Source organism: Apostichopus japonicus, chromosome 7, assembly GCF_037975245.1.
Source record: "Apostichopus japonicus isolate 1M-3 chromosome 7, ASM3797524v1, whole genome shotgun sequence".
NCBI classification, from domain to species: domain Eukaryota; kingdom Metazoa; phylum Echinodermata; class Holothuroidea; order Aspidochirotida; family Stichopodidae; genus Apostichopus; species Apostichopus japonicus.
The window spans coordinates 16,927,758-16,988,705 of NC_092567.1; the positions used below are offsets into that span (position 1 = coordinate 16,927,758).

At 38.4% G+C, this 60,948-nt stretch overlaps 6 protein-coding genes and 1 pseudogene across 13 annotated transcripts in view; 6 read left to right on the forward strand and 1 right to left on the reverse strand.

The window, feature by feature from the left end:
- LOC139969527 (uncharacterized) overlaps positions 1 to 8,827 on the forward strand; it is an 11,916-nt gene extending 3,089 nt beyond the window's left edge. For 4 of the 7 annotated variants that reach the window (XM_071974584.1, XM_071974582.1, XM_071974586.1 and 1 more), the window contains exons 2-4: positions 1,394 to 4,921; positions 5,979 to 6,042; positions 6,593 to 8,824. In XM_071974584.1, the coding sequence (XP_071830685.1) occupies positions 1,549 to 4,921; positions 5,979 to 6,042; positions 6,593 to 6,608 (3,453 nt within the window). In that variant the 5' untranslated portion in view covers positions 1,394 to 1,548 and the 3' untranslated portion in view covers positions 6,609 to 8,824. Of the gene's footprint in view, positions 1 to 1,393; positions 4,922 to 5,978; positions 6,043 to 6,592 lie in introns of all 7 variants that reach the window. The other 3 variants (XM_071974589.1, XM_071974587.1, XM_071974588.1) reach the window with 3 other exon arrangements.
- Positions 8,828 to 12,659: 3,832 nt separating this feature from the next.
- LOC139969532 (cytosolic non-specific dipeptidase-like) lies at positions 12,660 to 28,210 on the forward strand. Its single transcript, XM_071974602.1, has 13 exons — positions 12,660 to 13,075; positions 14,280 to 14,403; positions 15,535 to 15,705; positions 17,240 to 17,395; positions 18,723 to 18,803; positions 18,953 to 19,026; positions 20,054 to 20,128; positions 20,487 to 20,631; positions 21,853 to 21,952; positions 22,767 to 22,938; positions 23,517 to 23,602; positions 25,965 to 26,131; positions 26,504 to 28,210. The coding sequence occupies exons 1-13, from the start codon at positions 13,044 to 13,046 to the stop codon at positions 26,546 to 26,548; spliced, it is 1,428 nt and encodes a 475-aa protein (XP_071830703.1). The 5' UTR covers positions 12,660 to 13,043; the 3' UTR covers positions 26,549 to 28,210.
- A 129-nt stretch (positions 28,211 to 28,339) lies between these two features.
- Positions 28,340 to 37,702, forward strand: LOC139969535 (lengsin-like). Its single transcript, XM_071974609.1, has 2 exons — positions 28,340 to 31,816; positions 34,728 to 37,702. The coding sequence occupies exon 2, from the start codon at positions 34,747 to 34,749 to the stop codon at positions 36,124 to 36,126; it is 1,380 nt and encodes a 459-aa protein (XP_071830710.1). The 5' UTR covers positions 28,340 to 31,816; positions 34,728 to 34,746; the 3' UTR covers positions 36,127 to 37,702.
- Positions 37,703 to 41,061: 3,359 nt separating this feature from the next.
- LOC139970212 (lengsin-like) lies at positions 41,062 to 53,945 on the forward strand. The gene is made up of 3 exons (XM_071975849.1): positions 41,062 to 41,307; positions 43,073 to 43,897; positions 51,261 to 53,945. Exons 2-3 carry the CDS (start codon positions 43,092 to 43,094, stop codon positions 51,868 to 51,870), a joined length of 1,416 nt encoding a protein of 471 aa, XP_071831950.1. The 5' UTR covers positions 41,062 to 41,307; positions 43,073 to 43,091; the 3' UTR covers positions 51,871 to 53,945.
- Positions 43,915 to 46,791, forward strand: LOC139969540 (uncharacterized). The gene is made up of 3 exons (XM_071974625.1): positions 43,915 to 44,343; positions 45,081 to 45,215; positions 45,934 to 46,791. The coding sequence occupies exons 1-3, from the start codon at positions 44,078 to 44,080 to the stop codon at positions 46,688 to 46,690; spliced, it is 1,158 nt and encodes a 385-aa protein (XP_071830726.1). The 5' UTR covers positions 43,915 to 44,077; the 3' UTR covers positions 46,691 to 46,791.
- Positions 46,937 to 51,220, reverse strand: LOC139969542 (uncharacterized). 2 transcript variants are annotated; one of them, XM_071974630.1, is made up of 5 exons: positions 51,036 to 51,089; positions 50,329 to 50,405; positions 49,220 to 49,393; positions 48,329 to 48,571; positions 46,941 to 48,052 (listed from the first exon to the last, which is right to left on the reverse strand). In XM_071974630.1, exons 1-5 carry the CDS (start codon positions 51,072 to 51,074, stop codon positions 47,737 to 47,739), a joined length of 849 nt encoding a protein of 282 aa, XP_071830731.1. In that variant the 5' UTR covers positions 51,075 to 51,089; the 3' UTR covers positions 46,941 to 47,736. The 2 variants fall into 2 exon arrangements, with proteins under 2 accessions (XP_071830730.1, XP_071830731.1); XM_071974629.1 differs by lacking the exon at positions 50,329 to 50,405 and having other exon boundaries at positions 46,937 to 48,052; positions 51,036 to 51,220.
- A 1,031-nt stretch (positions 53,946 to 54,976) lies between the features above and the next one.
- LOC139969543 (lengsin-like) lies at positions 54,977 to 59,983 on the forward strand (annotated as a pseudogene).
- The last annotated feature ends 965 nt before the right edge of the window (positions 59,984 to 60,948 follow it).

Here is a 60,948-nt window from a genome sequence, read left to right on the forward strand (position 1 = left end):
ACTTTGCAAAAACTGATTGCCACAGTATTATAGGGCTGGCGACTAGCATTAATTTTTCCAGAAATTCTCATCGCCAGCCAAGAATTGTGGTTGCCAATGCGACCATGGCGACCGTAATTAAAAAGGGTTGGTTGGTATGCGAGGAAAAGGTATTGGATGGCATGAGTGTGTACATTAATAACAATACATGTATGCATTTTTGTTTAGCAAGGAATCTGCAATTTATGTTAGCAATGCAATTTGCTTTAAGAAAAACCCGAGCTGGTAAAATGTGCTTGAAGTAGGTCTAAGACACAGAAGTCAAATACAGGCATTTTGCATGCCCAGCTTTCTGTGTCAGAGAGCGGCAAAGTTTCATATAAGTTTTAAATCAATTCATGCTAAACTAATTGATGGGATAATCTGGTCTGTATCTCACCACTTTCACAATGCCACGGAGCTTTTGCGGTTCTAAAATGTCACTCTCTTTCATTTCAGAATACTATTTCAAAGAAAGGAATCCCCCAAAATGATATTTTACAGACCGCTACTTGACAAATCAAATTGATATAAAACTTCAGCCTAGTTCTACTGTATTCGAAAGTACAGTTTCCAGCCAAATGGTTCTCACGAGTTCCTTTACACGCACTATAGTTTGGCAAATGCTCTAAGAAGATATTTTTGGAAGAAACCGATTAACTGCGCATTGCACATATGTTCATACCTGTTACTAAAACGATTTTGCTCATTACATATTCATACCTGTTTACTATGTACCGATTCTGCGCATTACGGATATATGCATACCTGTTCTCATACCTGTATCTACACAACTTTTAAAACAATTAAGTATTGCCTGCTGCAGGCAATATTAATTAGCCAGCACAAAGTTAAGGGTATAAATCCAGAGGTAAACACTGGCACATACTTCAGAGATCATGTTACTTAATTGATGCCAGTTTAATTGCTGTCTATTAGATCTAAATGTGCAAATAATTTCTTGATTAAAGAAATATGGCACGCAGGGATGTGCCCAGGATTTCCTGAGTGCCGGGTATACTGATCGCTGTCCTGGAGGAGGGGTCTAAGGGGGAGGAGGTGCCCCCTTCCCCTTTGAGAAATTGATTTTTGAAGGTGCTCAGATGTCAAATGCTGGCACTTGTGTAGCTTTTTAAGCACATACACAAGTACTAGTTTTGCTAACAATTTACATTTTTAAATTTATGTTGAATATATTGTTAGGAATGTTGGGATATTAGATGAATATAGTGATGGGTGGGATTCACGATTTTTAAGACAGTGCTGGGCGGTAATTTTTAGTGCTGGGCGGGGCCGCCCAGCGTGGGCACATCCCTGGGTACGCCAACATCACTGGTGAAAGCTTATTAATGACCTCAACTGTTTATTTTTGCAGGTTTGAAGAGTTTAATGAACCAGACGCTGAAATCACCTGAGTATAAAATACCAAAGAAAGCTGTTACATGGATGTGCAAGAACTTGATGTTTTGACAGATAAATCATAGTGAGACTAGTTATTTAAGAGATAATAACTATTCACACAGGGTACCAATGAGAACTATAGTTCTGGAAAAGTTGACATGCGAAATTAGTGTCGGCAGTCACTTTCACACGGTTGCAATCAGAATGTCACAAGGTGTCTATACCCAGAAGGATCCGATTCAGAACAGAGAAGAGGATGGAGATGAAGAAGAGGAAGGAGAAGAAGATGTAGATAAGCATCAGAAACTTAGAGCGAAATATCGGAAATTGAAAAAGCTATTAGCATGCAAAAAGAAAAAGGCACTGGCTAAAGAACAAAAAACGAGAAGAAAAGCCAAAACAAAGCGTGTGCACGCTGCTGCTCTGAGAAATAAGAAGTGCAACAGTTATAGGAATGCCAAGAAAGCTGGCAGTCATGCACATGAGAAATTAAAAGTTCAATCAAGATGCGAGACCGGACGAAGCGATCGTAGTGATGATGATCTGGATATGCTTGTAGACCTTTTAGAAGCTGATGAAGACATAAGTGATGTTTTACCTTCTAGTCAGCAGTTCCCAAATGTAGAGGAATTATTGCACAAGAAGAAGCAGAAGTCTAAAAGTATTTATGATAATGCTGTAGATGGAACACTAGTGGAGGATGGAAATGAAGCTTCTAATCTAGACGAATTCCCATTTACTCAACCATTCAAAGCTTGCCACTGGGAGACGGTTGGGTTACATGGCTCTTCGACCCAACCGACGGACGTCGGAAAGATTTCTGAGAGAGACATGCTGGCAGATGGAAGATTTTCAAGATGCAAGGAAACAGGATTTGAGGAGAAGGTGGGCAGGCAAGAGTCGACACCAGATAACACATCCATCTTTGATGGTCTCCTTGATGAGACATTGATGGAATACGAAGCTGCCGAAGAAGAGCTTACTAGCTTAGATTACAGCTCATCTACCTTGCCATTCTATCAGCAAAGCAAGGACAAAAATCTGACCGAGAATGGACATCTTGAGTGTGATGGTGGGAGTATTGTAACACCTGAGGGAAGAGGCAGTAAAAACGAGATGAAAAAGGAATCACTACCACAGAACGACTCAAGGAAATATCCGAGAAAGTGTACAGAAGTCAAGAATTGTAATTTAAAAGTTTGTAAACGAGGGACTTCATGTATATTGAGCAATGACAAGATTATGACTGATGAGGATGGAAGGAGGGAGACCAAGGGAAACCAAAGTGACAGTGATGCATTTTCTGATGAATCAATGATCATATTTTCATCCGGTAGTGAAGATGAAGGATTCCTTTCTGTAAGTAGTAAGCCACCAGCTCTGACCAAAGAAAATGAGGGCACTTCTCTCCTGACAAAGGATAAAAGGAAGCCTTGGTTTATACCTGATATGCCAAAAGAAAGGGTGCAGAAAGACACTCTTAGGAAGACTAACAAGAAGAGCAAAAAAGGAGGGAAAAAGTCTGAATTCATCTCAGAGGCAGTAGAGTTGAGAGATGCACAAAAACGTAAGACAGATATAGCAAATGATGTTAAAGTCACATGCAGTAATCAACAGTTACCTGAACCAACTAATGGTGATTCTCACCCTACAAAGCCAAGAACAATTTCATTGCAGGGCAAGATTATTGGTTCTAACAAGAAAAACAAAAAGGAACAGCAAAAGCCTGGATCTCTCACAAAAACTGTAGTGGGATTAACAGATACCCAGGACTGTAGAAATGGTTTGGAAACTGATGAGGAAGGAACATACAATGATCAGCAATTAACAGAAACAGCTGATGGGTTCTCTCATCTTAAAAACAGGTCCAAGTTTATACCTTACAAGCCAAGTACAATTGCATCACAGGAAAAGATTATTGGTTCTACTAAGAAAAGCAAGAAACAAAAACAAAAGCTTGGATCCATACCAGAAGCAGTGGCATTAATAGATACCCAGGACTGTAGAGATGGTGTGGCACCTGATAATGAAGTAGCATTCAGTGATCAGCAATTAACAGAAACTGCTAATTGTCTTTCTCATCTTAAAAAGAGGTCCGAGTTTATACCTTACAAGCCAAGTACAATTGCATCACAGGGAAAGATTATTGGTTCTAACAAGAAAAACAAGAAACAAAAACAAAAGCTTGGATCCATACCAGAAGCAGTGGCATTAATAGATACCCAGGACTGTAGAGATGGTGTGGCACCTGATAATGAAGTAGCATTCAGTGATCAGCAATTAACAGAAACTGCTAATTGTCTTTCTCATCTTAAAAAGAGGTCCGAGTTTATACCTTACAAGCCAAGTACAATTGCATCACAGGGAAAGATTATTGGTTCTAACAAGAAAAACAAAAAGCAACAACAAAAGCCTGGATCTCTCACAAAAGCAGTGGGATTAACAGATACCCAGTACTGTAGAGATGGTGTGGCAACTGATGATAAAGGAACATGCAATGATCAGCAATTGACAGAAACAGCTAATGGTAGCTCTAACCAAGTTACCGAGAAGCCTGTTTTTATTCCGCACAGGCCAAATGTCAATGAGTCGTCACAAAGAAGCATGGATTCTGCCAAAGAGCAACCGAAAATGTCTGAACCCCGTCCAGAAACATTGGAATTAGGAGACAACCAGCACTGTAAGAGTGATATGGCAAATGATAAAGGAACAGGAAGCTCAACTAAATGTGACTCTCACCTTACGAAGGGGCCGCCTGGATTTATACCCTACGAGCCAAATGTAATTGTATCACAGACTAGCATTATGGATCCTGCCAAGAAAAACAACCTGCAAAAGAGGAAGTCTGAATCCATCCCAGAAACATTGCAAGATATAGCGGAATCGGCCGTCGGGGACACTCGTAATCCCGCAGATGGATTGACAGAGGAAGAGACAGCCAAAATGTCAGATCAAACAAAGCTAACAGATATGAAAGGTTGGAACCTTCCCAAAGGTTGGGAAACTTACAGAGAAGCCACAGTTCACAAGAAGACGAAGGGATTCCATGAAGCCGAGACCCACGGGGGAGATGGTCCCGTTATACCATCCCACCAATTGAAAAGAACTACCGAGATTTGTCCACCCAGAAACCAACAGGAATTCACACAGAGTACTTCTACACAAACAGAGACAACTTTTCACCAGTTCTTAAGTTTCTTTTCGGTATGCGAAAAGTTTTTCTATGAATATAAAAACGTTACAACTACGGCATCATTGGACAACATTGGAGTTGATATCGATAACCCGCCAAGTCGTAAGAAGTTGAAGAAAGTAATGAAGAAGATAAAAAAGAGCAAGAGAAAGCAAGCCAAAGCTTCAAAGTTGAGGATGTCTAGTAGTGGCCAGTTATCTGGTTCAAGAAAAAGACGAATGAAGCATTCTGCAAAGAAAAGAGCAATCGAACATTACACTTCTCCAACTGGAAAGTCAAATATGCTGCATCATCCTAAACTACTTTTTGGTAAGTTGTTTGTTTCCAATTTCTGCCACTTATGGTAGCAACAAATTTGTTGAAACTTTCATCAAAGTTTTCATTAAAGCCAGTTCACTGAAAATATATTATCAGGCACATTGCCAGCTTTGTGTCAGATATTTGGAGAGAGCTACCATCAAAGACCAGTCACTTTTCAATGAGTTTTCTATAAGCAACAAATCTATTAAATGGCTACACTGGCAGATGTTCACATGAACCACACCCACAAATCCCCCTTCCACAATCCCCCCCCCCCCTCTTTGCAAGAGGCCCAGCTTGGCTGGTTCTGAGTGGTTGAACTTTCATCATGATCAGAAAAGTATCAAGTCCTTGATTATATGCATTCTGGTAGGCCATGTGAATGTAAAACAAAACATGTTGCAGAGTGTCCCAATGTATTAATGAAAGATATGAAGGTCAAGCACGACTAGCTATCCTAATGAGTCTTCGTTTGTCTGCTAGTACCTGATCAGGGATGTGCCCACGCTGGGCGGCACTGGGCAGCCCCGCCCAGCACTAAAATTTACCGCCCAGCACTGTCTTAAAAATCGTGAATCCCGCCCAGCACTAGTTTCACCTAAAATCCTGACATTCCTAACAATATATTCAACATGAATTGGGCCTATCCTATGCCAAAATGCATCAGTTTAGCATGCGAGAAACATTACTTACGGCTCTCAATCGGTCCCTTGTAAAATCTCTTTGTAACAAACTTATAACTTTTACCAGGAACGTAATATATTTCACTAAAAAAAAATTAAGAATTGTAAATTGTTAGCAAAACTAGTACTTGTGTATGTGCTTAAAAAGCTACCCAAGTGCCAACATTTGGCATCTGAGCACCAAATCAAAAAATTTCTCAAAGACCCCTCCCACAGGACAGCGTAGTATACCCGGCACTCAGGAAATCCTGGGAACATCTCTGCTGATAACTTTTGCTTTGTGAGGTTTGCATATTTTTCTGCATAAATGTGTATACAAGTACTGTAATAATTGTATCTGTTTGTTGAATGAAAAGTACCTCATTGCATTTCTTTCTTTAAAGAGAAGCATACTTCAAGTGGCCCTTCCTCCTCTGAAGATTTTGAAGTTCACAGAAAAGGAAACATGTGAGTCTAACGATGGCAACTGTTCTACAAACATTTCACTAGAAATTACTTGTTTCTTTAAAAGTTAATTAAATTTCCAACTTTTTCTCTACACTTGTTTTGTTATTGTGCTGAACTTTTCAATATTATTACTGTTTATTTTTTAAGATCAAGTTCAGTTGTCTTTGATAATAAATAGATGCAAGTAATTTCATAATATCTACTTGGAAAAGCAAATCATTACAAACAGATTTTGGTAGATATGCAGGAAGCATTAAGTTGTATGTGTGTGAATATGTATGTGCCAGGTGTGTTTGAAAACCCAAAACTCAAAAATCATTCAGTTCATTGGACATTTGTGACAATAGAGTATCCTAGGGCATTTTGGTGATGGTTCACATGTGTTCTGTGGTTTCGATGGAGATATGATAATTTGAAAAACAAACTTTGAATAGCATAATACGGTCTTATTTAAATTATCTTTTGATTTTCAACTTTCCAAGTTTCTTGTATTCATCTTCTCATGTGTATTTGTTTCTTGGTTTCGTTTTCTTTTGCTTTTTTCGTTAAGGGATTCAAGAATTTAGAGGAGCCATCGACCAAGTTCCGATGGCGAAGAACCGAATCGGCAAGCAATGAATAACACACAGTTTTTGTATGCTTAACAACATTCTAAAGGTTCTAGCTTACTACATTATTCCAGGCGTGTTTATGTTTCAGTTACTCGTGGCAACGGTGGCATATGGCAGCTATGAGATAGTCTGTTATAATTTGGTCATGATGTTTATATTACATATAGACTACACATTTATTGATACGTCACCTGAAACAACAACTTTGAAAGTGGAGGGAAGAAGGGTTATGTGGTGGGGTGAGAGGAAAGAAAATATTTTGGATGGATTATCAGTATTTTGTTTTCAAATCAGTAAATGAATCATTTTATCTCAATTGATAGTATTGTTATTTATTAATAGTAGTAATAGATGTCTGCCAGATCTCAAGAGGTTGATTTTAATGACTTCTTTGCCATTTCATATGCAAATTTATTCATATGCAAATTAATATGCAAATTTATTAGCAGAAACCTCACATAGACTTTCAGTTCTTCTCTGTTGCTTACCTACAATATCTTTTTTTTAATTGTTTAAAGGATCCTTTTAATATTCCTACCGATGTAAGGACTTTCATTGTTTGAAAATGTTTTACCATTTTGCATTGTTTAAAGTGATGATGCAGCTTGTTTTGTAAGCTCTTCCCTTCTCTCACCCCTCATTCTGAGGCATTTTGATATTTTCCCCTCGTCAGGTTTTATTGTTTCTTTAACTATTCACATAATTGAAAGTGTGATGAATATCATATATACTTTTATCTAATGTCTTTCAATCATTGAACATTTTTATTCAAAATTTCCTTACCGATATACGTGATTTTGAGAAAATGATCTTATAAGTGATGATGCACCTTGATATCACAGCATTATTAGAAATATCAGGGAAAATGTGTTTCTTTTTACCTTAATATTGTTAGCAGAGCTGCAATTTTCTTTTTTCTTTTTCATGGATTCATTGTGTCCTTAGATGTTCACTCAGACAAGTGTGATAACTATCATATGCTTCTATTCAATGTTTTATTTCCAATTTTTTAATGTTTTGATTCAAAGACTCGATGCTGATTAAAGTGGTATTGATCAAATTACCTAACCATTGATGATGTACCTTCTCCCAGCATTAGGAATGTTCTTTTAAAAGGTGTTCTATTGTCCTAATTTCTGTTGATATCAGGTGTAACCCCTTGTGCTTACATCTCCAGTGTTTCATTGTTTCTTTAATTATTCACAAATGACAAGTGTGATAAATATCATACACTTTTATCCAATATCTTCCAATTATTTAATGTTTTTATACAAAGAATCTTTTCAAATTAAAAGTGGTTTTGAGAAAATGATATCATCAGTGATGATGTCTTAATTGCACAGGATTATGGATATTCTTGTAAAAACATATCCTCAATGTTGTTATCAGAAGTAATAATTCTTGTTGCTTCCTTCTTAATAGGGTTTCATTGTTTAAACTATTCACAAATGACGAGTGTGATAAATATCATATACCTTTATCTAATGTCTTCCAATCATTTTTATTCAAAGATTCCTTGGTGATTTAAACTGGTTTTGAGAAATGATGTAGCTTGATCTCCCAGCATTAGAAATATTGGGGAAAATGCGTTTCCTAATTTCCCTTAAAATTGTTATAAGTTGTAATTTTCTTTTTACCTTTTCATGGATTCATTGCTTCCTTAGCTGTTCATTAAGACAAGTGTGATAAATATCACATGCTTTTATCCAAATGTTTTTCCAATTATGTAATATTTTGATTCAAAGACTCGACGCTGATTAAAGTGGTTTTGATAAAATTATTGTATCAATGATGATGGTTATTGATATTTAGAAATATTATTTCCTAAAATATTGATTGATTATTAGGAATATTCTTGTAGAATTTGTCTGTTTTTTCCTTACTTGTGATATCAGTTATAACCAATTGTTAATTTCCTCTTCATGATTACAATTTTGTTTTATCAGATATAAGCTTACCATTCCAGAAAATAGTCTTGATGGATTTAAATAGAAAGAGGACTTTATGAAGTGAGGGCGCCAAATAGGTACAGATATCATTGTTTTGCCAAGAGAGTAAAATGGTAAGACAAATTACTTGGTCATTTGTCTTCTTTTGTAGTTTCATATGTTGTTGGTGAAAACGTTTCCATCATCTGTTGTGGAGTTTATACATATTAGGTGAGTTAGGTGCCTTTGCGCATAATGTGTCTAGTTATGGTAGTCAGTATAGACCCCAAATTATAGCACGCTTTAATTGCCAGAAGTTTTCAAAAAATACTTTCCAGGAGATATTTACTCTCCAAATTGTTCTCAGACATTTTTTTAAGGTACACACAAGATGGCTGAACGTCCCAATGTGGAAAAATTCCTCGTAGGTTGTAATAAAAACAATTTGAAGAATTTTGACCAAAGGTGACCATATTTGAATATATAGCAGGTTTGGGGGCCAATACAGCATACCTTTAATCATGTAGTTAGAAATATTGCATTTGATCTGAATGCATGATGTGAAAACTTGCAGTTTTTTCTCAAATTAAAGTGACAGTTTTCGAAGTTGTTGCGAAAACACAAGATCGACAACATGGGGTATCCACTAGCCAGTGAAGGCGATGATGGTAGGCAATTACCGCGATTAATTAAAATAAGTTTATGAGCAGGGAAAACTCATCCTGATAAGAGGAGATAACTTTTCATTAGAGCTGGAGTCGGTATTCAACCGAAAATGCTACGTTAATTCACGGTTTTAATGTAGACCCGTTAAAAGAAGTCGCACCGTTTTTCACAAACGGCTGTTAAATTACGTCTAACCGCAAGCCTCCTGGCTGCCGATGTACATTTATTTTACAAAGTGGCTATTCTTACGACTGTTCGTAAGAATAATTTCCGATTACGCATGCGCAGTTGCTATTTTTATGACAGGAGTACTATTTTTAACGACCAGGGGTAACAATAATTTCCGGTTAGTGTTAGGGTTAGGATTGGGGTTTAGGGTTAAAGTTAGGGTTACCCCTACTACATGCGCAGTTGCTTTATTTAATTTACTGCGCTTGAATTCGCCTTTGTTGTAAGAATAGTTTATAAATAATTGTTACGACTAGTCGTAAGAATAGCCACGGCCTTTATTTTAACCAGTACACATAGTAGACCAACAAACTAATTTCGTTACTCCCCAAGGTTACTATAGAGCATGGCAGTTTCTAACTGGCATGTCCTGACCCACCCACAACTTATATAATTGCTGTTGGTTTACAATAACATTAATGAGTATGGCTGAACTTGTAAATTTCTATACGTATATGTGATCGTCAAGGATCGGGAACTAAAAGAATTGATAACGTTTAGCATGGTGTTGTCATAAAGTCGGCATAGGCCTATGGCATATGTCAGTGCTGTCGCAATCTGATTTAATGCTTTTTACACCAATAGTTTATCAATATCATACTCGTTTAACATCTATTATCAAAAATATTGCTCATTACGCAGTTATCATGTTGGGGCGCAATTATCACAATTTGTGTACTGCATTAAAGGAGGGAACGTGGGGAGGGCGGTTCTCATGTCGTACAGGGTAGGGGTCAAAAGGTTAGGCCTAAATTGTGTCCCCTCGCTGTTGAGAAGTTTTGGCTTGAAAATTGGGGATGGGGGGGGGGGGCTAAAGCCCACCAGAAGGGATACGTATACAGTAGTTAAGCCTCGTATGGCCATGAATTATCGTAAAGCCAGGAAATATGAGTTGGAGGATCATCAACGACCTTTGATATGTGGAGCGCCATTGGTTTGTCCCAGTCATGTAACAGACGAAGATTTTGTATACATGATGGTGGCAATGATATATGTGCAGTGTAGTGGTTTGCAAGAAGGGGCCGCATGTCCCGGCCCTCTATATGCGCGGCCTGGTAATTGACGGGCCTGCAGTAATTTTCTTCGAAGCCATCACTTACATTAATTTAGTTTATTTTTCGATTCTCTCCCTGGCACGCATTTGCTTGTTATAGCATACATGTTAAAAGAGGAGCATTGGGATATAAATTTGAACTTGAGGGTGGCATACACCTATTAGAGTCTATATCCATCCGCCCGATTGTTCTCCTGCAGGAAATGTGCCAAAATCCATTAAGAAACCATCTTTTCTGATATGGTATCAATCAGGATCTGGTTTGTTGGTGACTTTCATGTTGAAGAGCATGAATGGAAGTACACGTGGTGCCAGGGACGTAGCCAGGGGGGGGGGGGCAGTGTCGATTTTTTTTTTAAACTGTCGTTTTTTTAGCATGGTATTTTGTCAGTGTTCTTTTGATCTTGAATACTCGTCAGCTCCGTTAACTCGATTGTAATCGTAGTAACATTCACGCCTACTGATTCAACTACTTACTTAGTTTGGCAGATGCAAGTTGCTAAATTTAGCTTATAGCCAGTTACAAGCCTACAGTTGGCCACTGCATAATAAAATACATATTGCCTACCTAACTATGCACTCTATGGAATGTCACGAACTGTATGCACAACAACGTCGACAACGTTCGTTCAATGAGTCGTCCTAAGTTGTTGCACGAACAGCATGTTATGAAGCTAAGCTAGCAATCGTACGTGACTAGTACGCACTTCCTATAAATAATTATTACACTGCGATAACGATATGTGTTTTTAGGCCACTGCATATCTGGCTGTATTACAAAATATGAAAGTTTATATTGTCCTTCAGTTAAGTTTGTCAAATGTATTAAAGTCCAGACATTGGACAATAAACAAGAATCATCCTACTGGAAAACTTGTAAAAGAGCACTATGTTTGTCTTTCTGATATATTATGTAAAAGAACATGTAAAAGAATTCAACAGGAAACAAAATCTGCTGATAATGATATCATATGATCAGGGCGTAACCAGTATGTAGCACGATAGTTTCATTCAACACTCTACCCGCCGAAAAAGACTATAGGATCCGATCTTGTCAGTTTTTTAACCTGCAGTTAAGAACCCGTTTACGCAGATAATATTTCAGTTGAGAAAACACTTGAGAAATTTGCATCAGATGGCAATCGTCGGATAGCTCTCGCCTTCTCTTATTAGGCTAACTTAAACATTTACTAGATATACAGTTGTATGAAAGACATTTCTGGACTATCTTTGTATCTACAAGTATCAGAAGTTGCAAAGTAAGACTGCTAAGACGGGGGGAGGGGGGGGGGGGGCGTTGATGGAGTGATGTACGTGTGTACGCAAATAAGATAATACAATAAGATTTATAAAGGGTACTAAATATCAGGCTGCCTCAGTCCAATCGAATTTCTTCAAAGTGCCCTTTGACGTCGGTGCCCCCCCCCCCCCCAGATTAAAAGTGCTTCCGCCGCCCTTGTGTACCTTGCTTATTTTAATACATTATGTATTATTGAATTACGTACTATTTTAACTCGTTTGTTTTTTCGGTTTAAAAGTGATATTGAATGAGGTGTCTCAAGTTAGCAAGAGGCCAGGGAACCAGAATGAACATTCGGGAAGGGCCGTTTCCGGCCATCTGGGTTTTTTTTTTCTTGTACGCTCCGCGCCAACCGATGGTGGCGCTCCGCTCAGATAGTCGTGCCTACAACTTTGAGAATCCATATCAATCGCAAAAATTGCCCCCTCCCCCTTTCAAATTCCTGGCTGCGTGGTGCAAAAAATTAGATCAATTGAGACAATTTTAGGCCTCCCAGGAGCAGCGTACGAAAATTGTTTACTAGGCCTACTGAGTGAAGAGGTTTGTTGACAAGTGACGAAAACTTCGGGCTCTGATAGCAAAAACACTTCACGGTCATGAATGGGAAATTGATGGTGACATCAGAGGCCAACTTGTCAGCTATCCAGTGATGGGTAGCGTTTAACTAGTGAGAACTTCTATCTAGACTTAGAGACCACATTTCTTTTGTGATTTAGTGTGTAAGTCAATGGAGCTTTTACTGGACTTATATGCTACCTGAACTCGATAAAAGTGTCATGTGTTGTTGTGCCACCACAATCACATGACCAAGCATATGACTTCCTCTTGCAATTCGCTTGACCACTGCAACTAAAATGGCTATAACATAAAATAAATTTCTATTCTTACAATCGCAAATCCTTAGTTTGAGGTGAACCTTATTAGAACAAAATTGTTTATGGAATTGCGCAGTAAATGCAATTGAAAACATATTTTTATCAAAGACAGATTTAATTTATATTGGTTTGCTTTCTAGCAAACCAGGACAGTACGAAACTAGTCATCCATACGTAAAAGCACAGCTGAAATCGTTGTTTGGTTTGAGTGCTTTTTAATTGTACTTCATCGCTCGAAAGTGAATTACGTGGCCTCTTCTTCCAAAATACTGTCTCACCGAAACAGAAACTACAGTTTTAACATTTGCCACGACAACATTGACGAAGTTTCATACAAACATGGCGGACGAATTTCTTGGGAAGCTTTTCAAGTTAGTAACGTTGTTTCAAAAGACATTCCCAGATCATAAGCTGTTGAGAGTATTGTATGATTAACCTTAGTACTAGTTAGCGTAGTGCCAGTGGTACTGGTATTTGGTAGTGGTACTGGTAGGCCTTACCCTGCAGAAGCTCAAACTGATATTTGCAAAGGCTAGCCTACAGTTACTTTAGCCAAAATCAACTTATTTGTGGTTTGGCTAGCCCATGCTGTGTTAAGTTTGACCTACATTATTAACCAGTCAGTTCACGTAAAAGCAGAAATAGTTGCCACAGGATATACTAGATGGACATTGAAAATGAAAGAGCTGCATACTGTATTCTAACAGGCTACAGACATTTAGTTTGACTAAGTATAGCCTATATTGCATTGGCCTAGAATTTATTAGGTGAGGTGTTGTCACATGACCACATACTGTAAAACTGTCTCATTGTGAAGTAATTGTACCAATTTAATTATGCTCTATGTTGGTACATAAAGCATGTCTTAAGTGCCAACTAAATGCAGTTTCATAGCACAGTGTCGTTACTGATCACGTTATTTCTCACCATCAAGTTTGTCGTAAAATCATGTCATCACAGCATTGTGTCGTCACAATGATTTATGCCATAAATCATTTTGTCAGAGTATGCAGTCTTGTAGCTTGATAGGCTAATGGACATTGTTATCACACTAGCTTGGCTAAATTACTTTCGGTGTTTTTCAATTAGCTGATTAAGACAGAGATAAAGTCATCTCTGCATGATGCGATGAAATTTGTTGGTTTTGATGTGAATTGTCTTTTGCTGCAATTCTAAGAAGTGCTGTCACTACAACCTATAATCCTACCTCATCTTTTTTCCGAATCTGAATCAATAGAGAAGAATATAAAAATAGGAAAGATGGAAGAAATGGAAATTCATGTGGCTTGATGTCAGTTAAATTTGATGAAGCCTTCAGACTTGTGTATTAACCAATGGATGATCATCAAGTCTGTTAAATCACATAAATTATGGAATAAGATTTTCTCATATACCTGTTTGCATGGGGAGTTTGTTGGTGATAATAATAAAGTTCTGTGTTACGGGCCATGTTATTGGTCAGGTTTTACAGGCGATGTTATTGGTCAATGGGAATACCTTCACCAGATGTCCATATGCTCTCAGAGGGGCCCAAGCTTTTGTACAATATATATGTGTTCTTCATTTCCATTGCAGGTATGTAGATGACCATAGTGAGAGTTATATTCAACGTCTCTCAGATGCAGTTGCCATTCAGAGTGTCTCTTCTTGGCCAGAAAAAAGGTCAGAAGTGGTCAGAATGGTGAAAGTTGTAGCAAAGGTACTTTTTTTATAATAGATTGGTTCAGTGACCAATCATTGTACATAACTTGTTCAACTCTTTTAAACATAACAGGCTCTTGCATTCATCATGGGAGCCTCTAAATGGTATTGCCTCTGCATTTTTGTGGGTCAAAATTGCTGAAAGTACTGCTATTTTCTCTTCCCTCCGTCTTAGTCGTAGCTCGATGACCCAAAGATAGTGTTTTATTCACCAAACCTACACATCTCTCCTACAGTGTACATATATTGGTTTTCTATTCACCAATCCTACATATGCATCTTTTCTACAGTGTACATTTTGGTGTTCTATTTACCAAACCTACACATCTCTCCTATAGTGTACATATTGGTGTTCTATTCACCAAACCTACACATCTCTTCTACAGTGTACTGTACATATTAGTGTTCTATTCACCAAACCTACACATCTCTCCTACAGTGTACATATTAGTGTTCTATTCACCAAACCTACACAATGCTCCTACTGTGTACATAGTGGTCATGCTATATTACTTTGCTACAGCTTTTTTGTGACAACCAGATTTTCTGTTCGACGACCAAAAAGAAAGACCTGGTTGTCTGAGGGACGACAAGAAAAATATCCTTAATAAAATTGCCCTTTTCAGTATAACAATAACTACTGTAAACTGTAGGCCTACACTGCACTGTGTGATGTTGCACTAATAATCATGTGGCTAAATAAATAAAGCAACGATGTATTCAAAATGTCAATAGTTTCAGTTTCAAAGGCCTGCACTGCAACAATACGCAGGTACTTCAGGAAGTGTCAACTTACAGTATCGGTAACTGTATGATACAAAATGTAAAAAATAATGTTCTTCCTGAAAAAATACTGAGTCGTTCACAGGGAAATATTTTTTTCTGGCATCCAATTTCAAAATACAGTACAGCAAAATTGCTATTCAAGTGCAAGGGAGAAGCAGAGCTTTTCTCTACTGTTTTTGTAACCATTTCATTTTATAAGGGAAAAAAAGTTATGGAAAACTACTACCTGTATGCACAAAAATTTAAATACTTAATTATTGTTTTTACCTGAATTCCCATATTCTCTTTTCATTACCACTGCAAATGCTTTTCTATCATAAAGAATTCATTTTTGGGTTTTCAGGATTTGGAAGAAGCTGGAGCCGAAATTGAGCTAGCGCCCGTTGGCAAACAGACTCTTCCCGATGGTTCGCAAATAGATCTACCTCCGGTTATCTTAGGTCACCTTGGATCCGATCCTAACAAGAAGACAGTCTGTATTTACGGCCATCTGGATGTGCAACCAGCCAAGCTGGTGAGGGAAAGTAATATTTTAATAGTTAAAGTGTCATCCGACCATTCTAGTTGGGAGGGGCAAAGTTATATGTATTCTGTTGTCACTTTCTACGAAGTGAACAGAAACTAATTGGTTATATTTGGAACTTTTGGCACAGCATGCTTGAGCTCCATGCCTATACAGTCCTCTCCCCTCACCCCAATCACATCTCCCCCCCCTCCCACTCTTTTCACCCCATTTTCACCAGTTTATCCATGTCTAGTTCTTTATAGCTTTCACTTCTCCTAATTGAGAAACATTTTATTGTAGGCAGGCTAAAACACTAGTTACTCATTGAGCTTCTGTTTACCTTCAAATAATTCTGTTTCTTGGAAGTCAGTTATTCTTTTCTAAACTTGTATTTTTTTTGAAGGATTTTCAGTTTCTCTGTATATAGAGCATAAGTCTGTAGGTGTTAACAACAATCACAATATTTGTTTACAGTGTAGATCTCTGCTTTTTCAAACACGTAGAGCAATGGTTATTAAATTAAATGTATAACTATCTATGTAATTTGTGATATCTGAGTTCAACCTAGTACCATCGCAGCTTTGAGAGTTAATTTAGCATTCAAATATTTGTGTAGCAGCTTTGAAGACTAACATTACATCTCATTATGAAACTTAATAGGTCCTGTGTACATACATCTTTGCACTTTTAGTACAGCAACTACTAGCCCATTCTGAGATTGCGATACAGATTAAATTATTACCTAAGAAATATATATGGCTGTACTAGATAACAGTAAGAAATTTTTTGCAATCAATACAGTGTTGTTTTGAGTTGTAACTTTAGTTGTCAGTCCTTTTCCACTGAGGGAAGATGAGAATAGATTTGTGACAGTGTTTCCCATTAATGATTAAGATGCAGTGATAAGGTGTACAAAAATTGGAACTTCTATTTTACTTTAGAAGGTAGTTTCAGTATTTTACTTTAAATGGTAGTTTCAGTAAAACATACCTAAGTCTTGATTACCACCATGTGACTTGTTAGCTTTATGAAATAACTCATTGATTCTTTAATTTGTTTGGCTGGAATAATCCAGAATATTAAAAGAAGTGTCACACTATAAAAGTTGTGCACATACTTTTTTTCCCTCTCATTTTTAACCCATTTGTTTAGTAGCCAGTCTGAAGTAAGTGTTATTGCTGGTACAGATTGAGAGTAATGGACAAGCACCTTCTGCAGTTGCCAGAAGATAATGCACAATTGGAGGAGGGAATGGGGTGAGGACAGGAGCGGGTAGATTTAGGATGGGAGGGGATAGGGGTGAGGATGGGAGGGGATAGGGGTGAGGATGGGAGGGGGTAGGGGTGAGGATGGGAGGGGGTAGGCGTGAGGATGGGAGGGGGTAGGGGTGAGGATGGGAGGGGGTAGAGGTGAGGAGGGGAGGGAGTAGGGGTGAGGATGGGAGGGGTAAGGGTGGGGTTGCAATGATTATTCATGAGTTGCCTCCAGTCAGCTGTTTAGGATAACCTGCAATTTGTTATCATGACTATTTTTTGTTTCTCAGTCGGATGGTTGGGATACTGAACCATTTGTTTTGACCGAAAAAGATGGCAAGCTCTACGGCAGAGGCTCGACCGATGACAAAGGCCCCGTTCTTGCCTGGCTGAATGTCATTGAGGCTTACCAAGCCCTCGGAAGAGAAATCCCAATAAACATCAAGGTTATTATTTTATTTTATTTTAATTTAATTAAAGAGGATACAAACCCAACCATCATCCGTGGCTTATATATGACCCGAGTCTTTGTGCAGAAAGATCCCTCCCCCTACTGTACAGTGCCCCCCCCCCCCCCCTTGATAAAAACAGCTGACAAGAATCTTGTTCCATTTGGAAGATGTCCAAGTTCAAGGAAGTGTCTGGGAGCTGTCATTTTTGTAAAGCTGTGATGTCGTAGTGGCAACAAGATCTGAAACTGCTTGTTTTTCTTCAACTTTTTGCCAAGGAAGAATGTTAATAGTGCTGACACTGAAACCAATATCATCATTAGGTTGTGTTCAGAGGTTCAATATTTTTGATTTTGCATTTTGCAAACCCTTCTCTATTAAAGGAAATAAACATTGTGAAAAAGGTAGGTAAGCAAACAATTGAAGCGTGTGTTTGATGGCTGGTTGATGTCTCATATAACAGGCGTGATCAAATCTTCGGTCTTGTGTGTGACGAGATGTTAAATCTGTGATATCACACGAAAAAAAGAAGCTTTTTTGGGGGGTCATGACAGTTATCTCTGTCACAAAGACCAGTAAAGATGGTAGGATTTGTTTCTCCTCTAATTACATTGTTAAATGTGTCATATATTTATTATTTTATCTCAAAGTCCTACAGCACAGAGAAGCAAGTTTTATATGTGTTACTTCAGGGTCAATTTTTTGTAAGGTTTTTACATTGGAGTGTCCCAACAGCAACTGTCGTTGTCTGAGAAATGTAGCCAAATAACAATGACCAACGCAGTATGTACACAGTAATGGGCATGTGTGGGTTGTTGAAATAGAATATCAGCTGTACGGGTGATACCAATTTATCAGTTTATACCTGTTTGGGAGTATTTAGTGACCATGCACTCTGAATTGAACGTAAACAACTATAGAAGCCATCTGCCGGACAACCTCCAAAGCTGATTTGGGGTTGTCCAAATAGAAATTGGTCATCTCGGACTAATGTGCCACCTTTAAAAGGTCTTTCTTGATCTTCCATGGTGTCCACAAGATCTTCAAATTAGGATGAAAGAAACTCTAAAAGTAGAGGTAGATCCTGCCAAAGAGCGACCTTCTATCTGGGCGGGTGGGGGGGGAGAGGGAAAAACAGTAAAAAAAGACAGTATTTGATAGAATTATTTTGTTTTGTTTGTGATCATCACATTCAGCCAAAGTTTTCCAAATAATTCACTGATGACTAATGAATTTGTATCTTTTCTAAGATAAACTGTACTGTAAATATGACATGGTTACTCAATAATATAACAGACTGTTGTATTGTGCTAAACTTTCACAGTTCTGCTTTGAAGGGATGGAGGAATCTGGATCTGAAGGACTCGATGAACTGATCGAGGCCCGTAAAGACACATTTTTCAAAGTGAGTACAAAATATTTGATGTCTTTTTCGATTGATGGTTGACTTTGAAAATTCAGGGGTTGAGAGAAGTTGTGGAGGGGGGAATGAAGTACTGTACAGGAACAATGAAATTTAAACCATTGTTGTCTATTGTTCTCTGTTCTCCTCAGGATGTCGACTATGTTTGCATTTCGGACAACTATTGGTTGGGAACCAAGAAGCCCTGCATTACATACGGACTTCGGTAAGACAATTTGCATCTACCAAATTATTTTTGCTCAACTGTGTTTTAGAATGTAGGCTATACCCGAGTACATACTGTATGCCGCAGCTGTTGTAACAGAATAAAACTACTTTGTACGAGCCGATATCAAATAGCAGGGAAAGACGAAATGGATTCAATTATGCGAATTTGTTTAGGTGTTCTCAGAAATTGAAGAACCTCGCAAAATGAAGGAATGTCTAAATCAAGGTGGTCGTGGTCAAGATAATTGGGCAATTTGTCTGCAATTTGGTCAGCTATCTGATAAGAGCAGCGACATTTAGTTCATGTCCTGCGATAATCTAAAACTATGATAACTTACTGATCGTTAACAGGATCAGTTAAAGTTGTTTAAAACAAGAACAATACAGATAAAAATTGGAAAGGACAAAAATTCATGTGAAAACTTTGGGAGTGTATTTTCAGAATACACATAGTTAGATTTTGTTGGTAGGTCTATGGAGTCAGCCCAATTTCATTGATAGAGATCTATTCAGATTAGCAAGACCAGTGCACAAAAGATCGAAAATTAGAACTGCACTTTATTGTACCAGACCTGCGAAAAGCAAATAATATTTCCTCCATTTTTTCTAACAATTTGAAACTTTTGTAGTAAGGTTATTGGAAGGTTATGATAACCAAAGTAAATCCCTTATATATCCCGTACACATGGTGACCTAGTCTGACCTTTTATGATACCACCGAATGATAACTTTCCGTAATTCAGATGGCAGTCACAAGAGAGATACAAGATAAAAAAAAGAAGTATATAAGATTACAGATAGAAGTTACATCTGAGCAACTGACTCTCATCAAACAAAATTATCACAGTTTTTTTTTGGTTTTATTGGCAGTGCCCAAAAATAATTCAGCATGTTGCCCAAATTTTCACAAAATTATCTTGTTGGGGAGCTGCAGTCCCCCTCGACCCCCCATTAACGTTTTTGGGAAACATTTCATACTGTAGTTTTGATTTTGATATTTATTCTTTTTATCTTTCCATCTGCAGAGGAATCTGTTACTTCTTTTTAGAAGTGACATGTGCTGAAAAAGATCTCCATTCTGGTGTGCATGGTGGTTCTGTGTAAGTAAAGAAAATATTCAGAAATGTTTAGTAAGAACTTAAGTTGCAACACCTGAATTGCAACAATTTACTTGGGTGCTTCATTTGTGATATGTTACAAGTTCAATCATAGAGCCATGGCCCGTCATAGAGAAGGCAATGTTTAGTCCTTAAAAAGTCCTTAAAAGTGTGACTCCACACTGAGCAGAATATGTTAAGTTGAAGTATCGGACAGCCGCTTGCACGGCTCTACAAATAAAGTTCTTTTTTTATCGTCTTTTTCAAACATCGAGGGTCTTGTACCTCGACCAATTATAACGAGCATGTTTTGTGTCTTACCTTAAAATTTCATTTGTTGACATAAATTTTCTCTTACAAGATATGAAGCCATGACAGACCTTGTCAACCTTCTCGGTGTCCTGGTAGATGTCAAAGGTCATATTCAAGTGCCTGGGATCTACGACACAGTCGCAAAGTTGACGGAAGAGGAAGAAAACCTGTATCAGAGTATCGACTTTGATATGGCAAGTAATTTGAAATGTTTTCAATAAGGATAAGAGTTGAGGTGAAGCAAAAGTGGGATGGGTGGAGGGGAGGGGGATGCCAGGTCTTTTAATTGTTCTTCCCTCAAGTTTCCCACAAGCAGGTCTTCATCAACAAAACAAAACAAAATGAACGTTAAATGAACCAGAATATAATACTTTTGAATCTGAAGTGTCTGAATAATGTCAGTGCTCATTCAGATTAAACAAGGTTGGAGTAAATGAATGATGTTTGATTATGGCAATCTTAGACCCCAACGAATAGATAGTTATAGCCTGAACCAACTACCAAAACATAGAATTGGACATTCGGAAAGATGTAACAAGTACCATATCTCAGGAGCGGACATACTTATAATAATAATAATAATAATTTATTCTTATATAGCACTTTACATCAAAAGAATGATCTCAAAGCAGCTTCACAGAAACGCATAAAATAATACAACTTAAAAAATATTACAGCTTAAAAACAATACAATCTAAAAATATTGCATCCTGAGAATTACAGAAATAAATAACTTAACTATAATTATTAAAAAACAATAAAATTCAGAAATTAAAGACAAAAGCAATAAAATATGACAGCATACAATAAAACTAAAATACTAAACTATTACAGCCGAAAAAATTAACAACAATCAGTCTATCAAAACATACAAAGACAACAGGAAAGAAATGTCGATTTGGGATGGCCATAGGGCCTGAACAAGCTATGGAGGGATAGGATTAGATATTAGAAGGCTGTAGTTCCCTGTAGTATCCCACATTAATTGGATATAGGGCCAAAGGACAGGATATTTGAGGGCCATAGGATTGGACATTAGAGGCCATAGGGCTGGGCATTACAGGACCATGGGGCTAGACATTTGAGCTGCTTTAGATCTAGCCAGTTGATGGCCATAGGGCTTGATTGTAGATGGTTGTAGGGTTGGACATTATACGGCCATAGGACTGGAAGTCATAGGTCTAGATGTAACTGGATGATAAAAAGGCCATATGACTAATTTTTAGGAACTGGACATTTAGTGGACCCTGTCAACGACAAAAGCATGCAACAAGGCACTAGATGGATGTGCCAAATACCATACCCTAGAACTGTACTTTAGAAGGCTAAAAAACAACTTCAGTGATTATAGCTTCACACACAAAAAGTACTTAATGTTTTTAACTGATCGTGGTAGATGTTCATTTAATTTCCAGGCTGAATACCAAGCAGATTTGGGGTGTTCTAAACTTCGTCATGATTCTAAGGAGAAACTTCTACAGCACAGATGGCGCAATCCTTCTTTGTCCATTCATGGTAAGGTTTGCAGTTGTTCTTTCTTGGTAGAGGGAATTTGATGCCGTATTAGGTTCTATTTCTGGAAAACTATTTCCCATTGTCTCCTTGGCCATACCTACTAAGCTAGTAACACAGAGATGTAATTGCAAAGTGGTTCTGGCAGTAAAGTTATCAAAATATCTCACCATGCCGTACATCAGTGTTGCTCGATTGATTGATTTCACACAGGAGAGACTTTTGACTCCATGTATTTAGGGGATTGTGGGACAAGAGTTATACTGTACAATCCTCTGCTAAGTGTGGTGTGTTTGGTTCCAAACAGTAAGAGTTCTACGACTGACATGGTCATGTTAGCTAGACGCCTCTGATGTTATTGTTCTGATTTAGTTTCTATGACAACTATCAATCAGTCGTTCTGTACAGCAGTAAGCAGGCGCGTAGCGAAGACGGGGGCGGCAAAGGGGGCGACCGCCCACCCCCCCCCCCCCGAGCAAATCTTTGTTGTATGTTTTTATCGCTAGTAATTTCAAAATAAAAAATGCTTAGATGCAACTTACAAGGCCTGGGAAGTGCCATTTCCAGCAATCTAGCAGGCCTTTTCGGCCAAAATGTTCTTCTACACTTCGAGCCAACACATGGTGGCGCTACTCTTAGATAGTTTCCAGTGCTGAATCTACGGCTCTAACAGATTGCCTAAGGGTTCGCCCCTCCCTTGGCAAATTCCTCGCTACCCGCTTGGCAGTAAGGTCACTGGTTGTTTGAAATATTTGATGTCTTAAAAGTCTCGGAGGCTTTCCGGTCAACAGTTTGTTTCACTCCATTTTTATCGTAGGCATAGAGGGCGCCTTCAGTGAGCCCGGATCCAAGACCGTGATCCCAAAGAAGGTCGTGGGAAAGTTTTCGATCCGCCTCGTCCCAGATCAGACACCGGATGAAGTAATTGCGTTGGTCAAATCTTACCTGAACGACACTCACAAGAAGAGTGGCTCTCCCAACACAGTGGAGTAAGTTCATGCTAAGGTGGCAGGTTTACCAAGATTCAACAATAAATGAATGTGAAAGAGAAAATCCATTGGCCAGATACTTGATCTCGTTATGAACCGTTGCCTATCGCTGAATTTCAAAAGGTCATTTGAAGCTAACGGATGTGAAAATGTAATATATTAGACATCTCTGGTTTAGTTCTTATGGCAAGATGTCAGCATTTGAAAATATCCATTTTATGCTAATGTTGATGAATTTACTTCTTTTTTTTTCTAAATCTCTGGGATTCAAAGTGAGGGTCACAACTCTCTTTAGGATGAAAATCTTATATCAAAATATTAATTCAAAATTCGCAAATTCTAATAATACAATTTTGAAACTATGCAGCATTGATCATGCGAACACAGGTGTCAAAGAGGGGTGCAAACCTTCCCCCACCCCCAAATATACCCTTACCCCAAATATACCCTTACCCAGGCTACAATATATGTCACTGTAGGGTAGCCAAGATGATGAAGGTGGAAATTGGGTTCACCAAAGAGAAATAAGTAAAGTTTCTGCCATTGGTAAATGTAACTGATATCTTGTTTACTTTCAGAGTTAAGTGCTCTCATGGTGGGAAGAGCTGGTTGAGCGATCCAACTCACCCGCATTTCCAAGCCGGGATCAAGGCCACTGAACGAGGTAAATTTAGAGGGAATCAGATCCTTCAGTGACAGATTAAAAGCATTGATGACATTGATGATAGTTAACTATCCGTTGCTTGCAAGTGAAGTTTTCTTCTTGTCGCTATAAAATGCAGACAGTAATGAAACGTGAAATCTTGTTATCTTTTATCTGGACCTGAGATGTCCATCGCTGCTATGTACACTGTGTTGTGGATATTGACCGTAGCTGCATGTATTGACTGTACACTAGTGTCTAATTACCGACGGGAGCAAGCTGTGTGTGTATTTTCTGGGATCGATGGTGGTGTCTAACACTTCGATTACACCAAATTAGAAACTAGGTCAGATTACCGGCATTAGACGTTTCTTGTGTGTGAGTCTTCACACCCTTAAACGTGTGACAGGGTGACAGACTGTGACAGGGAAGACCAAAAAGTATTCCACATTGCTGTGGTGACAAGCCTCATCATTGTATCTTGTTCCTACCTAGATCTATTGGTGCTGTTTGAAGATGACTTAGACCAGGGGTTCCCTAACTGGCGTGCATGAACCCCCAGGGGGTGCATGAGTCCATCCCAGGGGGGGGTCGTGAGACATTTCTGAAAGTCAAAACTAGAGCACTTTTTGTTGAACTAAAATCTGATGTATCATATTATATAGTAATGTACAAAAGTCGTACCTATCAACAAACTCTTGTCCCGTTCCATACGCATATATTGCCATAGAAGAATCCACTGTGCATGTGATAAAAAACGAGCATCCGTCTCGTATGGGTGATCGATGCGTGATACAATTTGTGATCTGATCAAATAAATATTTCTTCATCTCTTGTTTTCTTCCATTACAATATTACAATATGAACTTGATCTTTTAAGAAGCACTGTTATGTGTATTATAGTATAGTAATGACTCAGATTGTGTCTCGAAAAGTTTGGGGTTCGTGGACAACTCTGACATCCACACAGGGTTCGTGGGGGAATAAAGTTAGTGAAACCCTGACTTAGACACCTGTGTCTAAATTAGGATACTGATGGGACTGAAGCAAGGCCAGTATGACATAAATGTTATGTGCTGTTGGAAGATGACTTAGACACTTGTCTAAATTAGGATCATAATGGGACTGGAGCAAGGCCAGTATGACATAAATGTCATGTGCTGTGCAGTCCCACACATTATACACAGTTTGTCTGCAGGCATATTAGGTGCTGTTTGAAGAAGACTCAAACACCTGTCTAAATTAGGATGTTGATGGGACTGAAGCAAGGCCAGTATGACATAAATGTTAATGTGCTGTGCAGTCTACACAATAGACACTGATGTCTGCAGGTATAATATGTGCTGTATGAAGATGGCCAGTATGACATAAATGTTATGTCCTGTGCAGTCCCACACATTATACACTGCTTGTCTGTAGGCATATTCTCTTTCATTCTATATTAATTCAGCCCTGCCGCAGGGGATTTAACAGCTACTGCAGCTTGTTAATGCAGTGCTTTACTTTTGACAGACTTTTGTTCATCTGGTTAATGAACCTAACTATGTCCTCTGTCATGCAAATCATGACAATTGTCATTCGTTACAAGTTGTGTATTTTTTGACTTTACAGTAGCTTTTGTTTTTAATTTGACCATCTGAATTTGGCAAGAGTTTGCAGTATCATACTTTGCCACAATAATGTACCGGAAAGCATCTTTGTTCCATCAAAGTTATACCAGGAATGATGCAAAGGTTTCCAAAGTTAGGAAGAAGGTGATTTCACTGCACTAAAATTTGTCACAGAGCAAAATTTAATTTTTAGTCTGGTGGAAGAAATTAGAATAATATGGAATAAATTCTAAGCATCTTTGAATGGAATTGCATGCCAAATTTTGCCAGGAAACTTACAGTTTGGTCCTCTTTTCAGCAGTTGAAGAGGGCAAAAATGGAAAAACAAACATGTGGACTATTCTTTTTTAAGCGTAAACGGCTGGTTCAAAAGATTAGGCAGTTTAATAATAGTAAGTAATATTTATACAGCGCATAATCAGCAAAGCTGCTCAAAGCGCTTTACAAATGTAAAACCTAAAAACAAATAGAAACAAAAACTAAAATATTAAATATATAGAACCAATAAGGCAAAAAATGTAAAAGCCAAAAGCAACAATATAAAAAACACCCGTACTAAACAATACTAAAAAATTTTTTTTTTAAATAAAGCAATTAAAATTTAAAAAAATTAATAAATAAATAAATTAAATTATAAAAAAAAAAACGCAATAGTCTAAAACAAATTCATAAGTAAGTAAATAGTAAAATAGATTAATTCACAATTGCACAAATGCAGCATCCGTACATCTTGCCATTTAGTATGTGGACTTTGTTGTACTTTGTATTTACAGTTCATGGCGTGACCCCTGACATGACGAGAGAAGGAGGCAGCATCCCAGTGACCCTGACCCTGCAGAATGCCACGGGCAAGAACGTCATGCTGCTGCCGATGGGATCGTCAGACGACGGGGCCCACTCACAGAATGAAAAGTTCAATATCTCAAACTACATCCAAGGGGTAAGGGGAAAAAGGAAAATTTCACAAGTTTTACAATGCTGTCTTAAAATGGCATTTTCTTGACTCGAGAGAAAGTGTTTAATTTGGAAAGATTTCAAGAAACTTGAAAGTGAAAATGAACTTTGATTTTTGATCTTAAATGTGAATTTCAGATCTGAAAGTAAACAAGTTTACTTTAGAGATTGATAGGATGGAATTAAATCGTCTGTCCTATATCGCCAAAGCGAGGTATGAAGGTGGATCTGGAGGGGCGAGAGAGAGGAAGGTACTGCTTTCTCAAGAGATCAATAATTTATGACACATATCAATGTACCATTACATTTGCCTCCAACAATTCTTTTTTTTTTTTTATATATTGTTTGTGTCTTTTAGATCAAATTACTTGGAGCCTACTTTGAGGAAGTTGCAGCACTCTAAGTGTGAGTTAAAAGACGAACAGCCAGCTGAACTCATCATCATCTTTCATACGCAACGCCTGAAACATTTAACCGTAAAGTCACATTTTTGGGAGTTGCCAAGTAAAACAATTTCCATTACTTTTCTGTGTAATTAACATTTTTATCAAACTTATCTGTCATTTTTCAAATAAATAACAGGCCTTTAGAAACCATATTAATACTGAGGTGAAAGGGATAAAATTAGAAAATGGATTGATAAAATTCTAACTTTGGTTATTGGTGCTGTCACAGACTAGTATGGTAAAATATTAAATCGTTAGAAAATGTGATGTAAACCAAATTTACTGTTGTAAATACTTATAATGGAGATCAAATTGGCCTTTCCAGTTATTTCTTTTCTTGCCCTCATATTATTCTGGTCACAGCAAACATACCAGTGCCATCAGCTGCAAGAGGTTTTACTGACTACACATTCCAAGTACTTACTTACATTGTTTTAGAAAATTCTTGAAAAGGAAAATTATCTGCTTAATATTTCAGTTTAGTGAATTACATGATATCAGTGGTCAATCGCATATCAAAAGTGTCTTTGGAAATGCAAATTTTAATAGTTTTTTTTTTTTCTCCTAAGAGGCTGTCCTCCAAATTTCCAACTTCGTGCAAATTGTTTGGACCAAATAGATCTTAATCATCTTGTTAATTTTAAGGAACTTAATTTTAATTTATAAAGGTGGTTTATGAAGGTGGTTCAAGCAGCTGCTTTTAATTGTTTTCTCTCATTTTTGGGGGTTGGGGGATGGGGGGTTGGGGGGGGCTTAAAAGTGTTTTTATAATTGTCAACTTTGTCTTTCTTATTTGCAGATTAGATTATCAAAAATACATTCTTCATGAAAATAAACTTGATTAAAATAACTGATATTAATAGTAGTAATCCCTGAGAAGGACAGTCGAGAGGAAATTTAACTTTTGACAGATATGAAAGAGGGAGATATTTTAAGAATCCTGGTTAAATTGGCATCCAATTTATAACCAGTTTTCATCGTTTGGGAAGTTGGCATATCTTGCAGCAGAAGTGAATGTCAAGCAATAAGTGTTATGTCTTAGTAGCACACTAACGAAAGTTCTGTTTTTTTGTTTTTTAAATTACGTTTTCTGCTTCAAAATTGGGATGTATCCCAGTACGAATACCCTGCAGTCATTATAACATCGTTAGCTTGACATCGACTTATGTAAAGTTAGGACCCTATGTAATCCTTTGTCAAAACCGTAAAGTAAAGAAATCCATACATTTTTTGCTTCTTCTAACAGAGTACTTCTATGACATTACACCTGTTTGCTTCAAGTTTACCTAGCGTACAATACTGTGGCAATTTCAATTATTGATATCTCAAGGAATGTAGGAATGGAATGTAATAACATTTCACCTGGATTCTTGGAATGTGTTTCATTTGTATCCAGTCTCTGGGCTTCCTTTTTTAATGATCTCAAAATTTTGGAACCTGGTTTGCTTTTTTGTTTTCCAAACTGATTTGTTTAATTTAATTTGTTACTTAAATTGAGATTATAGATACTGATGGTGAATATCTTCACTTCTGTTGGTTGAATTAATCATGCAATGAACCAATTGTGTGTGGTGAAATCTAAGCAGAGTGACTTAAATAAGAAGAATTTACAAAACTGATTGCTCTCGTCTCATCTTCCATTTTTTTTTTTTTTTTGCTTCTCGTGTCTTTCTCCTATTGGTTCCTAACCCTGGCTTCTTCCATAATAATAATAGAGAGACATTCTATGAATTTTGGGGAAAGCTAGCATCGCTGATACTGAAAAGACTTTTCATCTCACAGTATGTTTGTTCTTAAGAGTGGCTAATGCAAAATGTGCATTCATACCACAGTAATTTCTTCTTTGCAAACCTGCGTAAATGTTCGGCGTCCCTCAGACCACTTGCCTCAGTTTTTTCTCAATAATTGTGTGTAATGTATTTCATTTTCATGAATCGTCAAAAGTAGCCATTGTCATTATGACATCGACATTGCTTAAAGAATGATCTACATACTTATCATTGTCGTGGGAGCTGGTTGTTTTGGAAATACTGCAAAGCATGGCATCCATAAATGTTTGATCAGTTGCTCTATGGTTGGATGTATAGGGTCTGTGTTCCGCTAGCAACACTTAGTGTGCATTGAAGTACGTAGGCAATACACTCAATGTATAGTATGTGTATGTATGTATTTTAGATCCTCCTGCAACCTTTTAGTTTACTAAACCCGCCAAGCAAGTTCGTTTATGACAGCGGCGTAACGATGAGTCTGGGGGCCCCTGGGTCCAGGGAAGGAAGGGCCCCTGGCTGCTGCGGAGAATCAACCGATGTGCGCGCAGCGCACATCACGAGCGCGAAGCTCTGGGGTTCTACAAGCTCTGTGGTGCAATCTAAGCCGTATATGGAACATTTCGTGGTGATTTTATCGACTGAGATTTTGGGGGAAATCTGCGTTCATAGACACAATTTGGGTCTGCCTTGTCTGTCATACTGGGAACATGAAAAAATGTGTTGCAAAGCTAGAATACATTAAGAGATTGAAAGGACAATAAGACCAAATGACCAAAGTCCAATTAACATAAACATGTATATTTCCACCCGTGGCGTAACTCCTGTGGACAAATGGTATCCAAGTTCCCGAGAACTTGGAAAGGCTACAGCTTGAATTTACTGAGCCTGGCCTTCTTGTCAGCAAACATATCGATTAGTCCATCTATATCAAGTGACCATGCCTCCTCGCTCTCGATGGATAGGATAGCCAGCGAAACCAGTCGATCTTGAGAAATGGTTGAACGTAGGTACAACTGGCCAAATTTGGGGACATTTGGGCAAAATATCAGCAAAACGGTGGAAAATATGCCAAATTCGATTTACTGTCTGATACGGAAACATACAAATACACACACAAATCTTAGGCATCTGCGATTTGGCCGATAGCTGAGGAAAGCATCAGCCAAAGGGGTTCAAAATATGCCAAATTCGTGTCATTTGGCCAGTTATCGGCCAATGTCATGTGGCAACTCTGACCGAGAGCGAATTCATTGAAATTAGAGGCGCTATTTCGCTATAATATGTACCAGCGTAGCCTATCAAGTTCCAGTGTGTACCTCAGGCTCTTGGGTCAGTCGTGCGGAAGAAAGGATACGAAATTTGCAGTTGCAGGGGCATATGATTTATGACGAACTATTCACGCACAGAAAAATGTGTCCACGGTCTCGTTTAGTTTCTTTTCCAACGAAAACGTGCCGTTTCAAAAAAAGAAAAAAAAAGGGTACCCCTCTTCTAAGTTCTGTACATCAGTGCAGCGGGGGCCCCCTTTGGTCGGGGCCCCTGGGTTTGCCCCGTCCGAGCCCATAGGCGTTACGCCGCTGGGTTATGAAACGAATCCAGTTCGGAGTTTCGATTTGCGAGAGGCGGATTTTGGGGTAAATGTGACAACAACAAAAAACGTCAGCATTCTTACAAGTGTTTAGACCTATAAGACCGCTTACATGCATGATGGTATGCAAGAAATAAATAATCCAAGATAAAAATGAAACTTCGACGTTCGATCAGGCCTACCTATATACATTCATTAATTAACTGCGTGGAATTTAGCGAGATCTGCACACTGTAGGTACAGGGATTTTTGAATAGTAGGTCGTTGGTGGGGCATACGCCCTAGATATTGTGTACATTATTGGTGTTCAATCGCGGGACGCAAACTTGTTTTTTCTCGAGTAACAACACTTTCACTCGTTTTACTTGATTTTCGACATTCACATCATATGTATAGCTACAGCATTTGAAGAGCTCAATATTAAATTAGTTGGAAAGTGCAGTATTTTTATGCTGGTACTAGATTGTCGCGACACTAGCCTTTTGGCTTTATCCACACATATGCATATGGCCACATTATCTAAGGAGCTCAAAGTAAATCAGTTGACAGGTGCAGTATTTTTATGTTGACATGTTGTCTAGACACTCCAAGTTTTACTTGATTTCTGACATTCACAGCATATGCATAGCCTATAAACATTATCATAGACGCTTTGCGTAAGAGTTGTACACCGTACTACAGCGCAGTGTGCATTGCAGGCCGTCCAGGCATGTATATATGGTCTACCGCCAAATTTCTGGCTACGCTCCGCGGCAATTTGAGTCATATTGAAAAGCATTCGAATATCATAATTGATAGATAGGTGATCTAACGTAGCACACATTTATCTTCATTTAATTTGTATCAAATAGCAATAAATGTATTGATTTCATTTCCAAAGTTAATTTAAACCATGCATTTTACTATCGTAGCCCCGACAAATAAGTTATAAATGTATAGACTAACAGAAACGTGGACGGGCTGGTTTTGCACCCTGGGCAGGCGTGTAGCCAAGGGGGGGGGGGCGAAGGGGGCGAAAATAGAAAATGCTTAGATGCAACTTACAAGGCCTGGAAAGTGCAATTTCCAGCGATATGGGAGGCATTTTCAGCCAAATTTTTCTTGTAGGCCTACGCTTCGGGCCAACTTATGGTGGCGCTACGCTTAGATAGTTTGCAGAAACATATTTACGGCTCTGATAGTTTGCCTACAGGTTCGCCCCTCCCTTGGCAAATTCCTGGCTACGCACCTGACCCTGGGTACTTTTTTGTTTGTTATTTAAACCAGTTAACTGTCGTTGAAAACCAGCAACGAGTTGAATGTATAGATTAATAAAAGCGAGACATGTGTCTGTAAGCTGTATCATAAGTTCAACATAGCCTAATCAAGTTTAATAGTTTACCCAAAACGATTGTGACCCGTCATAGGGTCTCTGGTGGACCGCCATGAAAAGTGTTATTCAGTCAAGGTATAATCATGCAGTGTATACCTCCGGCGACCCCATTGGTGGAAATCCTGCCTAGAGTGACGGTTGATGAATAAAGCACAATAACAGCAGTTGATGTATATAGAGTAAACTATTTCTTGTAAGAATGTAGGGTCAAAATTCACACTAATACACATGCATATGCTAGCTTGTTTCGAATAGGTGCAGTGACCGGTGAAGTTAGTTCATAATAGAGGGAAAATCCTTTGTCGCTATATAGCGTAGAAAACCTATATATGTTTACTCAGCTGAGACTTATTAATATTGTCGATGATAATATATAAGGCCATTTGCACCAAAATACCGAGGAGAATCGCTGTACGAAAGGCTGTTTGACTACTATATCTGTGCCACTGAGCTTGTGCCACTGACCTTGTGCGTTCTTTCAAGTCTGGCAAATTGTGTACGTTTTTATTTTTACTTTTTGGTTGTAATTAATGTTCTTAATGGTAACTTTTAGTTGCATATAGCTACGCAAGTCATCTTAAGTTAAAGAAGAGTTTTTTCCATCTATGTTAGGTAAATATAGCTTTCACTGATATTACAAAGTAAGTTATCAGAACCATTAAGAGAAACTAGGAACATAAACTGTGCTTACCAACTTCGTATAACCATCCGATCGCTTTCTATGAGCTAAGGTCGCTTAATTGTTACTTCACATGACAGTATTGGTGAATTTTATATGTGTAGTATGTAATGTATGTCAATGGAAGGCTCGATTTAATTAAGGCAAAGATATCTTTCGATGAAATTTAAATCGGACACAAAACATCATCTTAAGCTTATCTTTACATGACAGTGATCCTTGTGAAGGACAACTTCTCCTAACAGCTCAAAACTTCTTGTTCCGTTAGGCTGAGATATCCTAGTTTAAAACTCATGTCTGGGGTTATCAGTTTGTACCATCTCTGCTTTCAAATAGTGTCATTACGCCTGAAAACGTTTTACATTTTCCTTATTTTGTTTTCAGTATTTTCAAGGTAAAATGTCATTATAGGTCTTGACCTTTTTTTTGTTCACGTTTTGTTTTAGATTCATCATTTGTAAACCCTCCTCCGTTACAGAAAATAAAACTTACACTAAAAACAAGAATAATATAAAAAATATTTGAAGAACATGTGCATGGCTCGATGATGTCATATTTAGACTTGATCAAGTCTTCGGCCTTGTGTGCGAAGGAAGTTTATTGAAGGATTAGTTCAGGTGTCATACATGTTAATCTTATATGAAAGAAGACAGTAAAAGAAACACAATGATGAAGAAACTGTTCAAATATCTTATTCCGTTATGGAGTTATTCAAGTTTAAAGTTCTTTCTGATTGTGTAGAAACGGCTGAAATCAGACTAGCTGTGATGTCACATCCTCACATTTCGGAAAAGTCTTTGTTATTTTATTAAAATGTTTTGTGAGATTTTATGACTTACAACCAAAATATATGTCATGTGGATCTCATGTTTGTCAAGGGAAGTATCAGAGATTAAACATCTGAAGAATTTTTGATTATATTTTTTTAGATTTGTGGAAAAAAATGTAATTAATTTTTATTGAAATATTCACACATGTTAAGAAAGTGAGGATGTGACATCACACCCTCAGAGTTAGTCTTTCTACACCAGTCATTTTCAAAGAAATTTGTATATCTTCAAAGCGTGATATCTCCTAAAAAGAGCATGCTATCATGGTAGTTTCTTTACTGTTCTGTTTGCCTTTTTGAGCTCTTTCATACAAGATAGACATGTCAGACACCTGAACCAATCCTCTAAGCCCACTTGACATTCTTACTCAAGTGTATATCATGCAGCTTTATAGGGCAAAATATTTATCGGCGTGAACTTTGTTATCGAAGAAAAGTTAATACTAGCAGGTTCTCACAGTGGCGTAGCCAGACGGGTGCATGTGGATAGTATCCCCTCCCCCTATCTTTGGGGGATTTTGGGCCCAATAAATTTCGGGTGAGCCCCAAAACTCTCCCAACCCCCACCAGCAATGACAGGCAACATCTTACAAATAATTCCTGAAGTACAATGCATAAACTGATATCTTGTACAAAAGGTACAATACATACAGTTGAAAATTCTTCAACATTGTTACAAAAGTGACAACATATGGCAATCTCCAACCTTTTTCGAAAAACATTTCTAAAAGGAAAGTGGGGGCACTCCCCTTAGACCACTCCCATGGATGACTTATAAATATTTCCCTCGCCACTTATGAAGGTTGTTGTGCCTCTGAGGTAGAGCCTACACCGTGAAATGTATAGTCACCAATATTCTCTTTTCTCTGGTGTTTGCTACTGGCAACTCTTAGCAAAAAAAAGGAAACCAGATAACGCAATTTGTAATATAAAATCCTTATGTGGTCTTTGTAACCTTCATAAAAACCCACATGTGACCGATATGTTTATTGCGAGGTATACTCACATTAATTGCTCATATGTATTGAACCCATATTTTACTCAGGCACATAGAACACAATTGGGCATCCATTGGTTTACCCACACTCATTTGCGCAAGTGAAACTCATATAATCCACGTGGAACCCAATCAGACATCCAAACATTTCCCTAATAATTCCAAACCCGCATATCAACCCAGTTGTAACGCAGATGGGTGCTCTTTAACTTCCTATGTAAAATCAGACATCCCAGAATTTACACGCATTAATTGACCGATTTGTAGACCACATCCAACCCACATTGGCGATGCCCAAGTTAGCCCACGTATCTTTACCCACACATATTTAATACATGTACAACACTGGCCCAAGTTGCCGCTCCGTCGTAAGACCCACTTGGGGCCGAAACTGTTGTAATGGCTGGGTTTGGACAATAAAACGTTTGTTTTGTTTTTTTTGCCAATACTTACCAATACCAATACAATATCCAGCAAATGAAGTTTGAGAAGAGCTCAGAGAGGAAAAATGAGAAACCCGTCCGAAAGTGTTGTTCATTACTGGTATGTGATGATATGGATACGTGTTAAGGTGGCACTTTTAACTGGTGCACAGATTTAACTCAAAAGGCGCCCATGACGGTCCATTAAAAAGAAAGAATACTATGTTGCCATGGCTACTTGCGAAAGTAGTAAAAAGGGCAAGGAAAAAAAGCATTTCACTGAAATATATTCTTCATAGTATCTATGAGATACTTACTTATCATGTCACTTGATAAATCTGGAAGCAATCCTTCTATCATATTTGTACGTAGTAACTTCTATTTATTTTTTTGATTTTTTTTATATATCCTAAGTCATTCTGATATAGTTCCTTTATGAACATAATTTTCAACAAAAGTCTTTTTTAATCCAATTTGCAGAAACTTGTGACCAAAAATTATGACGTCTACAGGGCAAAGCATGGAGCTACTCACGGCTGTGGAGAAGAGGATTAAAGATGATAACATTAAAAACATTCGCTTTGAGTTTCTTGATACCAACGCTGTCGCTAGATCTAAAACCATTCCTGCTCGCCACTTTAAGAGCACCGCCACATCTGGAATCCTGTTTCCAGGTGTCTTTTTTGCGGTGACTGCAAGATCAGACATACCATTTGAAAGCTCTATCGCCGAGAAATACCATTGCTCTGATCTGGTATTTCTACCCGATCTGTCCACGTTCGAAGTATTACCATGGACTCCAAATACAGCGAGAGTGTTCGTCTCAGTATCGGACATTAGTGACGACGAGAAAGCGTTAATCGATCCAAGAAACGTCGCTCGGGCTCAGTTAGAGAAGCTCAAGGACAGAGATTTGAGTATCTTCTCATCATTTGAATACGAGTTTTGGGTAGTGGATGAAGAAAATAGGAAACCAATCATCGATGGCGTAGATTGCTACGCCACCATTCGTCTCGCAAAGCACCAAGCATTTTTTGACAAGGTCGCTGAAAATCTCTCAGAAGCCGGAGTCGATATCGAATGCGTCGAAACTGAATACGCCAAAGGTCAGTTTGAGTTGGTCATCTGCCCGACATTTGGAATCAAGGCCGCAGATAACGCCGCAACTTTCCGCACTGGTGTAAAAGAAATGGCGATGCGAAACGGATTTGTCGCTAGTTTTATGTCGAAGCCATATCCTAAAGAAGGAGGGTCGTCGGGGCACCTCAATCACTCATTGTGGTCACTCGATGGTAAGACGCCTAAAACAGGTGATTCTTCTCGGCCCTATGGACTCTCAGAGATTGGAGAACACTGGATAGCTGGTCTTCTAGAACATGCTCCAGCATTATCCTTCCTACAGAGTCCAACTGTAAATTGTAGAGATAGAGTGAAACCAGATACATTCGCACCATTCAACGCAACGTGGGGAGTAGACAACCGTACATGTGCGGTTCGTTTGAAGCAAGTCGGGGCTCATGGGATCTACATGGAGAATCGAATGGGATCAAGTGCTGGAAACCCTTACATAAGTCTAGCTGCTACAATCGCAGCTGGAATAGATGGTATCGAACGTAAGTTACCTCTTCCACCTCCAGTACCGACTAACAAGCCATCACATATTGCTGAGCACGTTCCACCGAACACTGCCCTCCTTCCCGCTGACATGGAGGCCGCATTTCAAGCCCTAAAAAAGGATGAGATAATAGTAAGTGCTATTGGGGCCGACCTTGTCGACGCTCTGGAGTCCGTACGACGTCTTGAAATGACCACATTTGCTGCTGACAGTGATGTTGAAAAATTTGAATTGCACAGGCGTATGTATTTTGATTACGTTTAAACAAATTGAAAAAAAAAAATACAGAGGATTTAACCGTTCCCCCTCGGAAAGAATGACGTCATAAAGCTCGTACAATCATCGGGCAGCTTAAACGCATCGATTTTTCTTTTTTCATTCTGTGATTTTGTCTCCCGATGAATTCATTTGGTTATATATGTTAATCGGTAGACTTTGGTAAGCTCTTTGATCATATTCTGATAACAACCAAAATGAAAGAAGAATATTTCTTAATGGTATATATTTATAAACCCTTACATAAGTTAAATGGGTTTTTTTCTGTCTTCAACAGATTATTATTTTTTTTTAAATCAGCATACTTAGCATTTAATACGCAGATCATGACTAATGATATTATACATTTAATTTTGCTTTTTAACATTTGTGTTATAAAGTTCGAAAATGTTATAGAAGATTTGATGATTTAAGAAATATTGTATTCAAACAAAAAGTTACATCAGAACATTTTGGGTACGGGTATATATACCCTTTTCATTCCATTCAATACATTAATCACTTTTGTCCTGGAAAGGTATTTTGTTTGAGCTAGGGGTTCATCTTCTAACATTGTATTCATCGTTTCTATAATGGGTTTTTAATCTGCTTCTTGTTCTTCTTTATTGGTACTTGCAATTTCCATCTGTTCCCTCCTTTCACCTTTTCACTGTTTTGAGTGAGTCCGTGAATGTTGGGTGGGGGCGTTGGGGGGGGGGGGCTTAAAAGTGTTTATATAATTGTCAACTTTGGCTTTCTTATTTGCAGATTAGATTATCAAAATACATTCTTCATGAAAATAAACTTGATTGAAATAACTGATATTAATAGTAGTAATCCCTGAGAAGGACAGTCGAGAGGAAATTTAACTTTTGACAGATATGAAAGAGGGAGATATTTTAAGAATCCTGGTTAAATTGGCATCCACTTTATAACCAGTTTTCATCGTTTGGGAAGTTGGCATATCTTGCAGCAGAAGTGAATGTCAAGCAATAAGTGTCATGTCTTAGTAGCACACTAACGAAAGTTCTGTTTTTTGTTTTTCAAATTACGTTTCTGCTTCAAAATTGGGATGTATCCCAGTACGAATACCCTGCATTGATTATAACATCGTTAGCTTGACATCGACTTATGTAAAGTTAGGACCCTATGTAATCCTTTGTCAAAACCGTAAAGTAAAGAAATCCATACATTTTTTTCTTCTTCTAACAGAGTACTTCTATGACATCACACCTGTTTGCTTCAAGTTTACCTAGCGTACAATACTGTGGCAATTTCAATTATTGATATCTCAAGGAATGTAGGAATGGAATGTAATAACATTTCACCTGGATTCTTGGAATGTGTTTCATTTGTATCCAGTCTCTGGGCTTCCTTTTTTAATGATCTCAAAATTTTGGAACCTGGTTTGCTTTTTTGTTTTCCAAACTGATTTGTTTAATTTAATTTGTTACTTAAATTGAGATTATAGATACTGATGGTGAATATCTTCACTTCTGTTGGTTGAATTAATCATGCAATGAACCAATTGTGTGTGGTGAAATCTAAGCAGAGTGACTTAAATAAGAAGAATTTACAAAACTGATTGCTCTCGTCTCATCTTCCGTGTTTTTTATTTTCTTCTCATGTCTTTCTCCTATTGGTTCCTAACCCTGGTTTCATCCATAAAAATAATAGAGAGACATTCTATGAATTTTGGGGAAAGCTAGCATCTCTGATACTGAAAAGACTTTTCATTGCACAAGATGTTTGTTTTCTCCGTATTAAGAGTGGCTAATGCAAAATGTTCATTCATACCACAGTAATTTCTTCGTTGCAAACCTGCGTAAAGATTCGGCGTCCCACAGACCACTTGCCTCAGTTTTTTCTCAATAATTGTGTGTAATGCATTTCATTTTCATGAATCGTCAAAAGTAGCCATTGTCATTATGACATCGACATTGCTTAAAGAGTGATCTACATACTTATCATTGTCGTGGGAGCTGGTTGGTTTGGAAATACTGCAAAGCATGGCATCCATAAATGTTTTATCAGTTGCTCTATGGTTGGATGTATAGAGTCTGTGTTCCGCTAGCAACACGTAGTGTGCATTGAAGTACGTAGGCAATACACTCAATGTATAGTATGTGTGTGTGTGTATGTATGTAATTTAGATCCTCCTGCAACCTTTTAGTTTACTAAACCCGCCAAGCAAGTTCGTTTATGACAGCGGCGTAACGATGAGTCTGGGGGCCCCTGGGTCCAGGGAAGGAAGGGCCCCCTGGCTGCTGCGGAGAATCAACCGATGTGCGCGCAGCGCACATCACGAGCGCGAAGTTCCAAAGGCGTGGGTCCAGGGCCCGCCTTAGGGCCCTGGAAGCTCTGGGGTTCTACAAGCTCTGTGGTGCAATCTAAGCCGTATATGGACATTTCGTGGTGATTTTATCGACTGAGATTTTGGGGGAAATCTGCTTTCATAGACACAATTTGGGTCTGCCTTGTCTGTCATACTGGGAACATGAAAAAATGTGTTGCAAAGCTAGAATACATATAAGAGATTGAAAGGACAATAAGACCAAATGACCAAAGTCCAATTAACATAAACATGTATATTTCCACCCGTGGCGTAACTCCTGTGGACAAATGGTATCTAAGTTCCCGAGAACTTGGAAAGGCTAGAGCTTGAATTTACTGAGCCTGGCCTTCTTGTCAGCAAACATATCGATTAGTCCATCTATATCAAGTGACCATAGGTAGAACGTAGGTAGAACTGGCCAAATTTGGGGACATTTGGGCAAAATATCAGCAAAACGGTGGAAAATATGCCAAATTCGATTTACTGTCTGATACGGAAACATACAAATCCACACACAAATCTTAGGCATCTGCGATTTGGCCGATAGCTGAGGAAAGCATCAGCCAAAGGGGTTCAAAATATGCCAAATTCGTGTCATTTGGCCAGTTATCGGCCAATGTCATGTGGCAACCCTGACCGAGAGCGAATTCATTGAAATTAGAGGCGCTATTTCGCTATATTATGTACCAGCGTAGCCTCTCAAGTTCCAGTGTGTACCTCAGGCTCTTGGGTCAGTCGTGCGGAAGAAAGGATACGAGATTTGCAGTTGCATGGGCATATGATTTATGACGAACTATTCACGCACAGAAAAATGTGTCCACGGTCTCGTTTATAGTTTCTTTTCCAACGAAAACGTGCCGTTTCATAAAAAGAAAAAAAAAGGGTACCCCTCTTCCAAGTTCTGTACATCAGTGCAGCGGGGGCCCTTTGGTCGGGGCCCCTGGGTTTGCCCCGTCCGAGCCCATAGGCGTTACGCCGCTGGGTTATGAAACGAATCCAGTTCGGAGTTTCGATTTGCGAGAGGCGGATTTTGGGGTAAATGTGACAACAACAAAAAACGTCAGCATTCTTACAAGTGTTTAGACCTATAAGACCGCTTACATGCATGATGGTATGCAAGAAATGAATAATCCAAGATAAAAATGAATCTTCGACGTTCGATCAGGCCTACCTATATACATTCATTAATTAACTGCGTGGAATTTAGCGAGATCTGCACACTGTAGGTACAGGGATTTTTGAATAGTAGGTCGTTGGTGGGGCATAAGCCCTAGATATTGTGTACATTATTGGTGTTCGATCGCGGGACGCAAACTTGTTTTTTTCTCGAGTAACAACACTTTCACTCGTTTTACTTGATTTTCGACATTCACATCATATGTATAGCTACAGCATTTGAAGAGCTCAATATTAAATTAGTTGGAAAGTGCAGTATTTTTATGCTGGTACTAGATTGTCGCGACACTAGCCTTTTGGCTTTATCCACACATATGCATATGGCCACATTATCTAAGGAGCTCAAAGTAAATCAGTTGACAGGTGCAGCATTTTTATGTTGATATGTTGTCTAGACACTCCAAGTTTTACTTGATTTCTGACATTCACAGCATATGCATAGCCTATAAACATTATCATAGACGCTTTGCGTAAGATTTGTACACCGTACTACAGCGCAGTGTGCATTGCAGGCCGTCCAGGCATGTATATATGGTCTACCGCCAAATTTCTGGCTACGCTCCGCGGCAATTTGAGTCATATTGAAAAGCATTCGAATATCATAATTGATAGATAGGTGATCCAACGTAGCACACATTTATCTTCATTTAATTTGTATCAAATAGCAATAAATGTATTGATTTTATTTCCAAAGTTAATTTAAACCATGCATTTTACTATCGTAGCCCCGACAAATAAGTTATAAATGTATAGACTAACAGAAACGCGGACGGACTGGTTTTGCACCCTGGGCAGGCGTGTAGCCAAGGGGGGGGGGCGAAGGGGGCGAAAATAGAAAATGCTTAGATGCAACTTACAAGGCCTGGAAAGTGCAATTTCCAGCGATATGGGAGGCATTTTCAGCCAAATTTTTCTTGTAGGCCTACGCTTCGGGCCAACTTATGGTGGCGCTACGCTTAGATAGTTTGCAGAAACATATTTACGGCTCTGATAGTTTGCCTACAGGTTCGCCCCTCCCTTGGCAAATTCCTGGCTACGCGCCTGACCCTGGGTACTTTTTTAGTTTATTTAAACCAGTAAACTGTCGTAGAAAACCAGCAACGAGTTGAATGTATAGACTAATAAAAGCAAGATATGTGTCTGTAAGCTGTATCATAAGTTCAACATAGCCTAATCAAGTTTAATAGTTTTACCCAAAACGCTTGTGACCCGTCTAAGGGTCTCTGGTGAACCGCCATGAAAAGTGTTATTCAGTCAACGTACACTCAGTGTATACACCCGGCGGCCCCATTGGTGGAAATCCTGCCTATATTGACGGTTGATTAATAAAGCACAATAACAGCAGTTGATGTATATAGAGTAAACTATATTTCTTATAAGAATGTAGGGTCAAAATTCACACTAATACACATGCATATGCTACCTTGTTTGGAATAGGTGCAGTGAACGGTGAAGTTAGTTCATAATAGAGGTGGGACAATCTTTTGTCGCTATAGAGCGTAGAAAACCTATATATGTTTACTCAGCTGAGACTTATTAATTTTGTCGATTATAATGTAATGCCATTTGCACTAAAATACCGAGGAGAATCGCTGTACGAGAGGCTGTTTGACTACTATATCTGTGCCACTGAGCTTGTGCCACTGAGCTTGTGCGTTCTTTCAAGTCTGGGAAATTGTGTAGGTTTTTTGTTCTTGTTATTAATGTAATTGTTGTATTTTTTGATTGCATAAGCTACGCAAGTCATCTTAAGTTAAAGGCAATTTTTCTTCCCAGTTACGTTAAGTAAATATAGCTTTCACTAATATTAAAAGTTAGTTATCAGAACCATTAAGAAAAATTAGGAACATAAACTGTGCTTATCAAACTCGTAACCACCCAATCGCTTGCTAGGAGGGTCGTGTTGTTACTTCGCATGACAGTATATTGGTGAATCCTATATGTTTAATATGTCAATGGAAGGCTCGATTTAATTAAGGCAAAGATATCTTTCGATGAAATTTAAAGCGGACACAAAACACAACTAATCATCTTAAGCTACATGATATAGATCCTTGTGAAGGACAACTCCTAATAACAGCTCAAAACTTCTTGTTCCGTTAGGCTGAGATATCCTAGTTTAAAACTCACGTCTGGGGGTATCAGTTTGTACAATCTCTGCTTTCATATAGTGTCCGATTACGACCTGAAAACGTTTTACATTCTCCTTATTTTCTTTTCAGTATTTTCAAGGTAAAATGTCATTATAAGTCTTGACTTTTTTTGTTCACGTTGTTTTAGATTCGTCATTTGCAAACCCACCTCTGTTACAGAAAATAAAACTTACACTAAAACCAAGAATTACATGAAATTTTTTGTTACGAACATGTGCATGGCTAGTGATGTCATATTTAGACTTGATCAAGTCTTCAGCCTTGTGTGCGAAGGAAGTTTATTGAAGGATAAGTTCAGGTGTCATATATGTTAATCTTATATGAAAGAAGACAATAAAAGAAACACAATGATGAAGAAACTGTTCAAATATCTTATTCCGTTATGGAGATATTCAAGTTTAAAGTTCTATCTGATTGTGTATAAACTGCTGAAATCAGACTAGCTGTGATGTCACATCCTCACATTTCGGAAAAGTATAATCTACGTGGAACCCAATCAGACATCCAACTTGAACATCTCCCACATATTTCAAACCCGCATATCAACCCAGTTATAACGCAGATTGATGCTCATTAATTTCCTATGTAAAATCATTCATCCCAAAATGAACACGCGATTTGTAGACCACATCCAACCCACATTGGCGTTGCTCAAGTTAGCCCACGTATCTTTACCCACACATATTTAATACATATACAACACTGGCCCAAATTGGCGCTCCATGGTGAGCCCACGCTTATATTTACCTCCACGTAAGACCCACTTGGGACCGAAACTGTTGTAATGGCTGGGGTTGGACAATAAAACGTTTTTTTTTGCCAATAATTACCAATACTAACCAATACCAATACAATACCCGGCAAATGAAGTTTTACAACAACTGAGAGAGGAAAAATGAGAAACCCGTCCGAAAGTGTTGTTCATTAATGATATGTGATGATATGGATACGTGTTAGGGTGGCACTTTAACTGGTGCACAGATTTAACTCAAAAGGCGCCCATGACGGTCCATTAAAAAGAAAGAATACTATGTTGCCGTGGCTACTTGCGAAAGTACGAGTAAAAAGGGCAAGGGATAAGAAGCATTTCACGGAAATATATTCTTCATAGTATCTATGATATACTTATTTCATGTCACTTGATAAATCTTGAAGCAATCGTTCTATCATTTCTATACGTAGTAACTTCTATTTATTGTCGATTTTTTTTTATATATATCCTAAGTCATTCTGATATAGTTCCTTTATAAACGTTATTTTCAACAAAAGTCTTTGTTAATCCAATTTGCAGAAACTTGTGACCAAAAATTATGACGTCTACAGGGCAAAGCATGGAGCTACTCACGGCTGTGGAGAAGAGGATTAAAGATGATAACATTAAAAACATTCGCTTTGAGTTTCTTGATACCAACGCGGTCGCTAGATCTAAAACCATTCCTGCTCGCCACTTTAAGAGCACCGCCACATCTGGAATCCTGTTTCCAGGTTTCTGTTTTTCGTGGACAGCAAGATCAGACATACCCTTTGAAAGCTCTATCGCTAAGAAATACCATTGCTCTGATCTGGTATTCCTACCCGATCTGTCCACGTTCGAAGTATTACCATGGACTCCAAATACAGCGAGAGTGTTCGTCTCAGTATCGGATATCAGTGACGGCGACAAGGCGTTAATAGATCCACGAAACGTCGCTCGGGCTCAGTTAGAGAAGCTCAAGGACAGAGATTTGAGTATCTTCTCATCATTTGAATACGAGTTTTGGGTAGTGGATGAAGAAAATAGGAAACCGATCATCGATGGCGTAGATTGCTACGCCACCATTCGTCTCGCAAAGCACCAAGCATTTTTTGACAAGGTCGCTGAAAATCTCTCACAAGCCGGAGTCGATATCGAATGCGTCGAAACTGAATACGCCAAAGGTCAGTTTGAGTTGGTCATCTGCCCAACATTTGGAATAAGGGCCGCAGATAACGCCGCAACTTTCCGCACTGGTGTAAAAGAAATGGCGATGCAAAACGGATTTGTCGCCAGTTTTATGTCGAAGCCATATCCTGAAGAAGAAGGGTCGTCGGGGCACTTCAATCACTCATTAAGGAGCTTTAGATTGCACGACGCGGAGTAGTGCAACGGGGAAGTTAACCGACAGTGTACGTCTTCGTACTGACTCCCCGTCCTGTTGATTTTGTGCTTTAGATCTGTACGACGGGGGAAATGGCAGTCATGTGACCAATAAGAATCACGTAACCAAGAAGAATCATGTGACCAATCATATCACAGAGACGAATAGCAACCGTTGCTATGGTGTATGCACAAAAGTTTACAGCAGACGACATACACTTATACTTTACAGCAGACGACCGTAGTGCAAGATTTGAAACGATGGCAAACCTTCATAGAGTTCGTGAAGCAATTACTCTTGGGTATTTAACAGATTTATTAGACGACGACGAATTCATGTTGCTATACGATAACAACAAACCGTCAAACCCTGAATTCCAATATTATGATTACGACCCCTTCGATTTGGAAGATTATAACGATGATGAATGCAACGCATACTTCAGGTTAGTGACGCAACTTAGGCTATGCATTAACGTTTAGTATTATATAGACTTAGGAATAGACCTAATTTCCGATGATTAAGTTGCACATAGGCATAGACTAACTCCATATATACTGTTATGGAGGTTTATAAAACATACCGTAATATTAATAAACCCAGTCTTGTTTAAAGACAGGCTGGATTACCTCCTAATCGACACACAGATGTACCCTAGGCATACAAATAAAAATATAGGCTAATGGGCATACATTAGACTTCGAACGTGACATCAGATTCACTGACTGTGACTGCAGTTGCTGGGGGCTTCTCAGCAGTCAGTCCTACACCAGGCCAGCAATACGACAGTTGTTTTAAGCCTTGTGCCGCCGGAACCACTGCGCACTGCAGGGTTAGGAACCATTTTGTAATGACGCAGTGTGCTTTACACTGTGGGTATGGATGCGTGCAATGTTTTCCTATTGGTTACTGGAACAGAAAGCGTAAATTGTAATATCAAAATTGAGATTCTGACAGGTCCCACCTGTGCAACCTTCAGGGGTTTTTCTTGTAATAAAAATCTCAATTCGAACTTTTATCTGATGTGGTAACCACTTCTGCGAAAAACACTAAATCATTTTATTTCCATGATTCTAATTAAGTGCAAAGCCTGCCATGTTTTTAAATAATACACCCCTTACGTCAGGAAAAAAAGGGTTGATATTGAAATATTGCTTAACTTTATTCATCTTCGCTTTTTAGGTTCAAGAAAGATGATCTCTATAGATTGAAAGATGCACTTCAAATCCCGGAGAGCATCAAATGTACAAATGGATACCGTGTCCAAGGATTGGAGGCCATATGCATTTTGCTATCACGATTTGCATATCCATGTAGGTAAATATTTTCAACTTATGCCTTACCAAAGACTTTAAAATAGAACTTGCTGCCGTCTTGTTTTTTGCCAAGCATATGAGACAGGAATAGGATGCCATGGGACGGCATCTTAAACCGTCAACACTATTCAAACATTCAACTTATGTGTAGGCCTATGCTGAAGTTTCGTCATCACTGTTGTACTTTACCCATTGATGTATGCATGGTTTTCCTTTAATATATAAATTTAAATGTAGGACCACCATTAGGCATTAAAAAACTAGAGCACCAATGGTGCAGTAGCTCATACCTTTTAGGGCACCCCAAAAATTAAGGACAAAAATATATTAGGGCCCAAACATTTTTAGGGCACCAATTTTTTATGGGCCACAAAAAATGTTTAGGACCCACAATTTTTTTTAGGCCCACTTGACCTTTTTTATCAAAAAAACTTTTCTGCAATTGTTGATGGGATTGTAGGGTTTGCTTGTGACCACTTTTGATATGGATAGTGACAGATGACACATCACTACAAAAGCTCATACTAGAATGCTGGTGTGAGCTATAAATTAGTTGCCAGGTCTGTTATATGAAGAAATTGTGAGTTGTGCAAAAAAATTGTATGGAATCACAAGGGACATGTGTGTTTTTTTCTTTGCTGTATTGGTGTCCTAAGATTCCACCTTTCTCATTTGTAGTGACCCGCAATTTCTTTAGTATTTTATCTCTTCTCTGGCAGGTATGGGGATATGGTGAAGACTTTTGCCAGAGATGTACCACAGCTCTGCACAATTTCCACACACATGATTAACTTTGTGTACAGCGAACATTCATATCTTGTGGAAACTTTGAACAGGTTCTGGCTCTCCTCAGAACATCTTATGAGATATGCATCAGCCATTCATGCCAAAGGAGCCGCACTGAAAAACTGTTGGGGGTTTGTAGATGGTACAGTCCGTCCAATTTGCAGACCGAAAGAGTACCAGAGGTTATGTTACAATGGTCACAAGAGGGTACATGCATTGAAGTACCAATCTGTTACAGCTGCCAATGGTCTAGTTGCCAATCTTTTTGGGCCTATAGAGGGAAGGCGACATGATTGTTTCCTCTTGCGAGAGTCTGGCCTCTTGACTGAATTGGAACATAGGTCATATGATACACTGGGGAATACTTTATGTATTTATGGTGACCCTGCATATCCATTGAGGGCCCACTTACAAGGCCCCTTCAAAGGTAACCTAACAAATGACCAAAAGCTGTACAACCATTCAATGAGTAGTGTGAGAGTTTCAGTCGAGTGGGTATTTGGGGACATGATTAATTTCTTCAAATCAACAGATTTCAAAAAGAATCAAAAAATGGGACTTTCAGCCTGTGGTAAAATGTACATAGTTTCAGGCATACTTACCAATGCCCATACTTGCTTATATGGTAACTCAACATCAAAATTTTTTGAATTGGAGCCACCCACATTAGAGCAATATTTTCAAAGGTAATTTGGGGTTTGCTTAGACCAGCAAAATATAATTGTTAATTATGGTCTAATATGTCTCTTACATTTGAAATGCAGGGTTACCCAGTCTTATTTGTTTGTAAAAATACAAAGTATATCAAATTTAGTTTCACTCAAATATAATTTTTCCAGTTAAATATAATGTACAATATATATATATATATATATATATATATATATTTATGTGTTTAATATAATAACAAATTATAAAGAAATTCATAAGGGCCATAAACCAAGTGATTCTGAAATAATCTTGAGATTACATTGGACAGTTGGTATGGTCTTTGGTGACTCCATATTGGACTGTCTTTATGTCCTCTGGTACCCTCTTAAAACTAGAGCCCAACTTAGAGGAATATTGGTTTCTTGCTTAGAGGAATTTAAATTTAAATGATGCATTTGGGCTTGGATCAAATGACCATGACATGTTTTGTTTGAAAACATTTCCCTACCCAATTCACAACTTGTCTCAAAATATGACCCGTTTCCAACCTTTGGTGAATATAATGATTCAAAATACTAGTTTTTAACCACTAATTGATCTTTGGTGACATTGGATCACATGACCGTTTTGCTCGAAAACATTTCCCTACCCCATTCACAAATAACAGTCAAACATATAGTAGGATATCCATTTTGATTGAGAGAAGTGTATCATAGCACTGAAACACAGACAATCACTTTAAAATGTATTTTTGAATAATCAAACATTAATAAATCTCAGAAAAATGGGAAAATGCTGCATTTTGTATATTTCTTGATTGTCTTTCATTTTATTTTTAATTTACATGCATGTTTATGGTGCTTTAATTACAGATATATGACATGAGCTCAATTTGCTTCAAAAATTGACATTTTGTGAAATTTAGGTATTTTCTGTTGAAAACACAATAAGTCAACCATGCAAAGTTCATACTTGGTATAATGAGTATATGATCCCTATTGTTTTGGGAGAGGTCATCTGAGTTAAACCATTTATGAGCAATTTTGTACAAACTTGTTTTGGGGACATTGGTAGGAGGTGGGAACTTATTGTTTATTATTACCCTTCATCGATTGCATGAACATCATTAGCATGTTTTGCATCTGCTGCTGTTGTTGTGCGAGGTGTTGCTGCATTTGTTGTTGTTGCTGCATAAATTGTTGCTGTGTCTGCTGTTGCTGTTGTTGAAAGAGTTCAAATCGTCGATCTCTTTCAGCTTCGTCCCTCTTCACCTCTGCTCTTCTCATGGCGAGCTCTTCCTTCCTCATCTCTCTTTCCAACTCCATCTTTTGATGCAAAAACTGAAGAGCATCACTCCCACTGTTTCTTTTTCTTGGCATATTTTCTTTATCTGCAAAATGCCTATGACAAAACAAGATAAAGGTACATCATGAATTTCTTCAATATGACAGACCTGGCAACCAATTTTTGAGACAGAATGAATCCATGCAATCATGCTTGTGTGTGTGCACATGTGTTTATCTGTATGTATGTGACACTGCTTGTAAACAAAAGATGCAGGGTTCAACCCCTGTAATACTTTGCAAATTCAGCTGAGGTCAAATATTGAAAACTTTTTTTTCTGAATACCGGTATACCAACCAACCAACCCCATTTGAGGTAATATGAGTCTCTCACCTCTTCCTTGTCTCCACAAACGATTCACAGGCCCTCTTCTGGACCTCTTGTCCATCGAGGCGCCTCTGCTCCTCTTCACTAGCATTGGTCTTGGGGAGAAGCTCTGCATCATCTTCTTGGTTGGCCAAGTCTTCCAGAAGCACCCTCAACTCCCTTTGGCTTTCCGTTTCCTCAGGGCTAATGCCTGAAGCCCTCTTATCTTGAGAGTTGTTCTTCTGCACCTTATTCTTGAGGCTGTTGTACCTATGATTAGAATGAAAAACCAAATTAGGAATGTATTGAATCGAAAGAATAAGTGAATCGCCCAGAGGAACCCATCCCATAAAAAAAGTCCCTGGTCAAAAGGTAAACAAACCCTCTGATTGGCTCAAAAGATAACAATCTCTTTCTGGCCACGCCCCCTATATATCTTGTACACTTTTAACAATGAATATTCATGACCTATGGAAAAAAAAAACCAATGATGCAATCAAAGAATCCAGACGGGTCTACCCTTGCGATACGTGCTAAACATCACCTACGTCTCGTCTCGCACTTGTCTGTACATGAAACGGAACCACTGAAATTACTGGGGTTAAACCAAATTATAGTCTTAAGTTAAGAAATTGTCGTGAAAATGGAAGGCAAATATGTTCGTCTTGGTACAAACACAAACTTATGAGGGCTCTGAGGGCTATATGAGGGTTGTGAGCTACATGACAGTACAGTATATAGGAAAGAATGCAATGGAAGGTAAAAAGTGAAACATAAATTACATAGGAACCACCAGCACCACCAATTGAAATCCCAATTTTTTGGGAAAATGTAATTATTTAGTATGCTGGGAGGATTTTTCTTTTTCCTCTACGGTATTGTAGAGCATGAATTTAGCTTCTAGCCTCCTTAACATACCTGTCTCTGACAGCCCTTTGGTCCACCTTAAAGGACTGTTTTCTCAATTCGGTGGCCACTCCAGACCACACCTTGCCTCTTTCTAGACTGCCCCTTCGGAACTGAAATGGGTTTTGCAAGGCAACTTCCTTGCAAAGAATTATATCTTTTGCCTCTGTCCATTTCATGAAAGTCCTGAAATAGATTTAGAAGTGTATTTTGAGATTTATTTAATATTATATTACAGCCCAATAGAGATCAATTTTAACTTGATTTCTCGAAAACAAAATGTCTGATATGCATCAAACCTATAAGTATTCTTTATCTTTGTCAAAAATTAGAATGGTTCTTTCCTTGTTTTTCATTACAAAATCCTCAAAGCTGGTCCAATTTTCTGACAATCATACATGAACCATCTTACTGTAGATTTTGCTGGAAATCATTTCTAGCATACCTCTATCAGTGCATAGCACACACACAACATTTGAGCTCTAAACTTATTTATTTTTAAAATATGGTACTCTGATTTTGTTTCTCAAACAGGAATATGTCATATTTATGATGGTAAATGGGGTTGTATTTCCAATGGTAGAAAACATTGGAAAAATGTAAGAAATAAACACAGTCTGCTTGTTTACAAAAAAGCATAAAAAATCCATACAAGACTATTAGACAATCCATACAAAACAGTACTGCATGTAGCAGTCAACATTGATTAGGTGCTATAAAATTGAATTTTGGGACCAGTCATGTGCGGTTGAGTGGCCAGTACAGCCTTTCAACAATTAATAAAAAAAATCCACACACTTGTTTTTCATAACCATTACAACCCTGGAGCGTAAACACAAATACTTTTTTTAATTGGAAATCTATCATAATTGGTAATTATGTATGTATATTAGATCCACCTGCAAGCAGGCACTCACGAAAAAGCCTCATTGGCTTATCAAAGCCGCAAGCTGACCGAAGTCAGTGTCTTACATTCATATTTAAAGTCCATGATTATGAATTGTTAATTGTCAACAACTCTGTAACTGGACGACATACACTAATCTTGGAGTGACTTGAACCGGGGACCTTATGATTGAAAGGCACCGGCATTAACCACTGAGCTAACACTCCACTTATACCTGCTGCTACTACTAGGTTTCTTTATTGAGGAACTTGAACCCGCTGAAGCTTCATTACTATCTGAGTTGACAGCAGGCTGTTGAAATATGATGGAAAAAATCAATCAAATATATAGTAACTCAAAGCAAAATATCCTCTGATATACAGTATGTCACAGTGGATTTGTCCGCAATGTATATAAAAGATTATGATGTTTCACTAATTTCGGGCAATCAAACACTCTAAATTATGCACAGTCTTTTCTGCAGCAGAATTCTTCTATTTTAAGAGAAGCTAATCATATAATACGAAAGAACTGGCATCAATCGTAAGTTGTGTTTTAAGCCAGGCTGATTCCATAATGGTGTTTAACAACCCAAATATGCATTATTGGCAAAAATAAGTTGGTGTTTGAGGTGGTATAGCCTTTGCCCCATATTTTGCGGGATGATTTTATAGCTGACCTAGTAGAGGATTGCTTGTAAACGGTAGTGTGAGGGCTGACCCACTACACTCAGCCAGCTATGCCTAGGTCCTAGTTTAGGCCAGATGTTAAATTGTTAGGCTGCCGCTACTTCAACTTGTCGATGTGAAAGTCTGTAGTGTAACCACCCAACAACAGTCAGAATTGAGGAGTATAATTAGTATACACACTGGCAGTACGTAAATTCCGAGCCATTTTATACTTAAACGTCAAATTTCGAATAGAAATACCAAGAACTTAAACTGAATTTGTAAGCTCGACTCGCCCAAATTGTTCGTCCATCTTGACAATAACAACAAAATTGTGACGTCACATGTTATCGAAGTTGCCGTTTTCACGACAACGGGAAATACCCTGGACACCCGGTGTAAAATTTCAGGGACAACGGGAAGTCGACGTAGACGCATGCGCATAACACATACGTGTCGTCATTTCGTTGTAGAGAGCTCCGCGTCGTGAAATCTAAAGCTGCCTATTGTGGTCACTCGATGGTAAGACGCCTAAAACAGGTGATCCTTCTCGCCCCTACGGACTCTCAGAGATTGGAGAACATTGGATAGCTGGTCTTCTAGAACATGCTCCAGCATTATCCTTTCTACAGAGTCCAACTGTAAATTGTAGAGATAGAGTGAAACCAGATACATTCGCACCATTTAACGCCACGTGGGGAGTAGATAACCGTTCATGTGCGGTTCGTTTGAAGCCAGTCGGGGCTCATGGGATCTACATGGAGAATCGAATGGGATCAAGTGCTGGAAACCCTTACATAAGTCTAGCTGCTACAATCGCAGCTGGAATAGATGGTATTGAACGTAAGTTACCTCTTCCACCTCCAGTACCGACTAACAAGCCATCACATATTGCTGAGAACGTTCCCCCGGACACTGCCCTCCTTCCCGCTGATATGGAGGCCGCATTTCAAGCCCTAAAAAAGGATGAGATATTAGTAAGTGCTATTGGGGCCGACCTTGTCGACGCTCTGGAGTCCGTACGACGTCTTAAAATGACCACATTTGCTGCTGACAGTGATGTTGAAAAATTTGAATTGCACAGGCGTATGTATTTTGATTACGTTTAAACAAATTGAAAAAAAAATTACAGAGGATTTAACCGTTCCCCCTCGGAAAGAATGACGTCATAAAGCTCGTACAATCATCGGGCAGCTTAAATGCATCGACTTTTCTTTTTTTCATACTTTGATTTTGTCTCCCGATGAATTCATTTGGTAATATATGTTAATCGGTAGACTTTGGTGAGCTCTTTGATCATATTCTGATAACAACCAAAATGAAAGAAGAGTATTTCTTAATGGTATGTATTTATAAACCCTTACATAAGTTAAATGGGTTTTATTTCTGTCTTCAACATATTATTATTTTTTTTTTATAAATCAGCATACTTAGCATTTAATACGCAGATCATGACTAATAATATTATACATTTTATTTTGCTTTTTAACATTTGTGTTATAAAGTTCGAAATTGTTATAGAAGATTTGATGATTTAAGAAATATTATATTCAAACAAAAAGTTACATCAGAACATTTTGGGTACGGGGTATACCCTTTTCATTCCATTCAATACATTCATCACTTTTGTCCTGGAAAGGTATTTTCGTTTGAGCTAGGGGTTCATCTTCTAACATTGTATTCATCGTTTCTATAATTCTTTTCAATTGATTCCGCATGGGTTTTTAATCTGCTTCTTGTTCTTCTTTATTGGTACTTGCAATTTCCATCTGTTCCCTCCTTTTACCATTTAACTGTTTTGAGTGAGTCCGTGAATGTTGGTTCCTGCTGTATAGAGCTCTTGCTAGGAAACCTAAACTTCTAGTCTATAGCATCCAATTCTTCAGTTTCACTCACAGCATTGCATTGTGTCCCCAAGTGATCTTTAAAGTGCAGCTTCTTTCCATTCTATAGTAACTCTCTCATAGTGAGCAGTTCTTCTGCGATTTGGAGAGCAGTTTGCGTTCCAGTGTTGAGATCCTCATGGATATTCCTAGTGGTTTCTCTGAAGGGACGTTGCCAGGGGAGCAGGGGGCCAACTGCTCCCCCCCCCCTCCACCCTCTTTCAGTGTCGAATGTTAAAAACTGTTGTTTTTAAGCATGGTACTTTGTCAGTGCTTTTTTGATCGTGAATACGTCAGCTCCGTTAACTCGATTATAATCGTAGTAACATCCAGGCCTACTGATTCAGCTACTTACTTAGTTTGGCAGATGCAATTAGCTAAATTTAGTCTATAGCCTATTAGAAGCCTACAGTTGGCCACTGCGTAATAAAATACATGTTGCATACCTTACCGCACTCGATGGAGTGTCACGAACTGTTTGCACAACGTCGACAACGTTTGTTCTTATCCTTTCTGTTATGAGTTGTTGCACGAACAGCATGTTATGAAGCTAAGCTTGCAATCGTACGTGATACGCGCTTCCTATAAATAATGATTACACTGCTAATACACTGCGATAACGATATTTGTTTTTAGGCCACCGCACATCTGGCTGTCTTACAAAATATGAAAGTTTATATTGTCTATCAGTTAAGTTCGTCAAATGTATTAAATTCCAGACATTGGACAATAAACAAGTATCATCCTACCCGGAAAATTGTAAAAGGGCACTATATATGTTTGTCTTTCTGATATAATATGTAAAAGAACATGTAAAGAATTCAAACAGGAAACAAAATCAAATTATGATATCATATGATAATGATGAAAGTGGCAAAACATTGCACCAGATCGCATCTAAAGACCTTCAATTGTTCAAAAATATATCAAAGGGGAGGGGGACCCCTACTCACCTTAATCCCCTCCCCATATCAATCGCAATATGTGCTTTCCCCCCCCCCCCTTTCAAATTCCTGGCTACGTCGCTGTTTCTCTGAGGGCTTCTATTTTGTCAAGAGTGGCTTGATCGATGTCTTGTGCTACAACATGCACGCGTGCATGTTGTCTGCCTTAGTTGCATGTTTTATATACATTTTTAAGGATTTTTACGCTGTTTTTCGTTAAGTATACGGTATCCTATGAATTTCATTGCATCTCTTTTTGAAAATGTGTTATATTTTTTGACCAATATCAAAGTCTTCATTCTCAAATGTTATTTCATTATAATGCCTTATATGAGGTTTTAGTCCACACTGCTCTAATAAACCAATCAGAAAACGATTCAACTTTGTCTCTCTTTAAAAATCTTGTGATTTTGAAAAATAGAGGGCGTGTTTTCACCCGCTACACCATCCCCTTCCTCACCCTAGATAATGGGGATATGAGCGGAGGGCTGGTTGCAGAATGTTTTCTTCACCAAAGGTGTCTCCACCGATGAGATCAATTTCATATAATGGGATATTTTTCAGCTATATGATAACAATAATAATATCTTTGGATGTAAACTAATATTTCTTTTAAACTATAATGATATAATTGCATATCTTAACAAAATAATGTGATAGGAGGATACGGCACACCGTCATTTGTTATCGGGTTTCATACTTAGATAGATACACAGTGATTCATTGAGAAATGTTTCCCCATAAGGCTGCGCTGCGTAATCACATTCTATAGGTCAGGAGCTTTCAACACCTACATGCGCCATTTAAGGTCTATGGACAGACCACGAATTGATTCCGCCATGATTACTTCTCCCAATTCGCAACTTCCACCAACATGTAATCATGGTAGACACATTTTAGAACAGAACTTCTTGGCGATATTGAGTGCACGAAGGCTTTAAAACACACGTGGGCCGCCAGCAGTTACGCAACTTACGCTAAATGTCAGCATGTATAGGCTATCTGATTTGAGTATAATATATCTAAAATTATTGTTTGGAAGTATAGCCTACGACAATATTTGTAGGAAAAGGTACAACTATAGTTCGGAAGCGCTGAATACTCCAAAATACGAAAAAGAATGTTATAGCTATAGGTCGCCTACTGTGAAGAGTTGGTCACATGCACGCATGTTGCCAGTGCATGTGAGTAACATACACGAATTTGCCGCATGCTACGTGCACGTATAGGCCTACATGTGGCTTTCTCCACCGTTATCAATCACACGGCAGTTACCCTTTATGTACAATGTTAGGTTACTTTGAGTGACATGACCCTTGTCACTTGAGGTATGTGAATGATGATCATATTACAAGTTCAACTGTGTTTATCGAAAGGTTCTCATAGAATATCCACGTGTAATGACAAATGTTTCAACGTTTTGTCTTCTGACTAATATAATATACTAATATATTGAACCTGAAACCAGCATGAACAATTCATTTTCATTTTCGAGTAAAAGTCTGATACGACGAGTGGGGATTTTTTTTTTTCAAAGATCGTTCCCAAAACTTGAAGTATAGACTATTCGGCTGATAGCTTGATTTGTGAGGAGTATCAGCAGTAGCCTTTTGTTTTCCAATGAGAAGGGAATTATCCTACTTTAGTGAGAATATTGACAAGTTTAATGGCATTCCTGGTAAAATTATCAGGACAGTGTTTTAGCGGACGATAACAAACGCCGTCATGACCTAGAGGGGAGTTACTTTACCGGTATTATTTGTGTTAGCGAGCTTTACGTTCCAGTCAATAACAGTATAAACGGGTGGTAAGTTCATGCTCAAGTTGAAGAGGAATATCCTTGCAATTGAATTGGCTCAAAATTGGTAATTTAAGTAGCAGTATATCCTAGGAATCTGATTGATTCGTTATTAACCTTTATTAACATACATAATTTCTAACATTAGCCTAAGGTATTAATATAATGGATTTTATGATAATAATTGTATATAAAGTAACCAAACCTGACATGGTAATTAAGACTCGTATAGCTTATCGAGCCTCATATGCTTTCGTTAAGCAAGGCCGACAGGGGAGGAGGTCCAGTTGGCCTACTACTTGAAAACCCGTTGTCTCCTAAGTCCACTTGACATTCTTATTCAAGTGTATATCATGCAGCTAATTTATAGGGCAAAACATATTTATCGGCGTGAACTTTGTTATCGAAGAAAAGTTAATTCTAGCAGGTTATCACAGTGGCGTAGCCAGACGGGTGCATCGGGATAGTATCCGTCACCCCCCCCCCCTCCCTTCTTTCTACTTTGGGGGACTTTGGGCGAAATAAAATTTCGGGGTAAGCCAACCCCTCTGCCCACCACCACCAGCAATTGCAGGCAGCATCTTACAAATAATTCCTGAAGTACAATACATAAACTGATATCTTGTACACAAGGTACAACATATATGTTGAAAATTCTTCAAAATTGTTTAAAAAGTGACAAGATATGGGAACCTCCAACCTTTTTTGAAAATATTTCTCAAAGGGACGTGGGGGGCACTCCCCTTAGACCACTCCCATGGACGACTTATAATAAATATTTCCCTCGCAACTAATGAAGGTCTTTGCGCCTCTGGGGTAGAGCCTATACCGTTAAATGTATAGTCACCAATACTCTCTTCTCCCTGGTGTTTGCTACTGCCAAGGCTTAGCAAAAAAAAAAGAAACAGATAACGCAATTTGTAATAAAAAATCCTTATATGGTCTTTGTAACCTTCATGAAAACCCACTTGTGACCGATATGTATATTTACTCAGCACATAGAACACAATTGGGCATCCATGGTTTACCCACACTCATTTGCGCAAGTGAAACTCATATAATCTACGTGGAACCCAATCAGACATCCAACTTGAACATCTCCCACATATTTCCAACCCGCATATCAACCCAGTTATAACGCAGATTGATGCTCATTAATTTCCTATGTAAAATCATTCATCCCAGAATGAACACGCGATTTGTAGACCACATCCAACCCACATTGGCGTTGCTCAAGTTAGCCCACGTATCTTTACCCACACATATTTAATACATATACAACACTGGCCCAAATTGGCGCTCCATGGTGAGCCCACGCTTATATTTACCTCCACGTAAGACCCAATTGGGACCGAAACTGTTGTAATGGCTGGGGTTGGACAATAAAACGTTGTTTTGCAAATAATTACCAATACTAACCAATACCAATGCAATACCCGGCAAATGAAGTTTTACAACAGCTAAGAGAGGAAAAATGAGAAACCCGTCCGAAAGTGTTTTTCATTACTGATATGTGATGATATGGATACATGTTAGGGTGGCACTTTAACTGGTGCACAGATTTAACTCAAAAGGCGCCCATGACGGTCCATTAAAAAGAAAGAATACTATGTTGCCGTGGCTACTTGCGAAAGTACGAGTAAAAAGGGCAAGGGATAAGAAGCATTTCACGGAAATATATTCTTCATAGTATCTATGATATACTTACTTATCATGTCACTTGATAAATCTTGAAGCAATCGTTCTATCATTTCTATACGTAGTAACTTCTATTTATTGTCGATTTTTTGTTGTTATATATCCTAAGTCATTCTGATATAGTTCCTTTATGAACGTTATTTTCAACAAAAGTCTTTTTTAATCCAATTTGCAGAAACTTGTGACCAAAAATTATGACGTCTACAGGGCAAAGCATGGAGCTACTCACGGCTGTGGAGAAGAGGATTCAAGAAGAAAACATTAAAAACATTCGCTTTGAGTTTCTTGATACCAACGCGGTCGCTAGATCTAAAACCATTCCTGCTCGCCACTTTAAGAGCACCGCCACATCTGGAATCCTGTTTCCAGGTTTCTGTTTTTCGTGGACAGCAAGATCAGACATACCCTTTGAAAGCTCTATCGCTAAGAAATACCATTGCTCTGATCTGGTATTTCTACCCGATCTGTCCACGTTCGAAGTATTACCATGGACTCCAAATACAGCGAGAGTGTTCGTCTCAGTATCGGACATCAGTGACGGCGACAAGGCGTTACTAGATCCACGAAACGTCGCTCGGGCTCAGTTAGAGAAGCTCAAGGACAGAGATTTGAGTATCTTCTCATCATTTGAATACGAGTTTTGGGTAGTGGATGAAGAAAATAGGAAACCAATCATCGATGGCGTAGATTGCTACGCCACCATTCGTCTCGCAAAGCACCAAGCATTTTTTGACAAGGTCGCTGAAAATCTCTCAGAAGCCGGAGTCGATATCGAATGCGTCGAAACTGAATACGCCAAAGGTCAGTTTGAGTTGGTCATCTGCCCGACATTTGGAATCAAGGCCGCAGATAACGCCGCAACTTTCCGCACTGGTGTAAAAGAAATGGCGATGCGAAACGGATTTGTCGCTAGTTTTATGTCGAAGCCATATCCTAAAGAAGGAGGGTCGTCGGGGCACCTCAATCACTCATTGTGAGAATCGAATGGGATCAAGTGCTGGAAACCCTTACATAAGTCTAGCTGCTACAATCGCAGCTGGAATAGATGGTATCGAACGTAAGTTACCTCTTCCACCTCCAGTACCGACTAACAAGCCATCACATATTGCTGAGCACGTTCCACCGAACACTGCCCTCCTTCCCGCTGACATGAAGGCCGCATTTCAAGCCCTAAAAAAGGATGAGATAATAGTAAGTGCTATTGGGGCCGACCTTGTCGACGCTCTGGAGTCCGTACGACGTCTTGAAATGACCACATTTGCTGCTGACAGTGATGTTGAAAAATTTCAATTGCACAGGCGTATGTATTTTGATTACGTTTAAACAAATTGAAAAAAAAAATTACAGAGGATTTAACCGTTCCCCCTCGGAAAGAATGACGTCATAAAGCTCGTACAATCATCGGGCAGCTTAAACGCATCGATTTTTCTTTTTTCATTCTGTGATTTTGTCTCCCGATGAATTCATTTGGTTATATATGTTAATCGGTAGACTTTGGTAAGCTCTTTGATCATATTCTGATAACAACCAAAATGAAAGAAGAATATTTCTTAATGGTATATATTTATAAACCCTTACATAAGTTAAATGTTTTTTTTTCTGTCTTCAACAGATTATTATTATTTTTTAAATCAGCATACTTAGCATTTAATACGCAGATCATGACTAATGATATTATACATTTAATTTTGCTTTTTAACATTTGTGTTATAAAGTTCGAAAATGTTATAGAAGATTTGATGATTTAAGAAATATTATATTCAAACAAAAAGTTACATCAGAACATTTTGGGTACGGGTATATATACCCTTTTCATTCCATTCAATACATTAATCACTTTTGTCCTGGAAAGGTATTTTGTTTGAGCTAGGGGTTCATCTTCTAACATTGTATTCATCGTTTCTATAATGGGTTTTTAATCTGCTTCTTGTTCTTCTTTATTGGTACTTGCAATTTCCATCTGTTCCCTCCTTTCACCTTTTAACTGTTTTGAGTGAGTCCGTGAATGTTGGGTGGGGGCGTTGGGGGGGGGGGCTTAAAAGTGTTTATATAATTGTCAACTTTGGCTTTCTTATTTGCAGATTAGATTATCAAAATACATTCTTCATGAAAATAAACTTGATTGAAATAACTGATATTAATAGTAGTAATCCCTGAGAAGGACAGTCGAGAGGAAATTTAACTTTTGACAGATATGAAAGAGGGAGATATTTTAAGAATCCTGGTTAAATTGGCATCCACTTTATAACCAGTTTTCATCGTTTGGGAAGTTGGCATATCTTGCAGCAGAAGTGAATGTCAAGCAATAAGTGTCATGTCTTAGTAGCACACTAACGAAAGTTCTGTTTTTTGTTTTTCAAATTACGTTTCTGCTTCAAAATTGGGATTTATCCCAGTACGAATACCCTGCAGTGATTATAACATCGTTAGCTTGACATCGACTTATGTAAAGTTAGGACCCTATGTAATCCTTTGTCAAAACCGTAAAGTAAAGAAATCCATACATTTTTTTCTTCTTCTAACAGAGTACTTCTATGACATCACACCTGTTTGCTTCAAGTTTACCTAGCGTACAATACTGTGGCAATTTCAATTATTGATATCTCAAGGAATGTAGGAATGGAATGTAATAACATTTCACCTGGATTCTTGGAATGTGTTTCATATGTATCCAGTCTCTGGGCTTCCTTTTTTAATGATCTCAAAATTTTGGAACCTGGTTTGCTTTTTTGTTTTCCAAACTGATTTGTTTAATTTAATTTGTTACTTAAATTGAGATTATAGATACTGATGGTGAGTATCTTCACTTCTGTTGGTTGAATTAATCATGCAATGAACCAATTGTGTGTGGTGAAATCTAAGCAGAGTGACTTAAATAAGAAGAATTTACAAAACTGATTGTTCTCGTCTCATCTTCCGTGTTTTTTATTTTCTTCTCATGTCTTTCTCCTATTGGTTCCTAACCCTGGTTTCATCCATAAAAATAATAGAGAGACATTCTATGAATTTTGGGGAAAGCTAGCATCTCTGATACTGAAAAGACTTTTCATCGCACAAGATGTTTGTTTTCTCCGTATTAAGAGTGGCTAATGCAAAATGTTCATTCATACCACAGTAATTTCTTCGTTGCAAACCTGCGTAAAGATTCGGCGTCCCACAGACCACTTGCCTCAGTTTTTTCTCAATAATTGTGTGTAATGTATTTCATTTTCATGAATCGTCAAAAGTAGCCATTGTCATTATGACATCGACATTGCTTAAAGAGTGATCTACATACTTATCATTGTCGTGGGAGCTGGTTGTTTTGGAAATACTGCAAAGCATGGCATCCATAAATGTTTGATCAGTTGCTCTATGGTTGGATGTATAGGGTCTGTGTTCCGCTAGCAACACTTAGTGTGCATTGAAGTACGTAGGCAATACACTCAATGTATAGTATGTGTATGTATGTATTTTAGATCCTCCTGCAACCTTTTAGTTTACTAAACCCGCCAAGCAAGTTCGTTTATGACAGCGGCGTAACGATGAGTCTGGGGGCCCCTGGGTCCAGGGAAGGAAGGGCCCCTGGCTGCTGCGGAGAATCAACCGATGTGCGCGCAGCGCACATCACGAGCGCGAAGCTCTGGGGTTCTACAAGCTCTGTGGTGCAATCTAAGCCGTATATGGAACATTTCGTGGTGATTTTATCGACTGAGATTTTGGGGGAAATCTGCGTTCATAGACACAATTTGGGTCTGCCTTGTCTGTCATACTGGGAACATGAAAAAATGTGTTGCAAAGCTAGAATACATTAAGAGATTGAAAGGACAATAAGACCAAATGACCAAAGTCCAATTAACATAAACATGTATATTTCCACCCGTG

Coding starts and splice junctions, on each gene's coding strand:
- LOC139969532 (XM_071974602.1), top strand. CDS start 13,044: ATGGCGGACGAATTTCTTGGGAAGCTTTTCAA. Junction 15,706..17,239: donor ATGTGCAACCAGCCAAGCTG/GTGAGGGAAAGT, acceptor TTTGTTTCTCAG/TCGGATGGTTGGGATACTGA. Junction 18,804..18,952: donor GTAAAGACACATTTTTCAAA/GTGAGTACAAAA, acceptor TGTTCTCCTCAG/GATGTCGACTATGTTTGCAT.
- LOC139969535 (XM_071974609.1), top strand. CDS start 34,747: ATGACGTCTACAGGGCAAAGCATGGAGCTACTCACGGCTGTGGAGAAG.
- LOC139969542 (XM_071974629.1), bottom strand. CDS start 51,205: ATGCGCATGCGTCTACGTCGACTTCCCGTTGTCCCTGAAATTTTACAC. Junction 49,394..51,035: donor GAGTCGAGCTTACAAATTCA/GTTTAAGTTCTT, acceptor AATCTATTTCAG/GACTTTCATGAAATGGACAG. Junction 48,053..48,328: donor TTTGTGGAGACAAGGAAGAG/GTGAGAGACTCA, acceptor GTTTTGTCATAG/GCATTTTGCAGATAAAGAAA.
- LOC139970212 (XM_071975849.1), top strand. CDS start 43,092: ATGACGTCTACAGGGCAAAGCATGGAGCTACTCACGGCTGTGGAGAAG. Junction 43,898..51,260: donor TTTAGATTGCACGACGCGGA/GTAGTGCAACGG, acceptor TGAAATCTAAAG/CTGCCTATTGTGGTCACTCG.
- LOC139969540 (XM_071974625.1), top strand. CDS start 44,078: ATGGTGTATGCACAAAAGTTTACAGCAGACGACATACACTTATACTTT. Junction 44,344..45,080: donor GAATGCAACGCATACTTCAG/GTTAGTGACGCA, acceptor TTCGCTTTTTAG/GTTCAAGAAAGATGATCTCT. Junction 45,216..45,933: donor CGATTTGCATATCCATGTAG/GTAAATATTTTC, acceptor CTTCTCTGGCAG/GTATGGGGATATGGTGAAGA.